The 60,948-nt window shown below is 57.4% G+C and overlaps 3 protein-coding genes across 4 annotated transcripts; all 3 read left to right on the forward strand.

The window, feature by feature from the left end:
- The first annotated feature begins 10,102 nt into the window (after window positions 1-10,102).
- DVL3 (dishevelled segment polarity protein 3) lies at window positions 10,103-28,346 on the forward strand. Its single transcript, XM_056121371.1, is given in 17 exon segments — window positions 10,103-10,413; window positions 17,938-18,007; window positions 18,373-18,494; window positions 18,621-18,730; window positions 18,818-18,953; window positions 19,065-19,158; window positions 19,259-19,328; window positions 19,956-20,095; window positions 20,190-20,266; window positions 20,349-20,416; window positions 20,514-20,663; window positions 21,082-21,213; window positions 21,372-21,539; window positions 24,997-25,212; window positions 25,433-25,719; window positions 25,721-25,838; window positions 26,599-28,346. Coding segments are annotated over 17 exon segments (2,151 nt in total). The 5' UTR covers window positions 10,103-10,252; the 3' UTR covers window positions 26,631-28,346.
- Window positions 28,347-31,875: 3,529 nt separating this feature from the next.
- Window positions 31,876-38,662, forward strand: AP2M1 (adaptor related protein complex 2 subunit mu 1). The gene is made up of 10 exons (XM_056121376.1): window positions 31,876-32,006; window positions 33,697-33,962; window positions 34,690-34,772; window positions 35,206-35,341; window positions 35,434-35,575; window positions 35,983-36,102; window positions 36,186-36,321; window positions 36,404-36,501; window positions 36,732-36,843; window positions 38,039-38,662. Exons 1-10 carry the CDS (start codon window positions 31,933-31,935, stop codon window positions 38,171-38,173), a joined length of 1,302 nt encoding a protein of 433 aa, XP_055977351.1. The 5' UTR covers window positions 31,876-31,932; the 3' UTR covers window positions 38,174-38,662.
- Window positions 38,663-41,235: 2,573 nt separating this feature from the next.
- On the forward strand, window positions 41,236-48,639 carry ABCF3 (ATP binding cassette subfamily F member 3). 2 transcript variants are annotated; one of them, XM_056121372.1, is made up of 21 exons: window positions 41,236-41,323; window positions 41,502-41,649; window positions 41,751-41,830; window positions 42,383-42,429; window positions 42,642-42,739; window positions 42,840-42,962; window positions 43,096-43,362; window positions 43,576-43,656; window positions 43,738-43,797; window positions 43,882-43,938; window positions 44,046-44,068; window positions 44,180-44,235; window positions 44,343-44,543; window positions 44,627-44,703; window positions 46,054-46,098; window positions 46,173-46,305; window positions 47,389-47,477; window positions 47,558-47,649; window positions 47,764-47,896; window positions 48,021-48,108; window positions 48,191-48,639. In XM_056121372.1, exons 1-21 carry the CDS (start codon window positions 41,251-41,253, stop codon window positions 48,347-48,349), a joined length of 2,130 nt encoding a protein of 709 aa, XP_055977347.1. In that variant the 5' UTR covers window positions 41,236-41,250; the 3' UTR covers window positions 48,350-48,639. The 2 variants fall into 2 exon arrangements, with proteins under 2 accessions (XP_055977347.1, XP_055977348.1); XM_056121373.1 differs by lacking the exons at window positions 41,236-41,323; window positions 41,502-41,649; window positions 41,751-41,830 and adding an exon at window positions 42,149-42,260 and having other exon boundaries at window positions 48,191-48,634.
- Window positions 48,640-60,948: the final 12,309 nt, after the last annotated feature.

Genomic DNA, 60,948 nt, shown 5'->3' on the forward strand with positions numbered 1-60,948 from the left:
TTTTAACTTTAACCACATTAAACTCTTGGGAGAGGCTGGAGCTACAGTACAGCGGGTAGGGCATTTGCCTTGCACACAGCCAACCTGGGTTTGATTCCCAGCATCCCATACGGTCTCCTGAGTACCGCCAGGAGTAATTCCTGAGTTCAGAGCCAGGAGTAAGTCCTGTGCATCACTAGTATGACCCAAAAAGGACCAAAAAAAAGTTCTTGGGGTAGAGGATGTCTACCTGTGCCTATTGAGTTAGGATTTGCTCTTGAACTTCAGAGCTGGGGGTTGTCAATTTGCTAGATTGTCTCCTTTAATCTCAGCCCTACCTGCCAGAGTATCATTTTGTGCCCTGTTACATTCCTGTAACTGTTGACACTTGTTGTAACTGTGACAAATGTTCCTGTAGTAATAAGTGGCCCACCTAGATACTGCACTTCACTGTGGCCTCTGTGTCAGTTCGTGGGAGAAAGCTGAGAACAGGATGCTAAGCTAAACTGAGGGATTGGAAGGGATTACTGAGGGTTTGGTTTTGTTTCCATTTTGTTTTGGGGCAGCACCCAGCACTGTTCAGGTTTCCTCCTGGCTCTATGCTCAGAAACCTCCTGGTAGGCATCAGGAAACCATATGTGATGCCAGGGATCAAAACTGGTTGCATTCATGGCAAGCACTGGACTGTCCTCCAGCCCCTCATTTTCCTTAGTGAATCTGAGCTTTTTACTTTGTCAAATACAAACGTGCATGCGGAAGAGTGCAAGCATGGACCTGGTAGTAGTTGAACACGTCGATAGGGTATCTCTGATTTTATCAAATGGCTAATAAGTCAGAAGAGCCTGAAGAACTTGGAAGAGATTCCTTCCTTCCGGGGTGATTATCAGCATTTTCGGATGGAGATGCTTTCTCCAGAGTCAGGGCTAGAGCTGCAGTACCTCGGGAAGGGCTGGAGAGCCCAGGAGATGACTTGTCTCACATGCAACTAGCCCCAATTTGAATCCCTGACCACTTACGCTCCCCAAACGCAGAGCCAGCAATAAGCCCTGAGCACTACCAGGTGTAGCCAAAGAAAATCAAATCAAGGGATTTGTTTTGTGGGCCACACCCAGCAGTGCTCAAGGGTACTTTGTGTTCGAGAATCACTCCAGGAGGGTTTGGGGGACCATATGAAGTGCTGAGGACTGAATCTGGGACTGCCACTGCAAGGCAAACGCCCCACCCCACTGTACTATTGCTTTTAAAATGTCAGTAGATGTGGGCTGGAGGATAGCTTAAGTGGTAGAGTGTGTGGCCAGCATGTGCCAGAGGCTCTTGGTTCAATCATAGGACCACATGGCCCCTGTGCATCACTGGGTATTGCCCTGTGAGCCAAGCACCATTGAGAGCGGCCCCTAAAAGCATTTGTCTTGGATGTGGCCAAGCCAGGTTCATTCCCCAGCATGGCCAGGAGTGATCTCTGAGCACCTGGCCAAACTGTCAGTTGGTCTGAAAACCAAGTGCCAATAAAGGAATTCCCCCCAAAAAGTTTGGTAGTAGGAAAGTACAAGATGGCAAGACTGAGATGGGAAGAAGCTGGGATTTCATCCTGGCATCCCATAAAGTCCCCCAAGCACTGCCAGGAATAATTCCTGAGCATCGCCAGGTGTGATCCAAAAAAGTAAAAGACAAAAATAAAAAAACTGAGTTGGAGAACTGGGGCACTGGGGAAAAAGACATTTTGAGAAGTGAGAATGGAATAAAAGTTGAACAAGAGCAGAATGAGGTAGGTTCTATCTGCCGAGGGATTATTAGTAAGATATAAGTCTGTGAGCCTCTGTTGAACTCCAAAATATTTAGCGGACATGGGGAAGGCTTAGCTCTGAGAACCAGGCATGGAGGGATCAGAGAAGGATTGTAGCTGGGGAGATGGCTTTGCTTGTGGGAGCCCAGGACCTAATCCCCAGCACCACCTGGTTCCCAAGCACCAGCAACACTGGGTGTGGCCAGAAAAGAAAAAGCTCCCCAAGCCAGAGATGGCCGCACAACAGCATGCAAATGGCCTAGGGTCAATCCCCAGCACTACATGGGTACCTGCACTGAGCCAGGGTAATCCATGACCCAAAAAATAACCATCTCGGGGCTGGAGGATACACAGCGGGTAGGGCGTTTTCCTTGCACGCGGCCGACCCAGGTTCAATTCCCAGCACCCCATATGGTCCCCTGAGCACCGCCAGGAGTAACTCCTGAGTGCAGAGCCAGGAGTAACCCCTGTGCATCGCCAGGTGTGACCCAAAAAGAAAAAAAAATAACCATCTCATCCACCCACATACATCTCCACATCATCCAATTGAGCAATTATTCCTATTCTCACAGGAAAGAATTTAATTGGGGAGGGGGCAGAGGGGGGTCACACCTGGCAATGCTCAGAGGTTACTTCTGGATCTGCACCTAGGAATTACTCCTGGGATGCTGGGGATAGGACCCAGGTCAGTTGTGTGCAAGGCAAATGCCCTACCCACTTCTAAATAATTTTAGAAGCTTTCCTAAATCCAGAGGTCAGGAGTTTCTAGACTTGACAGAATCCGCGAATACACAGTATCATGAAAGAAAAAAAAGCCCAATTAAAGGAATGAAACAGGCAAGTGAGATGGCTCAAAGGACCAAAGCAATGTTCTGTGTGAGTGAACTCCAGATTCTGTTTCCAGTACACACCTGGTACCCAACACTGCACCCCACACACACCTGCACAAATTGGAGAGAAGGTTTGGACCACACCCAGAAACTGTCCCTGGTTCTGTACTCATGAGCCCCCTGGTGCTGCTCGGAGACGTGGTACAAGGGAACCAACCAGGGTAGGTCTCTTGCACGACAAATGTCTTATGTACTATCTCTCTGGCCTTATTTTTTGGAGAGGGGGGAGCACACCTGGCAGTGCTCTTGGGGTTAGTCCTGGCTCCGCACTCAGGTGGGCTCAGGGGTCCATATGGTATGTCAAGGATGAACCAGCGGGGCTGCGCACCAGGCACACAACCTCCTCATGGTACTAGCTCTCCTGCCCTGGCCTCCTAATTTTTAAAAAAATTATCACAATCACGATCATCCTGTTGTTCGTCAATTACCTCGAACAGGCACCAGTAACATTCCTAGCCCTGAGATTTTAAAAGAGCCATACTCAATGCTCTTTCAGGGATAGGAGAATGAGGCCTATCATTGTTACTGGTATTTGGCATATTGAGTACGATACAGGAAGTTTGCCAGACTCTGCCGTGCGGGCAGGATACTTTCGATAGCCTGCCGGGTTCTCCAAAGTAAAAGCAAGATAAGATGCTTCCGGGAGCTGGGTTTTATCTCTGGGTCTTGGCCATTGATGGGACCACCTGGCGCTGGCGGCAGCTGGTGGGTGTAACACCTACCTACTGGAAGATGGGGGACCTGGGTGGAGAAGGCCAGAAATAAAAAATTCTAAGAATATATATTTTGTTTCTTCAAGAAGACCATTTCTCCCTTCACTTGGTCTTAATAATTGGTAAGAGCCCTGTACACGGGCCAAGAGATAGTAGGGAAATGAAGCACTGTCCTCACATGCGGACAGCCCTGGTTCCTGCCTGGCACACGTATGGTCGCATAAGCAGCACTTGAAACTTGAAACGGAGGCCAAAACAAGCAGAATTGGAACCAAGAAAATAATTTTTTTAAAATGAAAATAATTTTTTAAAAAGTAGAAAACTAGTTCTAAAGCTTCCGAGGTGTGGTCGAGAGGTGAAAGATTTGCTTTGCACAACTGACCCCAGTTTGATCCCTGGCACCCCATATGGTTCCCTGAGCACTGCCAGGAGTAAACTCTGAGCACAAAGCCCTGAGTACTACCAGAAATTTTCCCCAAAACAACCCTCAATCTGTACACACACACAAAAGTTACAGCCATGATCCTCAAAATTTGGAGGGAAGAGGAGTGGTGGAGCACATGCCGTGCATGTATGTATGTATGTACACGACCAACCCTGGGTTCAGTCCCTGGTACTGCATCAAACAATACTCAGGTGGGGGAGGGGGTCAAGGGCTGGAGAGATAGTAGAAGGTCAAGGTGCTTGCCTTGCATGCGGCCAAGCCAGTTTACATTCCTCACATGGCCTGTAGTACCGAAGTAGCACCACGGTTGAGCACTGAGTGCTCCAGGTATCCCACCAACCACACACACACACACACACACACACACACACACACACACACACAAAAGGAAAACTCTTAAAATTGGGAAGACTTGCTTATGACAAATACGCTAGCAAAAAGAATTGGCACATTTTCTGCTGACCACATCCTGCCAAGCTTTCTCACTTGCTCTCTCCCTCTCTCTAGCTCTCCTGACACTTTCCGAAATAAAACTAATTTACTTCAAACAAAATAAAAGAAAGAGAAAGAAGCAGTTCATTCCCATTCTCTTTTGCTGTGTTTTGTTCTGAGGTGGATGGGTGGCGCTCCAGGCCACCATTCTATCTGTGGTGCCAATCCAGATTGCCCTCAAGCAAGGCAAGTGCCTTCATTCCTGTGCTAGCTTTCTGGTCCTCGCTCCCTTCGGGAGTCACCCCTATCTCAAATCAAGCTGTAACTCCTTTCCTTTACTGATGGGGTACCCTCTTGGTTTCATCTTTCTTCTCCTCCTCCTCCTCCTCCTCCTCCTCCTCTACTTCTTTTAGAGGGCTACACCCAGCAGTGCTCAGGGCTTACTCCTGACTTTGTGTTTGAAGATTACTCCTAGTGGTGCACAGAGAATCATGCAGTGCCAGAGATGGAATCCAGATTGGACACATGCAAGGCAAGCACCCTAGAAGCTGTATTACCGCTTCACGCCCAGCTGACTGAATTTCTAAACGTGAAGGCCTCTCGAAGTGCCTAGCAGAGTTTATGAGCTCAGAAACTTTGGGAGCCCAGGGATAGAGAGCAACTGCTCTAAGCCTTCCAAGGAGAATAAAAGCAAGTCAAATACAAAGGCATCAGAAAATAGCAGCCAAAGACAATGGAGTGATGAACACCTTCAAACTTCTCCAGACTTGGACTAGAGATGTGTTTCAGTGGAAAAGTGCTTTTCTTGCATGTATGAGGCCCTGTGTTCAATCTCCAGCACCACAAAAATAAGTAAATTTGGGATGGAGAGATATTACGTGTATGAGTGCTATCAGAAGTGATCCGTGAGCAGAGTAGAGAAAGCCATGGGCACTGCCAGTGTGGACCCAAAGTAAAAATAATTAATTCTCCAAAGTTAAAGGGAAAGTGCATTCAACTCAGATGTGCAAGTTATCAAAAACAATCGTTTTGTTGTTGTGTTGGTTTGTTTTGTTTTTAGACCACATCAGTTGTGCTTAGAGGTTGTGCTTACCACTGGCTCTGTCTCAAGGGTTGTTCCTGGTAGTACTCAGGGAACCATGTGGTACTAGGTATCAAACCCAGGCCTCCTGCATGGAAAGCATCCTCTCAGTTCATGAGGATCTCTCTGGATCCTCAGAAACTATTTTAAAATTTGCATAGTCTCAAGAGAAGATATCAGAAGGTATATTTATTAGGAGTAATGCATCCAGGAAATGGAGATATGAAAGAGAAGTGAAAGGAATTCTTAGGAGGAAAGAGAGAACATACAGCAGTGATAGCCTCAGAGAGGTCAGAGCAAGGGAGCAGAAGACACCAGACTGCAAGAAAATGAAATTGATGGATTACAACACATACACACACGCACACATGCACGCACGCATGCATGCATGCACAGAGTTTTGGGGCCACACCACCAGTGCCCAGGGATTAATCCTGGTACCATGTTCAGGGATCACTCCTGGAGAGGCTCAGAGGACTATATGGGGTGCCAAGGATAGAACCAGGTCAGCTGCATGCAAGACAAGTGCCTTATCCCTGTACTATCTTTGTGTCCCCCCAAAAAATATATATATGTATGTATTTTAGCTTTTTGGGTCACAACCAGCGATGCTCAGGGGTTACCCCTGGCTCTGCACTCAGGAATTACTCCTGGCAGTGCATTGGGAACCATATGGGATGCTGGGAATCCAACCCAGGTCGGCCACGTGCATCCCCCTTAATATATTTTTGACTGAGGGAACAAACTATGTACTAAGAAACGATTAGATTATGTGAAATGGTAAGTATGCAGTATAAAGAATAATGCAAATGAAAAGGCAAGAAACTGATTTTTTCCCCCTTAGCTTTTAGGTCTGGAGTGATAGCACAGCGGTAGGGCATTTGCCTTGCACACAGCCAGCCCAGCCAACCCAGGTTTGATTCCTCCGCCCCTCTCAGAGAGCCCGGCAAGCTACCGAGAGTATCTTGCCCACACTGCAAAGCCTGACAAGCTCCCATGACATATTCGACATGCCAAACACAGTAACAACAAGTCTCACAATGGAGACATTCCTGGGCCCGCACAAGCAAATCGATGAACAATGGGAGGACAGTGCTACAGTGCAGAGCTTTTGGGTCAGACTCAGGAATGCTTAGGGGTTACCCCTGGCTCTGCAGTCAGGAATTAATCTGGGCAGTGTTCAGGAAATCATATAGGATGCCAGGGATTGAACCTCTTTCAGGTGTGTGCAAAATCAGTGCTTTATTCACTATACTATGAGCAAGGGAATAATTAATGCCACAAGAAACAGTGTTGTAGAGGAAGCATTCACTCATTGTCAAAATAATCCTTACTATATTTAACCCCCAAAATGTAATTTTATTATTTAAGAGGTTAGTGAAGGTGGAAGAGAAATAAATTTATCTGTCAAAAAATGGAAATCAGGACTGGAGTGACGGTACAGCAGGTAGGGTGTTGGTCTTGAACACGGCCAACCCAGGTTCGATTCCTGCATCCCATATGGTCCCCTGAGCCCTGCCGGGAGTAATTCCTAAGTGCAGAGCCAGGAGTAACCCCTGAGCATTGCCAGGTGTGTTCCACCCCCCACCCCTACCAAAAAAAAAAAAAAGTGGAAACCAATAACCAACGTCTAGAATGTACGAATCAAATAGTGAAAGGTAAAAGGACACATCAGGGGAAGGAGGGAAATGGGACTGGTGTCCTATGTGCATATTTGATTGCACACACACTGCATTAATAAAATGAAGGAAAGGGCAGGCACGGGATAATAATATGCAGGGTGGAGCCAAGGATGAAGCTCTGCAGTAGAACACGTATGTGTATGAGGCCCTGGTTTCGATCCCCTGACCACAAATCAACAAAGAAGCCAAATTAAAAACTCAAATAAAACAGCTAGATTTGGGGCTGGAGTGATAGCACAGCGGGTAGGGCGTTTGCCTTGCACGCGGCCAACCCGGGTTCGATTCCCAGCATCCCGTATGGTCCCCTGAGCACCGCCAGGGGTGATTCCTGAGTGCAGAGCCAAGAGTAACCCCTGTGCATCTGCCGGGTGTGACCCAAAAAAAAAAGCCAAAAAAAAAAAAAAAAGCTAGATTTGCAGAAGTGAAAAAATTGGCCTGTGGGCCAGAGAGCTGGTTCAAGGAGCTGAGCACATGCTTTGCATTTGGGATCCCTGGCACCACAGAGCCCCCCATCACCTCTGGGAGCAACATCCATGCACAGAGTGAGGAGGAGTTCCTGGGAATTGCCAGTGTACACCCCCCCCCCCAAAAAAAAAAACAGGAGAGATAGTACGGGGGTAAGATATTTGCCTTGCATGTGTCCGACCTGGATCTGATATCTGGAACCACATATGGTCCCCTGAGCCCCGCCAGGAGTGACCCCTGAGCAGAGTGAAGAGTAAGCCTGAGCACTGCCAGGTATGGGCACCCCAAACAAAAAAAAATATGGGGCTTTACAATGGGTAGGCCTTGCACACTGCTACCCCTGATTCAATTCCCAGCACCCCATACAGTTCCCCCAAACCCTGCAGGAGTGATTGCTCAGTGCCAGAGTAAGCTCTGAGCACTTATGACCCAAAAAAGAAAAAAAATTAAACCAAGACATAATAAAATAAGACGCAGTAAAAGTTAGATTATAGGGGCTGGAGCGATAGCACAGTGGGTAGGGCGTTTGCCTTGCATGCTGCCGACCTAGGTTTGATTCCCAGCATCCAATATGGTCCCCTGAGCACTGCCAAGAGTTATTCCTGAGTGCACAGCCAAGAGTAACCCCTGTGCATCACCGGGTGTAACCCAAAGAGAAAAAAAAAAGGTTAAATTTATAAATGGCTTTGAAAACCATGCAGAGGATGTCTGGAATTTGTCAGGGAATGTGCAGAAGAGGTGACTTACTTTTGAAATGCTAATTGCTAATTTGGTAACAGTGTACAAAGTCAGTCCCCATTCTTGTTACTGTGCCTTAAGCCTACCTATATAATCTGGTCCCAGGCTACCTTTTAGCCCCTTTTAACCATTATTCCTGTAGCCTTTTTTCTCAAAATTTTCAGTTTTTGACCATAAGCCTTTTTATTTGGCTCTGCCTTCTCACTGGGCTATGCCTTCTCACTCTCCCTGATCTTCTAGACCCTCTTCCTCCATTCCAGATCCTTTACAGGAGGGGAGGAGGGATGGGGGGAAGGGGATAATATTTTTGGTGCTCAGGCACACAAAATTTTCTGGAGCATTGCTCATTGTTCTGGGGTCGCTCCCAAAGGTGTTCTGAGATCCATGAGGTGCCAGGGATTGAACCTGGGGCTTCCATATGCAAAGCATGAAGTTCTTAGTTTCTGTTTTAGTGCAAAACCCTTCTCTGATCAACTAAAATCACTTCCTTTTTTTTTTTTTAAATCTCCTGCTTTATTTTCTTTATCCTATCTTTTTTTATTTATTTTGAGGGCCACACCCTGCAGTGCTTCAGGCTACTATGTCTCAAGGAGATGCTGGGGGCTATAACCCAAACCTCCCCCACCCCCCACACCCATATGCAGCATGCAATGCAAAGCCCTTCCAGCTATCTCCCTGGCACTCTCCTGTCTCATAGCATTTGTCTCTCTGAAGCTATTTACAAGCTGCTGCATCTCATTCCACTTGAGCTCAAATCCTGAGCACTGCCTTGTCTGTCTTATTTTTGTTGTCTCAAGTCTTGCTCAGAATAGGCTCTACGGCTGTATTAAATGAATGAAAAGCTAGGGGGTGAGGAGAGCTACTGGGAACAGAATCTCCTTGGCCTAAGAACACATAAGCCGTCCATGCATCTTCATTCTTTTCCGGGGATCAAACCCAGAGCTTCACACAACGCAAGGCAAGAGCTCTAGGGCTGAGCCACATCCCCACCGTATATCTTCAATTCCTCATGTGCTCTTCTATCAACCTACAGGCCATTAATTTTATTTGGGAGGCAGGGGGCAATGCTAGAGTTCACTCTTGCTGTGGTGCTAGGGGACCGTACATTTGTGTGGGGGATCTAGGGACCAGCTGCATGCAAGGCAAGGCACGGCAAGGCAAGCAAGTGCTTCAATCCCTCTATGTCGGGTCCTCAATCCATTTAAGCCACGATTTGGCACCTAAGTGTCGAGGTTATGAAAAGGAATTAGCCTGTTCTGTCCTCTAAGAGTTCAGTTTGGTTGACACAGCTAAGCAGCTTCAACAGACCCTAGAGGGACAGGTCGAGGTCCCCCAATCCTCTGGCGGCGACACGTGGTCCAAATCAACAGCCACTCCCAGCCCCCGCTTCTGGGAGGGGGGGCAAAGCAACGCCAGCACGACCCCGCTCCCCTGGAGCGGAGAAGCTGCGCATTCCCCTAGCAGGTAGCTCCCGAGGCTTCAAGAACACACAGTTCTCGTGTCTCCGGGAGCCTCGGCGACCAGCGCCAGCTCCCCGCGGGGCGTGGGACTCCGAGCTCCGGCCCTAGCACTCCGCTGGGCCGGCCAGGCGGCTGCAGAGGCAGAGGCGGGGGCGGGACGGGGCGGGGCTTCGGCGCGGGGCGGGGTCTGGCGGCGGCGCGGGGTGGGGCCTCCCTCGTGCGGGGCGGGGCCTCGTGCGGGGCGGGGCCCGGCAGTGAGGGGCGGGGCCTCCCTCGGGCGGGGCGGGCCGCGGGCCGGGCCGCAGCGCCGAGCCGGGAGGGCCGCGGCCACCGGAAGAGTCGCCGTCGCCAGCCGAGCGGCGAGAGGGGGAGCGGAAGCGGCGGCCGCGGCGGCGGCGGCGGCGGCGGGCGGCGGCGGCGGCGGGCGGCGGGCGGCGCTGGGACCCGGGAGCGGCCGGAGAACAAGGGAGCCGCGCTGGGCCGCCGAGCCTTGGGCCGCGCCGCGCGCCGCCGCCCGAGAGGCCCGGCCCGGCCCGGCCGCCCGAGCAGGCCGCGCGCGGGGCGCCGGGCCCGAGGCGGGCACCATGGGCGAGACCAAGATCATCTACCACCTGGACGGGCAGGAGACGCCGTACCTGGTGAAGCTGCCGCTGCCCGCCGAGCGCGTCACGCTGGCCGACTTCAAGGGCGTCCTGCAGCGGCCCAGCTACAAGTTCTTCTTCAAGTCCATGGACGACGACTTCGGGTGAGGACGGCCCCCCGCCCCCGCCCCCGCGAGCCCCCCGAGTCCCCCGGAGCCGCTGCCCCGGCCGCCCCCGGCCCCCGCTGCCCACGGCCGCGCCCGCGCGGGCCGACACACGCCCCCTCCGCGGGGACCCGCGCTCCCCGCCCGCTCGCCTTGGAGGGGCGCACCTGGGGGCGCCCGCCCCGGGCCTCCTCCTCCTCCTCCCCCCCCCCCAGCCCCGCTTGCAGCATCCGCGCTGGGAGGCTCGTGGGGGACTTTGCGCCGTGGGGGAGGGGGAGGGGGTCGGTCGGGGGGCCCGAGGCCCGGAGGCCCGGCGTGTGTTTCGCGGGCGGGCGCCCCCCGCTCCCCTGGGGGTGGGGGGTGCGTGGTGGTGGTGGTGGGGGGGTGTTGTCACGGGAGAGGAGCCCCCGAGCCCTTCCCGAGCGGTGCCAGTCCGACCCCCTATCCCCCCCACAGTCTGCACCCGGGGACGAGGGGGGTGTATATTGGGGGTTGTATTTTCCTCCAGGGGGTGGCCGGGCCGGACCGGAGCCCCGCCTGGACAGCGAGGGCTGGGGGTTGGCCCGTCGCGACGTCGCCTTTAAGAAGGGCTGGAATGTTGGAGCCGGAAGACTCTGTAGCAGCTGGCCTGGATGGGGGAGCCTGGCCAGCCCCTCACACCCCCCCCCAACTCCCAGGGGACCGCGGGAGCGCCCCCCCCCCCCCCATAACCTGCCCGGCACCGACTGGGCGCGGGGCCTGGAGGCCCACAGGCAAGGCGGTCTCCAGCCCTTGGGAGGCCGCCCAGCTAAGTGAGGGAGGCAGCCTTCTCCCCAGCCTCCTCGTCTGGCCCCCTGGGAAGGGTGGAGGGGGCCCAGAGCCTTCTGGCTCCAGCCGGTGGGTTTCCGCTGTCGCCTCTCCCCGCCTGGGAGCGCAGAGCTGGATGCTGCCTGGAGATCGGGCGCTCCTAAGTGGACCGGTCCTGTTGTTGTGTGAGCCTGGGGTGGGGCGCTCGGGGTACAGTAGGGTATAGTAATGATGGTCTGGCCTCTGTCCAGAAACAGACACCCCTGGTGGTGGAGAGACTTTGAAGTGGGATCAGCCTGAAAGGGGGGGCGGGGGTGGGGGAGGGGACCAGGGGTGGGTGCCTTGGCGGAGCCAGAGCAGGCCAGGAGACCAGTTGGCCTCTGGGCCTGGGAGAGGGGTTCATCAGCCAGAGGCCTGCAGAGACTAAGATAGGCCTGTCTCCACCTCCTGCTCAGCCCTGGCCTGCTGAGCCTGGCCCCCAGCCCCCGAGCCCCCTCTCCCTAGGCTGCTGTCAAGCCAACTGCCCTCGCGGGGACCCGTTCTCCCCCCTCCACCCCTTCCATCCACTCCCCTTGGCTTAGCAGTGTTCTCTGAGGCCCTCGTCAGCTCTTTTGTAGCGGGACCCAATTAGTGTGAAAGCACCGAGCTCCTGCCTCATAAAATATGTCACAGATAAAAACTGTTAAACGGAGGGATGAAGCAGCGCTCATTGAGGTACCACCTGAAGCTCCCTAGCCGACTTTGGTGGTCCTCGTAACACCCTCTCCGGAATGTCCGAGCAGACCCCTCCAGCGGGAACGAGAACAATGCTGAACAGGAGAGCGAGGCGCTGGGGCTTGGTTTTGTTGTTGTTCTTTAATCCCCGGAAGGGTGATTGCAAAGGGGAGGCTGTCTTGTCAGAGAGACATCGCCAAGGCGCATGGATACTTGGCACTTATTTTTTAGCCCGTGCTTTTTGCCGTGCCAAGCACACATCTTCGTGCTTTTCAGATCTTTACTCGTTTAATCCTATTAACATCCTATTAACTAAGTCCCTGAAATACTTAGTAAGATTCCCAGTTTCCCAACGGGCACAGGAAATTTAAGTGACTTGCTCGGCATCACACAGTAAGGGGCACGGTTTTTGATTCCACATCAGGAATGTGAGCCGAGAGTTGGAAGGCGTTGCAGCTGGTATTTGGGGTAGGGGTTGGGGGGCTTTGTTTTGTTTTGTTTTGTTTTGCTAGTATGTTACTTAATTTTTTCCCTAGTACTTTTTTTTTTTTTTGGTGGAGATGGAACTAGTCGGCTGCATGCAAGGCAAGTGTCTTAGCTGTACCATCTCGCCCCTTTAATTCCCCTTTGTCTTGAGTGTGATTCCTTTTCTTGGACATTCTGAACCTCAGCAAACTGTCCAGGAGTAGGGCTGCTACTGATTTACCCCCAGAAGAGGAGGGAGGGTCAGGGACAGGCCAGACAACCGATGGGAAAGTGGCTTTGACCAGGCAGCCTGCTGGCTCTCCGGGCAGCCCCTGGACATTCTAGTCAGTTGACCCCCAAGGACACCCCAACCTGAATCTGGTCTCCAGAAGTATTCGTCAAGCCCAGGGTAGTCCCTGCCCTCTTGAATGATTTGGGAAACGGAGGGAGAGTCTGCGTTTCCAGCGCTGGGGAGCTGACGGATGGCAGGACAGGTGCCGCCGCTAGAATGGCCTGGAGCTGGGGGTGGGTGGGGGCACCATGGCAGCTGGGTCACCCATGGTTCCCCCTCTTTCAGTCACACACTGCTTGCCTCTGCACCTTCTGCTGAGTGTTTTCCCCCTATCTCTGGCTCTTAATTCTTTTGCCCACTGGTTGATGTACGGGGCGGGCGGAAGGCAGGCTGTGAGCAGGGACTCAGGAGGAGCAGCTCCAGGGCACTCGGGGATGCAGGCCCCCTTGTTTGTTCAGAGGGCCACAGTTAGGAGAGTGTCGGACCCTGTGGGCGTCTGGGGTGGGGCACCCCTCAGCACATCCTGTGCCTCACACTCCTCTGTGACCAGCTTGCTCGAGCCCCACGTCTCAGAGATGTGGCTCTTCTGGTGACCGGGGAGCTTGATCACGGCTCTCCACAGAGCTCAGTGGAAGTGGACGTGATGACTTGGCCAGTCTGGACCCTGGTCACCATGCCCTGGGGCTCCCTAAGCTCTCTCCCCTCCCCCTCTCCACCCATATCTGGAGGCCATGACTGGGGACGGCAGGAGGGCAGGTATGAATGTCCACCACAAAGGACTGCCTCAGGACAGCTCTCCAGGCAGCAGACTGCTGACCCCTCACGGGCCCACTGAGAGCACTCATGCCATGCGTGAATGGAGTTTTGGTGTGGTTTTTGGTTTGGTTTTTGTTGGTTGTTTTCGTTTGGGGGCTGTACCCGGCAGTGCTCAAGGGTTACTCCTGATCCTGCATTCAGGTATGACTCCTGGCAGAACTCAGGGGACCCTGTGGGATGCTGGGATTGAACCCAGGTTAGTGGCGTGCAGGGCAAATGCCCTCCACACTGTACTATTGCTTCAGCCCTAGGATGAGTTTTTGTTTTAATTTTTGGGGCCACATCCGGTGATGCTCAGGGCTTACTCCTGGCTCTGCGCTCAGGGATCACTTCTGGTGGGCTTCAGGAATCCCATGGGATGTTGGGAATTTAACCTGAGACCATGTGCAAGGCAAACACCCTACCTGCCATCCTGTCTCTGGTCGAGTGGCTGAGTCTTTTAGGTTCTGGCAGTGTTCATCCTTCCTCCTTCCCTTCAGTCCGTGTGGCTGGGGAACATGCCTGTGGGGCTGCTCCTCCCTACCTGTAAATATTTCCAAGAACCTTCCACTGAGTCGGAACTTGGCCGGGACTAGGCGGGCTCTGGGGTGGACGCTTCCCGAGGTACTGGCAGTGGCAGACACAGGCCTGGCACTCTCTGGATCCAGCCAAGGCTCCGCTGCTGAGCAGGCCATGCGCGCTTCTGTTCCCTGCCACTAGAGATGTGTGCCTCGCTGCAGAGGACTTGCTAAAACTTGACCAAGTGCCTAGCTCTTATTGTTGGCCAGGACAGAGCCAGGGGTTTGCCAGTCCCATTTATCGGGACAAGACAGTGGCTTGGAACATAGGAGAAACTTCTCTAAGTTGGGAAGGCCAGTGGCAGAATCGGAACTGGAACCCGATTTGTCTGATTCTGTTCAGGGTACGAGTGTGTCTGTGTCAATGTGTGTATATCATGTGTGTGTACAACATGTGAATTTGTGTGTCTACCTTGTGTACCTGTGTATATATTGTATGTGTGTATACAGTTTGTATACATCTGTGTATCTCTATGTATATGCTGTATGTATCAGTGTGTGTATATTGTATGTACATCATTGTGTGTTCGTATATCTTGTGTGTATCTGTATTGGTGTGTGTATATATCATGTGTATCTGTATACCTGTGTATTAATTAGTGTATCACTGAGATGTATCTCTGTGTGTGTTGTATGAGTGTATCTGTGTGTATTAGTGTGTGGATCTGTGAGTGGGTAACCGTATATTGTATGAGTGTATCCCTGTGTATTGTGTGGATGTATGAGTATGTCAGTGTGGTATATTGTGCGTGAGTATGTATTAGTATATGTGTGTATCAGTGTGTATCTGTTATGTGTTTTTCGTGTATATGTTTTATGTGATTGTGTGCATCCTGTTTGCGTATCAGTACATGTATATTGTGAGTCTGTGTGGACATCGTGTCTATTAGTGTATGTGTATCAAATGAATGTACATATCTATATCATGTATCAGCGTGTGTATATTGTGTGTCTGTGTAGCAATGTGTATCACTGTGTGAGTGACTGAGGAAGAGAATGAAAACCCCACCGGGGGAGGGGGCCGCCTGCCCAGGTCCCCCCAGGCTGCTGCAGATCGGCTGATGCCTGAATCAGCAGAGCCTTGGTGACCTGTCAGTGACCCCCAGAAGGAGGAGGCATTTGGACCTTGGGACTGGATGGGGGGCTGCAGGGGACAGATGAGGAGGTGGTACTCTGCAGCAGGCTGCCCCCCCACCCTCTCAAGCTGGTCACTGAGTCCCTGCCATGTGGTCCCCGCACCTCCTTTCCCTTTGATCGCTGCCTTCTCCCAGGTGGCTGTAATCTGGGGGCGCTGGTGGCCGAGCTGCCTCTCTCCCTTTCTAGTCTGTTCTGTCGGCCTTGGGTGACTTGAGCCGTTTTCTTGGGGTCGCTGTGGGGTAGGAAATGGTGGCAGAGCCGGAGCGCGGTGGGAGGGGGGAAGGCAGGCGTGGCCCTGGGACTTGGCCGTGAGTCCAAGAATGCGAGCATCGCAAGGAGCCAAGCACGTCCTGGCTCAGGGCAGAAGCTGCTGCGGCTCCTGCCTAACTGTCCTCCCCCTTCCCAGCTCCAGGCCCAGCCCGCTTCCGCCGCATCTCTGCCCCTGGGCTGCTGGACACAGGCGTCCTGGCCGCCCCCAGCCTTCCCGTTCCCCTGCCCGGCCCCCCATGTAACTGCAGCCTGACGTTGTGCTTCCCCACACCCGCAGCCGAACTCCGAACTCCTTCCTCCCACACAGCCCCGTGTCTCCCACTCCCTCATCTCCAGCCTTTGTATGGACCGAATGGGAGGTGAAGAAGAGCAGAACCTGAGGGCCAGAGTCACCTGGGGCCAAATTCTAGCTCCTTGACACAGAACCTTTCCCTGTTACCGTATTTCTAAAAGAGAATCTGTACAATATTGTCTGCATGGCAAGACTGCTGTGAAAATTATACGTTCTGATGACAGAGCTGAGGTGGTGTAATATCTAAGAATAAAGGCTTTGGCGTTCGGCTTCCAAGTTTCACACTCTCCCTTCCCGCTCCTCCTCCTTGGTGTTTCGGCCATACCTTGGTGATGCGCAGGGTTTGCTCATTGCTCTATCCTGAGGGGCATTCTTGGTGGGACTCTGGGAACTGTACGTGATGCTGGGGATCAAGCTCCAGTAGGCCGCGTGCAGGGCAGGCAGCGGACTCACTGTACTATTGGCTCCAGTCCCCGAAAATTCATTCTCCTTTTTGTTGATGTTTTTGTGATACTCAGGGGTAACTCCTGACTGCCCTCAGGAATCACTGCTTGTGGGGCTCGTGTCCTGCCTGCTGTGCTGTCTCACCAGCCCCGGACTCATACACTTAACTCTTAACTCACTAGTGGTATCAGTGACCTCTATAGCCCCTACCCCATCTGCAGAGGCTACACGACCCTCATGAACACCTCAAGCAGCAAATAGTACCAGTTGCAGTATAAATTGCGGGTTTTCCTAAGCAAGCATGCCATAGTAGGGTTTATTTATTGGTTTGGGGGCCACATCCAGCAGTGTTTAGGACTTAATCCTAGCTCTGTGCTCAGGGATCGCTCTTGGCAGTGTCAGAGATCAAACTGGCATCAGCCATGTACAAAGCAAACGCCTTTGCCTCTGTGCATTCTTTGTGGGGCCTGTGAGAGAGATTAATTTGAGTGACTGTGGAGATAGCTTAAAGGACTGGCATGCATTGCTTGGGAGGCCCATTTAAAAATAAAACCAAGGGGCCAAGAGATTGTATAATGAGGAGGGTGCTTTTTTGTTTTTTTTTTTTTTGCTTGTGGCCAACCTGGATTTTATCCACCAGCATCCCATATGGTCCCCCAAGAAATGCCATGAATAATTCCTGAGAGCAGAGTCAGGAGTATGAATGTTGCCAGGTTTGACCCAAAAACAAAACAAAAGAATTAAACATAAAAACAAGACTGGAAATAGTACCAGGGGTCAGGCAATTTCCTTGGATGCAGCCAACCTCACTTTGGTCTCTAGCATCTCATGTGGTTTCCTAGTTCCACCAGGAGTGAACCCGCCACCCATAGCTAGGCATAGCCCTGAGCACAGCCCTGGTAGCCTCAGAACCTTAACGGAAAGACTTGATTAGTTCATGTTACAAATTAGTTACAGTAGAGTAACAACAGTAACTGATGCTGAAATATAATGACGAACATTGAACTGTAATTAGGGCTGTGTGGTGGCCCTTCCTCGCAGCACTCTCTTACTACCCACAATATTTCAGACCCACAGTTGACCAAGGGTGACACAACAGATGGCGGGGTGGCACTGTGTAGGTGCATTTGGGGACCTTCTGAGTCTGCACTTCCTTGTCTGTGCCTGTTTTATTTGTTTGGTTTCTGGGCCACACCTGATGATGCTCAGGGGTTGCTCTTGGCTCTGTGCTCAGGAATTACTTCTGGAGGTGCTCAGGGCACCATGCGGGATGCTGGGGATCAAACCCAGACCAGGCCAGGCATAAGCGCCCTCTCTGCTGTACTGTCGCTCTGGCCCTGTGTCTGTTTTATCGAGGATGGGAGAAATGAGCCTCCGAGCTCGGGCTGGACGGTGCTTGTGGGTGAGAGTAGGCGTGACTGGTGGATGGAGGGGTGTGGAAAGGACACATTGGTCATGGGAAGGAGTGAGGCCAGCCTGGGAGGGCTGTGGGAATGGTGAAAGCGCTTGAGATCCCGGGGAGTCGGGTGGGCAGCAGCGCCTCTTCTTCATCCCGAGTCTTGTCAGTCACCTGCTGGCAAAGAGTTTACCCTAGCGAGGCCACCGCCAGGGCACCGGACAGGGCTAGAATCTTCCTGGGGCGTTCCAGAACCACCCCTGGGTGGATCCCCTCCCAGCTGAGAGGTGAGGTTGTGCGGGTGCCTGCCTTCCCACCCCCAGAAAGCTCTCCAACCCGGCCTCTTGCCCCGCAGGGTGGTGAAGGAGGAGATCTCGGACGACAATGCCAAGCTGCCCTGTTTCAATGGCCGCGTGGTGTCCTGGGTAAGCGCCTTCCCGTCCGCCCTGCGTTCCCTGGCCTGTCCAGATGTGGGCCGTCCCGAGGTCCTCGCTGCTGGCTCTGCACGTGCCTTCCAGCCTTCAGACGGGAGCACCCCAGCCTGGGTGAAGAGGAGGTGTGGGGGAAGCCAGGGAGACAGCGGCCAGAGCTGGGCCGGGGACGCTGGGGGCTGGGGATCACCCAGCTCCCTCCCGGCTCCCAGCTTGGTCTCCCTCAGACCGCTGCCGTGGCCCCCAACCACCGAGGGCTGCTCTTCCCTCCTCCTCTGCATCCCGTCCCTCCCCTCCCCCGTCGCCCAGCCCACGTGCCTTTCTCCCCCTTTGCCCACTCACCCATTTCCGCCTCTCAGCTGGTCTCCGCTGAGGGCTCGCACCCCGAGCCAGCACCCTTCGGTGCGGACAACCCGGCCGAGCTGCCGCCGCCCCTGGAGCGCACCGGGGGCATCGGGGACTCCCGGCCTCCGTCCTTCCAGTGAGTGGGCCCTGCGGATGGGGGGGCCCATGGCCGGGACAGGGGTGGCCTGTTGGCTCAGTCCAGGGCTGGGGGAGGGCGCCCCCAGCCTGGCCCGTCCCCCACCAAGTCCTCTCCCCGCTGCAGCCCTCATGCTGGTGGGGGCAGCCAGGAGAACCTGGACAACGACACGGAGACGGACTCCCTGGTGTCTGCCCAGCGCGAGCGGCCGCGCCGCAGAGATGGCCCCGAGCACGGTGCGCCTGCCCTGCCTCCCGGCCCGCCCCACCCCTCCCTGCCCTGCGCCCAGCCCGTCAGCCAGCAGCCTCCCCTGTCCCCCGCAGCTGCCCGGCTCAACGGCACAGCCAAGGGGGAGCGGCGGCGAGAGCCGGGGGGCTACGACAGCTCGTCCACCCTGATGAGCAGTGAGTTGGAGACCACCAGCTTCTTTGATTCTGACGAAGACGACTCCACTAGCAGGTGGGGCGCTGGGGCTCGGCTCCAAGGGGCGGGCGGGCCCTGAGCAGGGGGGCCTCGGGGAGGGGGCCGGGGCAGGGCCAGCCTGGTGGGGACCGACTGTGGGCCCCGCAGGTTCAGCAGCTCCACGGAGCAGAGCAGCGCCTCGCGGCTCATGAGGAGGCACAAGCGGCGGCGGCGGAAGCAGAAGGTGTCTCGAATCGAGCGGGTGAGGACCTGGGCTGGGTGCGAGCGGGGCACCCACGAGGAGTGGCCAGGCGGGAGCAGGGGTCGCTGCCGCCCGCACTCAGGGCCGCGGTCTCTTGCAGTCTTCGTCCTTCAGCAGCATCACGGACTCCACCATGTCACTCAACATCATCACAGTCACGCTCAACATGGGTGAGTCAGTGCTGCCCCGCACATGCGTGTCTGCCCGAGCCCACAGCAGCTCCCAGAGGCCCAGGCCAGGACAGATGGACACAGCCATGGTGCGAGAGCTTCCCAGAGCGAGTGACTGCCGGTCCCTCGTCCCAGCCCCCTTCCTGTTTGCCCACCATCACGTCTCATCTTCTGACGTCTGCCCTAGGCACTTCCTTTAGGAGAGAGCTGAATCTCATGCACAGTGCCCCACGGTTGGTCTTCAGGGTGGTTTTGTGCTGACTTGGGGGAGGGGCACACCCAGCAGTGCGTAGGGGTAATTCCTGGCTCTGCGCTCTGAGATCACTCCTGGCGGCTTGAGGAACCATATGTGGTGCCGGGAATTCAACCAGAGTTGGCTGTGCGCCTGGCCCTGTGCGGGCTCTCCGGAATGCCAGTCGGAGTCTGAGTTCTGACTGTCGCTTGCTGCCTGAGACCAGTGGCTGAGCTTCTCCAGGTCTCCAGCCTCTCCCCTGTAAAATGGAGTGGGAGAAGAGGAAGCGCCAGGCATGGTGCCTGGGCCAGGGTCCCCGCCCACCCTTCTCTAAGGAAAGGCCCAGGTTTAAGCCTGGCTCTTGCTCCGCTCTCAAGATCTTGTCGTCCCCGTAGAAAAATACAACTTCCTGGGCATCTCCATCGTGGGCCAGAGCAACGAGCGCGGGGACGGGGGCATCTACATCGGCTCCATCATGAAGGGCGGGGCCGTGGCTGCTGACGGCCGCATCGAGCCAGGAGACATGCTGTTACAGGTACCCCATGCCCAGGGCCCTCCCGGCGGAGGGCAGTCCCCAGCCAGCTCCGCAGCCCTGCCCCCTGCCCACCCGCCCGGTCCCTCCTCCCCAGGTCAACGAGATCAACTTTGAGAACATGAGCAACGACGACGCCGTGCGGGTGCTGCGGGAGATCGTGCACAAGCCAGGGTGCGTGCCGAGGGGCGGGGCCCTGCGGCGGTGGGGCAGGGGCACCTGCCCTGCCCTCACCAGCCCCCCGCCCTGCTTCCAGGCCCATCACCCTGACTGTAGCCAAGTGCTGGGACCCAAGCCCACGGGGCTGCTTCACTCTGCCCAGGAGTAAGTAGGCAGGGGCGTGACCTGGCACAGGGGCCCTGTCCCCCCACCCTCACCCCCACCCCAGGGCCCGACAGCCCCTGACTTCTCCTCCCCGCAGGTGAGCCCATCCGGCCCATCGACCCTGCGGCCTGGGTCTCCCACACGGCCGCCATGACCGGCACCTTCCCCGCCTACGGCATGAGCCCCTCCCTGAGCACCATCACCTCCACCAGCTCCTCCATCACCAGCTCCATTCCCGACACAGAGCGTGAGTGTCCTCCCTGAGCCCTGCCTCCGCCCCCGCGGGGACGCGCCCTCATTCCAGCCACCCCCCACCGCATTCCCCCCCTCCGGACTGCCTACCCAGCCCTCACTCACCGGGCTTTGCTTCTGAGCCTGTGCTGAGCATTGGGGCAGCCGCTGTTTCCTCCTGTCACTGGGGCCAGTGACCAGCACGTGGCCTGCAGTCAGCACTCCATAAAGGGCTGCCGGGCTGCCACCATCGCCCACACATCACACGCGGTGTGAGGCGGCATCACTGAGGGGGCTTCTTTCTTCTCAGACCCCTTTGGAGAATGGACCTGAACGGCCCCTGGTGTCGGGCAGGCCGGCCACCCCGTTGCCTCGCAGTGGTGAGGTGAGCGCTGACTAAGTTCGAGACCTGTTTTCTGCCCCTCCCCCTGCAGGCCTCGACGACTTCCACCTGTCCATCCACAGTGACATGGCAGCCATCGTGAAAGCCATGGCCTCTCCCGAATCCGGGCTGGAGGTCCGGGATCGCATGTGGCTCAAGATCACCATCCCCAACGCATTCATCGGTGAGAAGACCCCACAGCGGGGAGTGAGGGGGGTGGGGTGTGACGGGGCGGGGCAGCCCAGGGGCCCAAGACCTCCTCGGGGGCCCCACCTGGTGGCTGGTGTGAGGCCATGTGAGTGCTGGTCGGGTGGCCCTGAGTCAGTGGCGCCTCATCCGCAGGCTCCGACGTGGTGGACTGGCTGTACCACAATGTGGAAGGCTTCACGGACCGGCGCGAGGCCCGCAAGTATGCCAGCAACCTGCTGAAAGCCGGCTTCATCCGCCACACCGTCAACAAGATCACCTTCTCCGAGCAGTGCTACTACATCTTTGGCGACCTCTGTGGCAGTACGTGCCCCCTGCCCTTCCCCTGGAGGGAGGAGGGGGTGGTGCCCGGGACTGGGGCAGATTCCAGGGCCGCATTCTCACCTGGCACCCCGCCCGCGGCTTCAGACACCTCCTCTCCCCTGGCCCTCGGGACCTCCTCCTGCCTTCCCAGGGACCAATTATTCTCCGTTTCCGGATGGAGAGACCGAGACTTCGGAGGCTAAGTTAGATGAGTGAGACCTTGACTCTGGATCTCTTGAGCCCTGGCTCTCCCACCCCGGCCTGTGTGATGGTGCAGGGACCTGGCCGCAGCACCATGTCAGCCCCCCGGGGCTCACCCCATGTCCGCAACCTCCTCACACAATCCCTCTACCCCGTGGGCCATGTCTCACACTTCTGCTGGGGAAATGGTGAGGCTACACCATACCATGGGCAGTACCCAGGAGCTGGTCCCGAGAGTGCAAAGCCAGCGGGGGTCACTAAGCAGGAGAGTCTGCAGGGAGCCCCTTCCTCTGAGTTAATGGGTGCCCTTGGCCATGGCAGGCCTCCAGCCTGAACAGCACTGCTCTTGGCTGACGCCAGTCACTCCTGCCTGAGGGAGCCTTTCTCTTTGTTTCGATTTGGTTTGGAGTCACCCTGTAGTGCTCAAGACTTACTCCTCACTCTGCACCCAGGGAGCACTCCTGGTAGTGCTCGGGAGACCATATGAGTGCTGGGGATGAAACCCGTGTCAGTTGCATGCAAGGCAAGTGCCCTACCTATGGAGCTATCTCTGGCCTGGCAGCCATTCTGTGAAGCCGCTTTCCATGAAGTTTTAGACACCTGACAGTGTCCCCAAAGTGATGATACTCCCCAACCCCAGGAGATGTGGGAGCTGTTGGGGGGGGGGAGGGAGGTGGCTGTAGCAGCATCTGGTGCATTTGGGGGGCGATTTCTGTTTGCTTAGTGGTGATTGGTTTCCAGGGGGTCACTGAGTGATTTTGAGAGTCCCCGGGGAAGTGGGGGTCCCTTGGGACCCCTGAAGTAGTGATTGGTGCATAGGGTTTGGGGTGAGCCAGCTAGTGTATTCCTGGATGCACACTTACACTGCGACCATCAGTGAATATAGCACGGCTGGGCCTGGCCTGTGAGCAGGGCTCAGAGCACACCTCCTGTGCCGAGGGCAAGACGGACTTCTAGCGCTCGTGCATTGTAAGAACTGTGTAGTTAACAATTTTAAGAGAACGTTGGGTTTGGATTTCATTTGGGGGCTATAACCAGCAATGCTCAGGGGTTACTCCTGGCTCTGCACCCAGGAATTACTCCTGGTGGTGCGCAGGGGACCCTCTGGGAGGCCGGAGATCAAAACCTGGTCAGCCGCACGCAGGGCAAGCCCTGCCCACTGTACTCTCTCTGGCCAAAAACAATTGTTTTTTGTTGTTGTTTTTCACATTTCAGAATCTCCAAAATTCGATGTATCTTACATTCAGTGTTCTCTTAGATTCAATCAAGTGTGGTTATTAATATTAGAAGAAGCAGCCCGAATCAAAGCCTAAGGGATACACAAATCTCACGGGAGGTTCAGCAACTTCCCTGGGGCCTCCTGTGTCTTCTAGTTCCTCCCAAGCCCTCAGAGGCCAGGCCCAGGGAGATTCTGACAGGACAGGTGCTTTCCTGGGGCCGGAGTATAGTACGAAGGCTGGGCACTGGCCTTGAATGGGTGACTTAGGTTCCATGCTCTCTGCTTCCTGTGTGGTCCACCAGGAGACTTCTAGCAGTAAGGCCTGAGTACCCAGGGCGTGGCCCCAAACAAACAGAGCAGCTAGTGATTTCCCTTCTCACAGGGAACAGCACCCAGCTGAAGGGCCAGACCTGGCAGGACACAGGTAGCACAGGGGAAGCCTCCGGCTGCTCTCTGGGCCTTCCTCACCTACCCACGCTTCCCTCAGCAGCACTGGAACACTGGCCCCTGAGGGCTAGACCCCGAAAGGCCCAGCCTTCATTTTGTTTGTTTGTTTGGTTGGTTTTAGGGCATATACCCAGCATTGTCAGGGGATTATATGGTGTTGGGAATTCAACCTGGGCCTCCTACATAAAAAATGTGGTGAGCCCATGGAGTTCTCCCTCTGGTCCCTCCTGCTGGCTTTCAGTCATTTATTTTCAGTCCTGAGAGAGGGGAGGGCAAAAGGTCATATACCACCTCCCCTTCCACCCCTGTTCCCTCAATACTGGCCCCTGCTAAAGACCTCAGGCCTCATCCTTGAGGTAAGGAGAAAGTAAACAGTTCTTTTTTTTTTTAATCAATGCAAGGAAAAAACTTTTATTTATTTTTGCTTTTTGGGTCACACCCACCGATGCACAGGGATTACTCCTGACTTGTGCACTCAGGAATTACCCCTGGACCCCTGGCAGTGCTCGGGGACCATATAGGATGCTGAGAATTGAACCCGGGTCAGCCACATGCAAGGCAGATGCCCTACCCACTGTGCTGTTGCTCCAGCCCCCCCTTTTTTTTTTTACTTTTTACTTTTTTTCTTTTTTGCGTCACACCTGGCGATGCACAGGGGTTACTTCTGGTTCATGCACTCAGAAATTACTCCTGGCAGTGCTCAGGGGACCATATGGGATGCTGGGAATTGAACCCGAGTCAGCTGCATGCAAGGCAAATGCCCTACCTGCTGTGCTATCACTCTAGCCCCCCCTTTTTTTTAACTTTTAAAAAAATTTTTTTCATTGAATATCTGTGAGATTAGATCATTAGTAAGCAGTTATTTATTTAATGACTTTGGGAGAGGTGCACAGCTGGTGGTGCTCTGGGATCACTCCTGGCAGGCTCAGGGGACCACTTGGGCTGCCAGGAATTGAATCCAGGTCAGCAGCCAATGCCCTCACTGCTGTTCTATCTCTCTAGCCCCCTGAAAGTTGGCAGCGCTTACTCTGTGGCTACTGCTTGGGTTGGTCTCAGTATAGTGGGTCTCCCTCTTAGGACTTCCCTTTCCTCGTCTAGATAAAATGACTTTAGGGGTCTGGGCGATAGTCTAGCGGGGAGGGCACTTGCCTTGCATGCGGCTGACCTGGATTCAGTCTTCCCCATCACGTATGGTCCCAAACTTCCAGGAGTGATCCCTGAGTGCAGGGCCTGGAGTAAGCCCTGAGCATTGCCAGGTATGGCCCCCAAACAAAAATGTGTCTCCAAGCTTCCTTCCTCTACCTCTGGGAATGGGAGCCTGGGAAGGAAGCCCCGGTCTTGCGCCTGACGTGTGGTGGGTGTGCCGTAGCTGTGGGAGACACAGTGCCCCAAGCTGGGCACCCGGATTTGGGGCGGTGGGGGTCATGACTTGGGGCCTCTGCAGGGGTGAGGAGGTACTCCCTGGGACCGGCTCTGCAGCACCCCCAGCTGCAGCCGAGTGCGAGCGAGTGAGTGCCGGTGTTTAGGCCGTGGCTGTCGTGGGACCGGGACGCCGGACCTGCCCCCACGCAGCCCTCCTGTCCTCCCCAGACATGGCCAACCTGGCCCTGCACGACCACGACGGCTCCAGCGGCGCCTCGGACCAGGACACACTGGCGCCGCTGCCGCACCCGGGGGCCGCCCCGTGGCCCATGGCCTTCCCCTACCAGTACCCGCCGCCCCCGCACCCCTACAACCCGCACCCGGGCTTCCCCGAGCTGGGCTACAGCTACGGCGGAGGCAGCGCCAGCAGCCAGCACAGTGAAGGTAAGGAAGGGGGTACGGGCCGCCCGGTGGGGGGGGAGGCGGGAGGGGTCCCGGGTGCTGGGTCCCGCACCCCAAAGGCCGGGAAGGGGTCCCGATGCTGAGCCCCACCGGTGGCCGGTAGGGGCCCCAGGTGCTGAACCCCGCATCCCGAGAGCCGGGAGGGGGTCCCGGTGCTGAGCCCCGCCGTGCCCGTGTGTCTTCCCCCCCATCGCCCCCGCAGGCAGCCGGAGCAGCGGCTCCAACCGCAGCGGCAGCGACCGGCGGAAGGAGAAGGACCCCAAGGCCGGGGACTCCAAGTCGGGCGGCAGCGGCAGCGAGTCGGACCACACGAGCCGCGGCAGCCTGCGCGCGCGGGAGCGGGCGCCCAGCGAGCGCTCGGGCCCGGCCAGCGAGCACAGCCACCGCAGCCACCACTCGCTGGCCGGCAGCCTGCGCAGCCACCACACGCACCCCAGCTACGGGCCCCCGGGCGTGCCCCCGCTCTACGGGCCACCCGTGCTGATGATGCCCCCCGCCGCCCGCGGCCATGGGGCCCCCGGGCGCGCCCCCCGGCCGCGACCTGGCCTCCGTGCCCCCCGAACTGACCGCCAGCAGACAGTCCTTCCGCATGGCCATGGGCAACCCCAGTGAGTTCTTTGTGGATGTGATGTGAGCAGGGCCCCCCTCTCCCCTCCGCCAGTCCCCGCGCCCCTCCTCCGGCCTGCCTTCCCTCCGCCTTTTTTGACTTCTGTCGTGGACCTGAAAGGGAAATAAACGGAACTAAATCCTGGCGCGCTAACTGCTCGCTGGGCCTCCCCACCGATCGCCGCTGCAGCGCTAACCTGCTACCGCCCGGCTTGTGCCCTCCGCCACTAACCGCAGCCTGGGACTCTGGGACCCTGACCTGGTGCTGCCCCACCCACCGCCTCACCCCTGCTCACATCGCGGGGCTGCTGAGGCCTGTCCCCCCTCAGCGCCCTTTCTGCAGTCAGCTGTCACCCCTCCGATAACCCGTCCCCTGAAGCATGTGTGCCAGTCTCTCCCGTTTCCCATTGTCCTGACACCTCTCCCCGTCAAGGAGTTCCTTCACCTGTTCCCTCCCAGCCTTGTCTGCCCGCTGGCCAGTCCCCCATCAGGGGCCGTGGTCACGCCCAGGGACTTTCCATGCTTTCCCTACCTGGGTTGTCCGTGGCAGAAGCCCAAAGGGCTCCCCTTCACTGCCTGAGCTGCTGCTAGTGGCTTTCGGGGACCCTCCCTCGTCTCCCCCCTCCCCCCACGTCTGCCCGGTGTGCTGGCTCGCTCAGCCCCTAATCCTACTAACACGCAGGCTCAGCTCGTCTCCGAGCCTGAAACATTTCTCTTCTTTCTTTTTCTCCCCTCCCTCCATTTTTCCTGGGCCTGGAGCAGCCAAGAGTTTCGGGCTGTTTGACTTTCTGTGAGTCCCCAGCGAGGGGAGGCCCAGCCTCGGAGGAGACCAGGAACCCTGCTTCTGCAGCCCCTCAGGGCTCCCCAAGGATATTCAGCCCCACCCCCACCCCACACCCACACTTCAGCATGTAGAGACACTAGGCTTTTGGGGGGAGGGCCCCAGCCACTCACCTGTGTTTGTGACTCTATTCCCCCTTTCTCTCCTTCTCTCTCTCTCTCTCTCTCTCTCTCTCTCTCTCTCTCTCTCTCTCACACACACACACACACACACACACACACAAACACACACGTGCCTATGCAAAGTTCTCGTAAGCCTCAGGGCTGGTCCCTGTCCAGAGGGCTGGGCCCTCTCTCCAGTCCTCTCCGGGTTGTGGGGCTGGTCCCCAGACTCCCATCTCCCCTTCCTCAAGCCTCCCACACGCCCCCTTCCTCTTCCTACCTGCACAAAGCCCAGAGGCGGGGGCTCACTGAGCCCAGTGAGGATTCGCCAGGAAACGGACCGTCCTTCTCGCCCCACATCCCCTCCCTGTTACTTTGCCATACTAGCCCAGAGCAGGCTGGGCAAGGGGCTTCTGGGGCTTGCAGACAGCCAGGCCACAGCGTTTGCCTTCCCCTCCACTGCGGCAAATCCTGACTCATCTTAAAGCTTCATCTAGAGCTTTCCCTGGCTCCCCTAGGCTCCCGGGCTCTTAAGCCTGGAGTGTCAGCTGTGAGGTGAAGGCCAGGGCGCCAGGCTCTGGGGCATGTGTTCACTTGAACCAATATTCCCTGGGGGTTTCGAGGTGAGGACTCTGTCCCAAGTGTGATCGGAGCTCTGGGTTTGCTTCCAGCTGTCCCCCGCCCCCCCCCCCCCCGTTCTTCTCTTTTATCCTCTGCCTTGTTGGACTCTCGAGAACTCCTTCGTCATTGCCTTCAGTGTTGGTGCTCCCCGTGTTCTGTCTTTGGTCCTCTTCTCTTTGCTCTTTTACTCCCCCAAAGGATGTCATCCAGGAGCCAGGAGATAGTACAGGGGGTACGGCCTCATATGTGACAGACTTGGTTTGATCCCTGGCACTGCCAGGATGATCCCTGAGCACAGAGCCAGGAGTAAGACCTGAGCACTGCAGGGTGTGGTCCAAACCCCCTTATCCCCCCAAAAGAAAGAAAAGGCTGTCATCCCTCCTGCCACTGACATGCTAGTGGTCTCCAAATCTCCATCTCCAGCCCCCACTTCCCTCCAGTCTTTAGACCTGCGTCTTTATCACCCACTGGACAGCTCCACAAACATGTCCGTAGAGCCTCAGGTCGTCTTCCCCCTTTCGGGTGTCATCCTAAATTCCAGTCCCTGGTTCCTTCATCACAGTCCGCACAGGCTCACCAGCTAGGAGTCCTGGTGGCCTTCAGTTCCTTCCGATGTCTTACTAGTCACCATATCATAGCCATTCCGCTCCATCGACTTTCTTTGAACTTGGCCCTCCTTCTTCCTCTGCCTCTAGTTTACCAGAGCATGGGACTTGGGGTCCGGTGGTTCTGGGTTTGACTACCAGTTCTGCTACTCTTTCGGTTGCGTGATAGAGTTATTCATTCTCTCTGAGCCTCGATTCCCTCGTATGTAAAATGACGATAATAATACCTACCTCACAGGGTTGTTGTGAGGATTAAATTAGATAGTGTACGAAAGGTGCCTCGCACAGTGCCTGGCACACAGTAGACTAGGTGCTCAATAAATGGTAGCTATTATTATTTACCACTACTACTACTATTATTTTGCTCTGAATTAGAATGGGTTTAGGATTTCTGTGGGAGATGAAACATTTGGAAAGGGAGGAGTGAGGAAGGCCAGTCTTGCACCCCTAGTCATCCTCATTTCCAGCGGGAGGATGGAGGGAACAGGAAGGAGGAGAAAAGCCAACAGGTTTTCTTCTGATCCTGCATGAGTTATGTCCTGGGGTTACCTGTCTCACAGCATGGGTGGGAAATTCACTTTATTGGGGAGTTCAAAAATCTAATTTTCAGGTAAAGGCAACTCGCCAATGGCCAGAGGTAGTGCAAGAGTTAAGGCACTTGTCTTGCATGCTGTGGACTCCAGCATCACCTTTCCCTGAGCACCACCAGCAGTGAGCCTTGAGCACATCCAGGTGTGACTCCCCCCACCCCTAAACAGAATCACTGTATCACTGTCATCCTGTTCATCGATTTCCCTGGTAACATCTCCTTCGTCCTAGCCCTGAGATTTTAGAAAGTGCCACGTTCAAAAGTAAAAAGTAAAGTAAAAAGAAAGTAACTTAAAACTAAATTAACTGCTAAGAGTCCATCCTTCCTCTCTCTTCCCCTTCCTCCTTTTTAGTTTTGGGTGGCCACAAATGTTAGGTGCTCATGGCTAACTCCTGTCTCTGCACTCAGGGATCACTCCTGATCCCTTGGGATTAGCCTGGGGGACCCTATGGGGTGCCGGGGATCTTACCGAGTCAGCCACGTGCAAGGCAAGTGCCTGCTCACTCTTCTCTCTCTCCAGCCCCCTTGCGAATAGATTTCTAGGCGACACATACTTCTGCCACTAGAAGACATACAGGTTCTGGTCTGGAGGGGCTCAGAGGCGCATAAAAGTAGCTACGGGGCAATACGGACACATACCAAAAAGTTTCAGCAAGTGCCTTCGAGGATGTGCCCCGCTCTGCTCCTGGGGAGGAAATAATTCTGCAGGGTCAGAGAGAGAGCCCAGTGCCTGGGGTTTGCTCCCGGACCACCTCGGCGAGTGTGTGCTCCGAAGCACAAAACAGCACCGCCGGGTGTGGCCCCCAAATCAAGAATCGAAACAAAAAACACCCCCGACATAAGTCTGGAGCAGACATATCTTAGGCAAGACTTGGGGAAAACGAGAGGCGATGTTAGAAGTCAACTCAGCACGAGTGAGTGCCAAATTTGGAGTCCGTGTGTCGAGCCTGGAGAGCCAGCCCTGGACTCTGTCGGAAAAAGAAAAGGCCTCGGCCCTTCCACGTCTCCCGGGCGCTCGAAAACACTCGAAGGCAGGGGAGCGGGAGGGATTCCGGAGACTACAACTCCCAGAAGGACCCAGAGGCGCGAGGCGGGCGTGCCGGGCAGGGCGAAAGCTGCGCGGCGCAGGGCGAGCCCCGGCCGCCCCTCCCCGTCCCCGGGCCAGCGCGCCCCACCCGCCGGAGGCTCCCGGGGCAGTCGGGACTTGTAGTCCAGCGGCGAGCGGGCCGCGGTGGCTGCCGGGACTCGTAGTCCCGCCGGACGCGCAGGCGCAGCGGGGGCCGGGGCGGGGCCGCGGCACTGCGGTGAAAGCCGAGGCAGCGGGCCGGCGAGCGGGGGGCGGGCGGGCGGACATCTTGGGATCCCGCGAGTGGCCGCGCCGGCCGAGCCGGGGCCGCGGACAGCAGGTGAGCTCGGGACCTGGCGCCGCGGAAGCGAGGGCGGACGCGGCCCTTCCCTGCCCCGCGCCGCGCCGCGCCGCGCCGCCCGCTGCCCACGCCCGGGAGCGGCCTTTGCCTGCGGGTCCCCGCGGGAGCTGCGGGCGGGCGGGGGCGCCCGGGGCGCGGGAGCGGCGGCCCCCCCCCCCCCCGCACCTACGCCTGGCGCCCCCCCGCGGGACCGGGCCGCCTGCTTGGAATCTTCCCCGAGCGGGGACGCCCGCGCGGCACCCCCGGCCCGGGAATCGTGACAGCCGCCCTCGGGCAAGGACGGTCGCCCACCCCCACCCCCACCACCCCACCCCGCTGTCGCCCCGGACGGTGACAGCCGGGCGGGCCGTCCTCCCAGGGCCGTGACAGGCGCCCCCAGCCCCGCGACGATCCCTCCCCCCCGACAGAGGGGCGCCCCGCGCGCCCCCTCCTGCCGCCCGGCCGTCCGCACGCCGTGCGGGACCATCTTCCCCCACGGGCGAGAAGCCCACCCTCCCCCCCGACCGCCCCTACCCCCTCGCACCCGACCCCCAGGGCCGACCGCGGGCCCCCACCCCACCCCACCCCCCGCCGTGCCTCTGGCGAGCCGTGCCCTTTGCCCCCCTGGAGGCTCCTTCCCGGGACTCTTGCCCCCAGCCCCGCCCCGCCGTGGGCTGCCGAGGACAGGGGGCCGGGGGGCATCGCCTGGCTGCCAGGCCTTGCCCTCGGTCGGATATTCCGCTCGCCCGGGCCCCATCCCCCCCTTTCTCCGGGGCCCCAACTCCCTTCCACTTGATACCTGTGATCTTGGGGCTCCGCCCGGGCTCTCCCTCGCATCCATTCCGCATTTCGGCCCCCAGCTGCTGGGGAACCGGCGGAGGGGGAGAGCCGCCCACCCCCCACCGCGCAGAGGGACCCCCCTCCCCAGTCCTGTCCGACTTCGAGGGCTTTGCGGGCGGAGGGGGGCATACCAGTTCCATTCTCTTCCCCCCAGAAAGGACGGACGAGGGCTTGGACTGGCAGACCCAGGCCTGTCATTTAAACGAACCCCACAGGGCCAGATGGATCTGACCCCCCCACCCCCGCCCCCCAAATCGGGGCATCTCCGGCGGGGCGCGGGGTGGGGGGCGCGAATCTCAGCACTTCCGCTGGAAGATGACTTCGGGTGTGCAGCCGCAACGCACAAACCCCCCTTCCCCCCTCACCCCCGGCCCTGCTGGGGCTGCACCTCGTGCGGGGGGCTGGGGACGGGGGTCGGGGCCCGCGGCTGGGGGCCGGCGAGCGGGCCCGCGGGAGGCGACCTTGCCGCCCTGCCGCTCCCGGGCCCGCTTATCTGCAGGGCGGTGGGAGCCCGCCCGCCTCGGCCCCAGGCTGGCCCGCGCCGCCTCCCGCACGCCCTTTCCTGGAATGTCGCGGCTTCGGCCAACCGCGGCGCCGCGGGTCGGGCCCGCCGCCTTCTCGGAAAGGGGACGCGGCCCGGGTGCTCCCAAAGCCGTGCCCGGGGGCCCTCGGGCCGCCGAGCTGGAGTAATTCCTACCGCCGTTCCCGCAGCCGCAGGCGGGCCGCGGCGTGACTCACGCCCGAGCCCCGGGAGGCCGGCAGGAAGGGGCAGCGGGGCCCGGGCTGGGCCTGGGGGGATCGGGCCGGGCCGAACCGGGCAGGCCAGCGCCCAGCTCGCCCGGTGGGTGCAGGGCAGGGGGAGGGCGCCCAGGCCCCCTCCCCCCTCTGCCTTCCAGCAGGGATAAACAGGAACTTAGCAGCCAGCCAGCCAGCCAGCCAGGCGAAGGGGAGGGAGCCCAGAGCCGGGTGGGGGGAGCCCACGCTGACCGGGTTCTGGGCCCGGATCTGAGCTGCCCCTTCCTCCCCCTTCCTGCCGCCCCGCCCGCCCTAGGTCAGTTCTCGGAGGATGGGCTGCGGAGACTGAGCTGCCGCCATGATCGGAGGCTTGTTCATCTATAATCACAAGGGAGAGGTGCTCATCTCCCGGGTCTACCGAGATGACATCGGGTGAGTGCCCCGGGCCTGGCCAGCTGTGGCCCCCCTGTCCCCTCTCCCCGGCATGGCAGGGCCCCCCGCATCTGTTCCCATGTTCCCACCAGAGGCGTGACTTGGGCCACCCACACCCTCCGCTGGGCCCTGGAAGCGCAGCTGCTCCGCCATCAGGCCCCGTGGCAATTGCCCGGCAGCCCAGCCAGGACCAGGGATGGGGATGTGCCCAGGGGCGACTCCTGCCTCCCGTGCCCCTTGGTAGACATGAACGCTGATGCCTGGGCGGATCGCATCCTTCTCAGAGTGGGGGGAGCTGTCTCCAGGAAAGGGACTTGGTGGCTCTGCTGGAGGCCCTGCTTGATCTCGGAAAAGCTGTTGGGGAGATGTCTCTGGCTTCTCTCAGCCTCTCTGGGCTGTGCTATCCCCAGCCCCCCTCCGGGAGGAGGCAGGCTGCAGGCTCAGCTCTTTTGCCCCGGAGGCCTTCCTCACCACCAGTAGATCACCAGCAGCTGTTTGTCCTTGGTCCCCCCGCCTTTGAGGAGGCCCAGCCCTACTTCTCTCCCTGCCTCCCGCCTCTGCAGCTCCCCTGCATGTCCTTGTGCTTTCTCAGGGGCCGCCTTGCCAGTTCTAAGGAGATGAGGCGCCTTGCTTTGCCGGGCTGTTTTTCTTTCTCAGTGTGCTTGGGAGGACAGCCTGAGTTGGCCTGTCACAGAGCCCCCCCCCCCCAACACCCTCCCCCAGCAGGAGGAGGGGCAGCTTCCTGCTGATGAGCTGGCCTGCCCTTCGTGGCCCTTCACCCCAGGGGGTGGGGGGGCATGCCGTGGGGTCCTGGCATCGCCTGGCTGGCAGCCCCCGTTCGTGCCCCTCTCTCACCCTGGCTGGCCTGAGTGGGCTGGGCCAGGGCACACACCGCCGCACGCCTGGCTCTGCCCCTGACTCCGGCCCTGGCTGTCGGCCTCTTCCTCATGGTGCGTGCTGCCCCCCCTCCCCCGTGTGTGGTGTCTAACCCTCTCTCTCGTTGCTGTCACTCTCCTCCTCTTGCTGGCGTCATTTCTCTCATCCCATCTCATTGGCTGCCGTAGCAATAGGTAAGCGGCCGGTCAAGCTGCTGCCGAGGCACAGGTGGGTGGGGGCCCTGCCCCCCATCGTGGTCTTCTTCAGCCTCTTTCCTCCTCTGAGCCGGCCCCGGGATGAGGGCAGGGACCAGAACTGGGAGTGCAGCTTCACGGCCTGGGCCGCCCCTGGCTCCGTGCCTGGCTCAGCTTCTGTGGGGCCCCCCGGGGCTCGTGGAATTTGTGGGGCCACTCCCTACTCTGGTGGGGGGGGGGGTCCCGGGTGGGCCAGTGGCAGAAGCAGCAGCATCTCTTTCTCTCTGGGCCCAGAGCTCCCCGGGCAGCCGGAGGTGGCCCTGGCAGAGGGGTAGGGCTGGGATGCGGGCTGGGAGCCGCCCCCCGCTGGACCTTACCTTAGCGAAACTGCCCTTCTGCCCTCGTAGGCCCTCACTGCGAGACAGCCCGTATCCCAGCTGACCCAGGCCATCCCTCCACCCACCCAACCCTGTCCCCCTCACTAGGGTCACAAAGGTGTCACCCCAGTCTTTTCAGCCTCAGGTGTGGGCGGGGGCTGGATTTTCGCAGTGAGTGGGTGAGGACCCTCCGCCAAAGGCTGATCCCCGCCTCGGCGCTTATCCTGGGTGCTGTCTTGCCAGGAGGAATGCGGTGGACGCCTTCCGGGTCAATGTCATCCATGCCCGGCAGCAGGTGCGTAGCCCTGTCACCAACATCGCTCGCACCAGCTTCTTCCATGTCAAGCGGTCCAACATCTGGCTGGCAGCCGTCACCAAGCAGAATGTCAACGCCGCCATGGTCTTCGAGTTTCTCTACAAGATGTGCGACGTGATGGCGGCCTATTTTGGCAAGATCAGCGAGGAGAACATCAAGAACAACTTTGTGCTCATCTACGAGCTGCTGGACGGTGAGGCTGGCCCCAGCGGCCAGGGGTGGGGGGAGGCAGGGTGACCTCGGCGCCTCTCTGGAGCCCCAAGAACGGTCTGGGGTCCAGATCGGCACCCCAGGCTGCTCAGAGGCAGGCCCGAGGCAGGCCAGCCTGGAGAGCTGCAGGCAGCCTCGATCCCCAGCTGCCCTTGGGGGGTTGGGCCTCAATTCACAGACAGTACCTGCAGCTCACGACATTGGTCCCGGAGTCTGGAAGAAGGGGGCACATGAGTCCCTGGGGCTGTGTTGTTGCTGTGGTTCACCTATAGGATTTGGTTTTGTTTCTTTTGCTTTTGCTTTTGGGAGTCATGTCTGGTGGTACTCAAGGCTTAGTCCAGGCTCTGCACACAGGGATCACTTCTGGCAGTGCTCCGGGGACCCTAAGGGGTGCCAGGGGTCGAGCCCGTTGGCCCCCTGCTGTACTGTCTCTCCAGCTCCCTTCTTGGTAGGCTTTGTGGGTTCCTGCCTTCCCCATCTCTTAAAGCACCATGTGTGACTCTTCTGTTGACTTTATCTGTTGGATGAAACCAAACAAATCTGACCCTTTAATTGCTTTCCTTTGAGCACAAGTCCCAGATCTAGATGGCAGCAGTGGACGCTTTTTTTCTGCCAGAGCCGTAATGGCCAGTGTTAGCCAGAGTAGGGGAGGGATTACAAGAAAATAGTCTTCAGTGTTTTCCAGGGCCTGACAGGCCTTCGTTTTGCAGAGATCCTGGACTTTGGCTACCCACAGAACTCTGAGACAGGCGCGCTGAAAACCTTCATCACCCAGCAAGGCATCAAGAGCCAGGTACCTGGACCGACTAAGCCCCCCCCCCCCTCAGCTGACCGGCACAGGAAGTGCTGGCTGGAGCCCTCTGCAGGCTTGGTCCCACCCCAGCTGCAGCCGACTCAGCACCTCCCTTCCTCAGAATTCAACCCTAGCGGTTTCCTTCTGCCCCGGGGAGGTGGGGCCCCGGGAGAGCTGGTGCCCTCCGGAGGTCACGGCCTCACTGTCTTCTCCCTCTTTCCACCCTCCTCCTCCTGTCTGCTCCGCTGCTGCCCCCTGGGCCCACCCCTCTCACCCTTTGGCTCTCAGCATCAGGTAACTGTTTCCTCCGCTTCCTCCCCACCCCTTCCACCCCCAGGGGCTTGTGGGACCGGACACGGGTGGGCACTGGAGGTGAGGTTGGGGGGAGAGGAGCCAGGCCATTGTCATTTGTCTCACGGGGGCCCCCATGTAGACGAAAGAAGAGCAGTCCCAGATCACCAGCCAGGTGACCGGGCAGATCGGCTGGCGGCGGGAAGGCATCAAGTATCGCCGGAACGAGCTCTTCCTGGATGTGCTGGAGAGCGTCAACCTGCTCATGTCCCCGCAGGGTAAGGACTCGGTGGCGCCCGGGGGCAGCCAGCAGGGGCCAGCACCGGGGCTGGGCCTCGCTCAGCTCCCTCGCTTTCCCGTCCCTCTTCAGGACAGGTGCTGAGTGCCCACGTGTCTGGCCGGGTGGTGATGAAGAGCTACCTGAGCGGCATGCCCGAGTGCAAGTTCGGGATGAACGACAAGATAGTCATTGAGAAGCAAGGCAAAGGCACAGCTGACGAGACCAGCAAGAGGTGCGGAGGCCAGGCCATGGCGTGGGGGAGGGCCGAGTAGGTCTGCTCGGTCCCAAGCTCCTCGGGCCTCGCATCTTGTCCTGGGTGTGCCTGGTGGCTGACCCTGCTTGGGGCGGGGGATGACGACTCAGGGTCATACTGACCCTTGTCAGATTTCTGGAACCAGAGGCGCTTCTGTGCATGTTCTTGGTCTCTGCCCCTCTGGGTCGGGCGCCACAGACACCCCCTTCCCGCCCCCCACCCCACACATGATGAGCTTGCGAAGCTCCCACTCCCCCAGTGGGTCAGAAAGCTGTTCTCGGGTCAGCTTTTCATGGTGCAAACCTCGCCGTGGCTCGGGGGGCCTTTGGGGGGGCGGCCCACGCCCCTGTGGCTGGGGCCTGAAGCGGCCTGTACCCTGCTTGCAGCGGGAAGCAGTCGATCGCCATCGACGACTGCACCTTCCACCAGTGTGTGCGACTCAGCAAGTTTGACTCGGAGCGCAGCATCAGCTTCATCCCGCCCGACGGAGAGTTTGAGCTCATGAGGTGCTGGGGGTCGAGGGGAGTCGGGATGGGGTGGGACGGGGCAGGGCGGGGCTGACACCCGCCTTCGCTCCCGGCCGCTGAAGGTATCGCACCACCAAGGACATCATCCTCCCTTTCCGCGTGATCCCGCTGGTGCGGGAAGTGGGGCGCACCAAGCTGGAAGTCAAGGTGGTCATCAAGTCCAACTTCAAGCCGTCCCTTCTTGCTCAGAAGATCGAGGTGAGCAGGAGGCGCCAGGGAGGGGACGCCAGGCAGCGGCCGGGGCTGGGCAGTCCCCCTGAGCATGCTCGTGTCCTTCCAGGTGAGGATCCCGACCCCGCTGAACACGAGTGGGGTGCAGGTGATCTGCATGAAGGGGAAGGCCAAGTACAAGGCCAGCGAGAACGCCATCGTGTGGAAGTGAGTGCCTGCCTGAGGGCTGGAGTGAGCACCCTCCTCGGTGCTGCCTACACACACACACACACACACACACACACACACACACACACCCTCTCACCACCCTCCCTGGGGGTCCCTCTCACACACACACACACACACCACACACACACACACACACACACCCTCACCACCCTCCCTGGGGGTCCTTCAGGTTCCCGAGGGCAAGTGTTGCCCATTGCCTTTGTTTCCAGGATCAAGCGCATGGCCGGCATGAAGGAATCCCAGATCAGTGCAGAGATTGAACTGCTGCCCACCAACGACAAGAAGAAATGGGCTCGACCCCCCATTTCCATGAACTTTGAGGTATGGGAGAGGAGGCGGGGCTTAGAATCAGGGTAGAGGGTGCCAGGAAAGAGAGATCTTTCTGATCGACCTTTGCCCCTGGCAGAAGAGGAAACCGAGCCCTAGAGAGCACAGTGACCTGGAGACAGGGACCCGTTTCTTTCCCCTTCAGCTCCCACTAGAAATTACTCTCCACGCTGACAGAAGTCTTTGGAGGGGGCTGGAGGGAAGGTCCAGGAGGCAGGGTCAGCTGTGATCCTGCTTTGAATCTCCTTCACCATGTATGGTCTCCTAAGCATCGCGTGGGGCTATTCCTGGACATAGCCAGTAGCCCTTAAGCACTGCTAGGTGTGGCCCCAAACACCACCTCCCACCACCCCAAAGAAAGAGTTTTTTTGCGTTGTTTTTGTGCCAGCTCCAGCAGTGCTTGGAGGCTACTTCTGGCTCCACACTTGGGGGACACCCCCAGTGGTTCTTGGGGAACCCTGAGATGCCGGGACCAAACCCAGGACTCCCATGTGCAAAGACCACTTCATTTAAGCTGTCCCTACCACCCACACAGAAACCTTTTGCTTCATTTGGCGTGCTCTTAAAACAGTTCTTGGAATATTTTTAAATTGATTGGTAGATAAGACACAAAGTTTGCTTGCAGGCAGAAAAAAGGGCTGACTTTGCTGCGTGTATTTTAGACATATAATTTTCTCCACCTTATTTTAAGCGCATAATATTGAACAGCTTAAGTATCGAGTCATTTCTATGGTTGCTGCCTCCTACTGATTAAAGCAAATTGATTCAAGTTATTACAAGCAGGGCCTGACTCTAAACCTAAAATGATTGTTAGTTACCCTAGGATATAATTTTTTCTTTAGTAATCTCTTCAAGGACTCCTTAGCTGTTTTTTGTTTTGTTTTCTGAGCCACACTTGTGAGTGCTCAGGGCTCCTTCCTGGCTCTGTGCTCAGGGGTCACTCCTGCTGGGGCTCAGGGGACTATACGTGGTGCTGGAGATCAGAGCTGGTCTGTCCCGTGCAAAGCAAGCCCCTTAACCCCCGTCCTGTCTCCCTGTCCTCCCCCTACCCTCCTGCTTTTAAGATCCCATTCGGTCTGTTTCACCCTGAAATTACCGTGAGGCAGGACAGGGCTGTGGGACTTCCGAGATATCAGAACACATAGGCGTAGGAAGGCCCTCTTCCTAACTGGGACTGTCCCTTGCCCAGGTGCCATTCGCACCCTCTGGCCTCAAGGTGCGCTACTTGAAGGTGTTTGAACCGAAGCTGAACTACAGCGACCACGATGTCATCAAATGGGTGCGCTACATTGGCCGCAGCGGCATCTATGAGACCCGCTGCTAGCCGCCCGCTGACGCTAGCCTGCCGCCCGCCCCCCACTCCCCAATCCCCCGGCCCGTGCCCCTGGCCAGCCACCACACGTCCGTGTCTTCTCCCTCCTGCTTTGCTGCCTTCCCTTTGCACCAGCCCCTGAGTCTAGGTCTGGACCAACCACACTGCGAGCGGAACTGGGGGGGGGGGGGGGGGGCGGTCCCTGGACCCCCTGGCAGGCTGGTTCCCGGGGCTCCGACTCCTCCATCCATCTGTCTTCCTGGCCCATTGCTAAGCTCTGAGTTGTGTGACCAAAGTCAGGTGGGCCCTTCTCTCCTCCCTCCCCCGTGGCCACATCTCTCTGGAGTGGAAGGCTTGGCTGCCCGTCACCTCGGAGCTCCCCCAGAGGCCAGTAACGGATTCCCCAGCCCTCAGCCCCTGCTCTGCTTTGGGATAGTGTGAGCTTCATTTTGTACAAGTGTGACTTTGTCCAGTTATAAACCCAATAAACTGTAGAACGGAGTTGCTGGCTGTGTTGATGCGGGGGCTATGTGGGGAGCTTGTGGGGTGCGGGTGGGGTGGCTGCCCTTCCCACCCTTCCCCTGGAGTCCAGGTTTCCGTGCTGGAAGCTCCCCATTCTCAAGGCACCTGCTTGTATCAAATGCAAGCCCCTTCTGGGACATCTGAGTTCTTTTGGGGTGAGGGGGTGCACAAGAGGAGGTGAAGCAAAATCGTTGGTTTCTTTTTTTAAGCTTGGGGATAACGGCCAGCAGTGCTCGGGTTACTCCTGGCTGTGTCCTCGGGAATCGCTTCTGGCAGTGCTTGGGAACCATTTGGGATGTCAGGGATCGAATCTGGGTCTGACAAACCCATTACCTACTGGCCTATTCTCCCACCCCTGAAGCAGAGTAGTTTTATTGAAAGAAATTTAGAGAGGAGATAGATATATACAAACATACATACTTAACACACATTCAAGAGAGAATGCAGGCTTCTCCAGAGAGCAAAAAGACTTCAGCCATCCAAGTTCTTACCCTCACCTGCTGGTCTCCTGGCATCTCTGGGAGAGAAACTTGGGCAGCCTGGCTCCAGGTCCACAAGTGGAGAGATTCTTTCCCTAATTCACCCAGCACCTTCGGGCCTACCCAGCTAACAGATGCCACTAGGTTTTCATTTGGTCCGTCCATCCATTCTAAGAAACTGACTTCTGGACTTCATCATGCCCCCCCGATCCCGGCGTGGACCTCTTCCAATCTCTGCACTTTTCTCCTGCCTCCCACCAAAGAACCCAGTTGTACCAGCCGAGAGTATTCCTTGTCCTGCAGTGTATTGGGGGGGGGGGGGGGGGTGGAGAACACATGCCCTCACCAGTTTACCCTTGCTTTCACCTTTTTACATTCCAACCAAAACATACCTATCAGAAAATTTCCAACAGAACCTGACAGTTACAAACTCCCATTTTCTTCATCCAGCTTCAGCAATTGGCCAAAGCCCTTCACACAACATCCAATCTCTCCATCCTTGCCAAATGTGATCCACTGAAGCTGAACAAGATCCATTGTGCTCTTTTAGTCTTAGAAGTTGAGGCTATCTAAACCTTTTCCAACCTGAGAAATGACTCCCCTTATCTAGGTGGTTAACTTTGAAACCTCATGCTGATACAGGGTTTTTCTTCCATAACTGTATGGGATAGTCATCCTGAGTCTAACCCAGCTGAAGCAGCTGCGTTATAAATTAAGTTCTCTCTTGAGCTTTTGTAGCATTTGGGTTTTATTTTTATTTTGGAGTGTTGAGGTAGAGTGGGGTTACTCACACCTCCAAGTACTCAGGGGATACTCCTGGCTCTGTGTTGGGGGTTCCTTCCCACATGGTCCAGGGAGGGGCAAGCCACTCTTAGCACTGGGGAATCCAGCTCTTTCCTCCTGTATGCAACGCATGTGCTCAAACCTCTGAGCTCTCCAGTCCCTCTTGCAATGTTTTGGGGGCCACAACTAGTGATGCTCAGGGCTTACTCCTGGTAAGTAAGTTGCTGCTGTTCAGAGACCACTGGTGGGGCTATGAGGACCAGATGGGCTGCCAGGATCTAACCCAGGTAGGTAGCCAGCAAGGCAAGTGCCCTCCCCAATATATACTATGACTCTCCAGCCCTTTGGAATGTTTTCTGAAGAAATCAGTTGTTATTCCTCCATCAGAATTCCTAACATTTTCAGTATACTTTTGGAGCTAAAGGTATACTAGTTTTTTTTTTTTTTAAACTTCCGAACATTAACATTGATTCTTCACATTGCCACCTGCCTGATTCGAATGACGGACGTCATGGAGCCATTTTAGGCGTCAAAGAGCATGCGAGTTCCATACAAAGCAGCAGTGCAAGGATCTAGGTCTGGAATAGAGGTCAGTGAGCGGACACGCATCTCTGGTGTCCCAGGGACAGAGAGGAAGGACAACAGGCTTTTGCTTTGCCCACCCGGGTAGATTCCTGGCACCGCCGGGTGTGATCCACTCCCTGCCCCCCAAATCTTGGCGCGGATTTCTCTGGCGGTGAGGAGGGTGTGTCCGGGCCCAGAGGAAAGGCTGAATGGGCAAAATCCGCCCGGCCCAGCGGAACTCTCGAGTACTCTCAAGGCCATCAGGCTACTGGGCCGTCCGTGACGCCGCCGCCAGGAGGCGCGGGCGGAGATGGGGGGGGTGGGGGGTTCCCGGGGTGGTGCGGGGGCCCGCTCCGGGGAGCTCCCGCTCGCGCGGAGCCGGCCGTGAGTCAGCAGGGCTACGGGCGGGCTCGGACGCGGGCCCGAATGGGCGCGCAGACCCGCTAGCGCGACTCTATCGACGTCCGTCCCTCGACCGTCCCCAGCCACCGCGCGCCGCGATAAGCTGGGCGTCGCGGCGGCCCCCGCGGGGCCCCACACGTCCTCACAGGCCCCGCCTCCCGGCCCCGCGCAGGCGCAGAGCGGGCCGCTGGGCCGCGCCTCCACGGCGCCTGCGCGCGTGGCCGCCCCGCCTTTCTGACGTCACCGCGACTCCGGCGCCGTGGGGCGGGGCCGGCTTGCAGGGGGCGGGGCCTGGCCCAGGTTCCACGGCGGCTGCGCGGACGGGGGCCCGGCTGGAACATGGCGACGTGCGCCGAGATCCTGCGGAGCGAGTTCCCCGAGATTGACGGACAGGTCTTCGACTACGTGACGGGTGAGCCAGGCCGCCCCGGCGCGCCGGGGGGAGCCGCGGGGAGTGCGGGGCGCCGGCCGGCAGGCCGGCTGCCCGCCAGGCCGCTCCCCCCCGCGTGACCTCGCGGGCCGCGGCCCCGCAGCTGGGGGGGACGGGGCGGGCCCCGCGCCCTTCGCGCTGACCGTGCTCGCCGGCCCAGGCGTCCTGCACAGCGGCAGCGCGGACTTCGAGTCGGTGGATGACCTGGTGGAAGCCGTGGGCGAGCTGTTGCAGGAGGTGTCCGGGGACAGCAAGGATGACGCGGGCATCAGGGCCGTGTGCCAGCGCATGTACGACACCCTGCGCCTGTAGGTGCCGGGGCCGGGGGTCAGGGTGCACGGCCGCACGCCCCGGGCCGCTGAGCCCTGCCCCGCGGCTCCTGACGCCCTGCCCTCTGCCTGCCCCCCAGGGCCGAGCCGCCGAGCCAGGGGAACAGCCAGGTCCTCCTGGACGCGCCCATCCAGTTGTCCAAGATCACGGAGAGCTACGGTGGGTGAGCGCGACGGGCCGCTTGGTCGACTGGCCGCCTCCGTCCCTCGGACCCCTCCCGCGGCCCTCCCCTCCCCCTTGCCCCCGGCTCCGAGCTCCTGGTACCTCCTTTCACCCTCCAGATGGTAGGAGCTACTGTGTCCGTTGAAGGCAACAGTATCTGTTGTAGCTCTTGAAGGCAGGAAGAGCTAGTGAGGATGCTCGGGGGCCGGGGAAAGTGGCCAGGCTCTCGGGGGGTCGTGGGAGGCCTTTGGACCATGGAGAGGCCCTGCGCTTGGGTTCGTTCCCCCAATTCTGCAGCTTCAGAGCCAGCCGCCTACTAGTGGAGGATGTCCAGGGTGGGGGTTCGAGCAAGGCTGGCTCCCCAGGACACATCACCACACAGCCAACCCAGCTGGCTTCTCTGCTGCAGCCCCTGTGTTCTTCGTTGGTGAGGGTTGGCTTGGGTTTCGCTGGGTTCATTGGGAGGGTAGCGCCAGGATTGTCCACGGCTGGCTGCTGTTCCTTTCCCTCCCTTCGGGGAGAAGGTGACTGCTTTTCTTCCGCTTACAGACTGTGACACCAAACTTCCCGGACTACTAAAGCGGGAACAGTCCTCGGTGAGGAGGTGGGAGGCAGGCCAGGGGCTGTCGGGAGGAGGAGCTGCGGGTGGGGAGGGGGGGCAGAGCGATTTCTGGTGCCCACTTGCCCAGCGTCTCTGATGCTGGCTGTGATGCTTCGTCTGTTGAGGGAGGTTCGCGTGAGGGGGTCATCTGTGGGCTGCCCTTTGGCGCCTACACCCAGAGTGACCTGGATGGGTCTGGACTCGTAGACCGTGAATGCAAAGAAACTCGAAAAGGCTGAGGCGAGACTGAAGGCCAAGCAGGAGAAGCGCTCCGAGAAGGACACGCTCAAGACTGGCAGCGTCCCGTGAGTCTTGGCGGGAAGGGTGGCGACAGGGGCTGAGCGGCTCTGCTGTGCCACAGGGGTGGCCCGGGGTGCTACCGGCCTCTCTGTCTCCTCTCCAAAGAGTCTTGGAAGAGGCCTCAGCCAGCCAGGCAGGCAGCAGGAAGGAGAGTCGCTTGGAATCATCCGGCAAGAACAAATCCTATGACATCCGGATCGAGAACTTTGACGTGTCTTTTGGTGACAGGTCAGCGAGGGGCGGTGGCGGCCCGGGCTTGACTCTCCAGGGAGACTTGGGGACATTTATCGGAAGGCAGCCCTCTGGCTGAAGCTGCAGGGTGCCCGTCTCTCGAACTCCCTTCCTCGCCCTCCTCTTGCAGGGTCCTGCTGACAGGGGCAGACGTGAACCTGGCCTGGGGCCGCCGCTACGGGCTGGTGGGTCGCAACGGACTGGGCAAGACCACGCTGCTGAAGATGTTGGCCACGCGGAGCCTGCGGATCCCAGCCCACATTTCCCTGCTCTACGTGGAGCAGGAGGTGGCGGGTGACGACACCCCTGCCCTGCAGAGCGTGCTGCAGAGTGACACGGTGCGCGAGGACCTCCTGCAGCGGGAGCGCGAGCTCAGTGCCCAGATCGCGGCCGGCAGGTGAGGGCTGCGGGGTGGGGGTGTCGCCCCCCCCCCCCCCCCCCCCCGGCCTGGACCGTTCTAGCAAGCAGCAGGCCCGTTGCCCTCGCCGCTGCTGCTGTGTGTGCATCCCAGTGCTGGCAACCTTGGCAGGCCCCCTGAACCTAGGGCTGCATGTGCCTGGAGCCTGCAGCCTCCCGGGCCTCACTGCTCCTCTCCCCGTGCGCATCCCAGGGCCGAGGGCTCGGAAGCAGCACAGCTGGCGGAAATCTACGCCAAGTTGGAGGAAATCGAGGCGGACAAGGCTCCCGCCAGGTACGGGGACCCCCCCTCTGCCCATGTTTCCCTCTTCCCCGTCTTGCCTGCTCTCACTCACTCTTGTTCTTTCCCTCGCAGGGCCTCGGTCATCCTGGCGGGGCTGGGCTTCACCCCTGCCATGCAGCAGCAGCCCACGCGGTGAGTGGCCCCCGCAGTCCTGACTCCGAGTACCGTCAGCTGTGGCCTCGGGGCCCGGCCTGATGTGGCTCTGTCTTTCCTCAGGGAGTTCTCCGGCGGCTGGAGGATGCGATTGGCCCTGGCCCGGGCCCTGTTCGCTAGGTGCGTCTGGCGGGTCCGTGTGTGGAGAGTGGAGGACGGGCCTCGGTTACTGGGCGGGCGCCACGGGGCGGGGCTCTGGAACTCATGCATTGCCTTCTCTCCCGTAGGCCCGATCTTCTGCTGTTGGATGGTGAGACTGAAGCGTCACCCCCTGACTTTGGGTGGGGGAGGTGGGCAGCACCCCATGTTCTTAGTCCTCCAGCCTCTCAGCCCCAAAACGTGTCCTCCCCCACTTTCCCAGAACCCACAAACATGCTGGACGTCAGGGCCATCCTGTGGCTGGAGAATTACTTGCAGGTCAGTGCCTGTGAGTGCTGGGGCAGGTCTGGGCGGGGGCTTCCCACACACCCACGAGCACCTGGGAGACGGGGAAGATGATGCGCCTCCTGCCCTGTGACCCTCAGACATGGCCCTCCACCATCCTCGTTGTCTCCCACGACCGCAACTTCCTCAATGCCGTTGCCACCGACATCATTCACCTGCACAGCCAGCGGCTTGACGGGTACCGGGGCGACTTCGAGACCTTCATCAAGAGCAAGCAGGAGCGGCTGCTCAACCAGCAGCGGGAATACGAGGCCCAGCAGCAGTACCGCCAGCACATCCAGGTGTGTGGGCGGCCAGGGCCGGGGGCTGGAGTGCCGGTCCCAGGCGGGGGGCCTGACCAGTGCCTGCGCCCGCCCGCCCACAGGTGTTCATTGACCGCTTCCGCTACAATGCCAACAGGGCCTCTCAAGTGCAGAGCAAGATCAAAATGCTGGAGAAGCTGTGAGTACCGTGACCTGGCCCCGGCCCTGGTCCCTGGAAGGCCTGCTTCTCCCAGCCACCCCCTGCCCCCGCCACCCGCATTCTAGGTCTCCTCTCTGGACCCCAGCCTGCATTCCCTCCCCTGCAGCAGAGCAGAGTATTCTCAGTCCTCTCGGAGGGTCCTCCTGGCCAGGCCGCCACTGGTGACCGCCTGACTGTACATGTCTGCTTGTTCTAGGCAGGTCGCAGAAGGGGGATCGCCGAGCCCCGAGACTTGTGTGCCATGTTTCCCAGGCCCACCATGTGGTGGCCTGCTTCATTTCATGTGTCTGCGTCAGGCCTTTTTGTTTGTTCGTTTGTTTTGGGGGCCACACTCAGCAGTGCTCAGAGCTTGCTGCTGGCTGTGCGCTCAAGGGATACTCCTGGCCGGCCCTGCATAGGGGATCAAACCCAGGTCAGGCATATGGAGGGCAAGCGCTCTAGCCACTGGATTGTTTCTCTGGCCCTGTGCTTCATGGCTTTTTGTGGCTGTCATTATACACCGTCATTTGGGTTCCCTGTGTTTTATTTGATTCATCAATTGCTATGGTTTTTCCCATTTAAAAAGTTGTTTTTTGTTTTTGTTTTTGTTTTCAGGCCTCATAGGGCAGTGCACAGTGCTTACAGCTGGCTCTGTGCTCAGGGATTACTCCTGGTGGGGCTCAGGGAACCTTTCGGGGTAACAGGGATCAAATCTGAGTCAGCTGTGTGCAAGGCAAGCACCCAAGATCCCTGTACTATTTCTCCCTTTCCCCATTAGAAACATTTTTTACATTGTTACTATGTTTGTGGAGCTAGAGATCAAGCATAGGTCGCAGGTATGCAAGGCAGACACTTGGCCTTGAACCACATTCCCAGCCCTGGGACATTATTTATATTTGGGTTTGGGGCCGCATTGGGCAGGGCTTAGGGCTTACTGCTGGCTCTCTGCTCAGTGGTCACTCCTGGTGGTGCTAGGGAACCAGATGTGATGCCAAGGATCAAGCCCAGCAAATGTACACATTTGTGCACTTGACCCCTACTTCCAGCCCTTGGGGCTTTGAATCTTCAAGCAGTCTTTCCAGAGGGGCTGTTGGTAGGGAAACCTAATGTCACAGGCTCCGGATTTGTTGACCTTGAGACATAGGGTCACTGTGCAGTAACCAGGAGGATGCAGAGCTTATAGTCCTGTGGTTCTGCATATGTGGAATTAGCAGAATGGATTCTAAAATAAAAATGTTACCTGTTGCTAGAAGCAGAAGTTTTGTTCCTTGGGGAAGAAGACCACAAGAAGGTGGGTTCGGAGGGTTGATTTCTCGTTGTAAATCAAATCCTGCCCCTCTCTCGCCTCAGGCCGGAGCTGAAACCTGTGGACAAGGAGATCGAGGTAGTGATGAAGTGAGTGCCGGGCTGCCGGGGCAGGGGGGAGCTCTCGGTGGGGCTGCTCCGCTCCTCACCGCCCCCTCCTGCAGGTTCCCCGATGGCTTTGAGAAGTTCTCTCCACCCATCCTGCAGCTCGACGAGGTGGATTTCTACTATGATCCAAAGCACGTCATCTTCAACCGCCTCTCCGTCTCTGCTGATCTCGAGTCCCGCATCTGTGTGGTACGTTGGCTGTTTCTTGTTGCTGTTGTTGTTGTTGTTGTTGTTTTTGGGTCACACCTAGCTGTGCTTAGGAATCACTCCTGGCAGGGCTCAGGACTCTATGGGGTGCCGGGGATCAAACCCGGGTCATCCGCACATTGGGTAAGCGCCCTACCTGCTATGCTACGGCTCCAACCCTGCTGGCGGCCTCTGGGCTCTCTGTGACTTGGTTGCTCCCACCCCAGTATGGGAGCAAGAGTTGGCCTGGGCAGGGCCCTGCTGTGCCAGTCTCCAACCGCCCAGCACCTCCCCATAGAGAGGAAGGGCTTGTCGTGGTGCTGTGTGAATTCTCAGAGGACACGTGGGTTCAACTCCGAGTTCTCTCCCTCCCTGTGTGGAAGGTGAAGGCAGGTGTGTCGCGGCAGTTCCCGTCCCTGCCTTGCTCTGGAGGCAACGAGCTTTCTGGGAGAGCAGGTGGCCAGGTGCTGGTTCCCTCTGTGTCTCGGTCGCCTCTGTCATTGTCCCCTCCACAGTGGTGTCCGCAGAGCCCCAGTCTGTTCCCGGATGGACCCCACATGCCACGGGGATCCCTGTGTCCACACTGTGCCTAGAGTGTAGGTTTGGGGGAGTGCACCACAAAGCCGCCTGCGTCTTCTTTGCTCGGAAATACCCCATTGTTCAGCAGTATGTGGCTTGCTTCTTGGGGTTTACCTTGCTTGTGACTGACCTTGAGCCCCCCGGGGAATTCAGGGCCCCCCGAGCAAGGCCATGTGTGATGATTGTTCAGGAGGGGATGTCACTCCTGAGCAACACTGCCAGGTGTGGCCCCCAAAGAAGGGGGGCAGGGAAAGGACCGGAGAGATGGTGCAGAGGACGAGGCCCCCACATTGCTGACTTCAACTGAGTCTGGGTATCACATGTGGGTCACTGGGCACCACCTGGAATCAGCAGTGAGTGCCACAAGGTGTGGCCCCAAAAAAACAAACTAAAATGTCTTTTCCTGTTGATGAAGGAAGGATCCGTCAGGCCTAACCAAGACTGACTTCCTCCCCTTCCCTCTGCCTCCCGCCATGTTCACTCTGAAATGCCTGCCCTTCCTCGTAGGTGGGGGAGAACGGCGCGGGGAAGTCGACCATGCTGAAGCTGCTGATGGGGGACCTGGCCCCCGTCCGGGGCATCCGGCACGCTCACAGGTAAGCGCCCGTCCTGGGGGCGCGTTCCCCGTGCTCACTCGGGGCCTGCCCTCCACTCCCCTCATCGCCTCTCCCTGCAGGAACCTGAAAATCGGCTATTTCAGCCAGCACCACGTGGAGCAGCTGGACCTGAATGTCAGTGCCGTGGAGCTGCTGGCACGCAAGTTTCCCGGTGCGTCCTGACCCCTGCGCTCAGCCTCCCGGGGGCGGGCGCCGACCCCGGCTCCTGACCGGGCCTGAGGCGGTGTAGGAGGCAGGTGGGCAGCCTCAGATGGTTCTCTTCCAGGTCGGCCCGAGGAAGAATACCGGCACCAGCTGGGCCGCTACGGCATCTCGGGAGAGCTGGCCATGCGCCCTGTCGTCAGCCTGTCCGGGGGGCAGAAGAGCCGGGTGGCCTTCGCCCAGATGACCATGCCCTGGTGAGGCCTCCCGCCCCCGGGCCCTCGCCCTGCCGCACTTCCCCCTAGTCTGGCCTCCGTAGCCGGGGTGTCCTGTGTGTCCTATCCCGCGTCCCCGCCCACCTTCCTGCCTTCTGCCTTCCAGCCCCAACTTCTACATCCTGGACGAACCCACCAACCACCTGGACATGGAGACGATCGAGGCCCTGGGCCGGGCGCTCAACACCTTCAGGGTACGTGAGTGCCTGCACGCCATGCACCCCCGCCCTGCCGCCTCCCTGAGCCCCCCCCCCCCCCCACCTCCTTGTCTTCCAGGGGGGAGTGATCCTGGTGTCGCACGACGAGCGCTTCATCCGGCTGGTCTGCCAGGAGCTGTGGGTGTGTGAAGGCGGCGGAGTGACCCGGGTCGAGGGGGGATTCGACCAATACCGCGCCCTCCTCCAGGAACAGTTCCGGCGGGAGGGCTTCCTCTAGGACCCCCGCCCCTGCCACCAGGCTCGAGGACTGGGCCCAGGATGTGGACTGCTCGCTCAGACCCCTGGGCCACCACCTGACCACCCTTTCCTGGCAATGGACTCGCCTCGGCTCTGGGGACAGCCTTACTCCCAAACCTGACCAGAGCACGTCCTGTCCCGCCCAGCCAGCGGCGTCTCCTCCGTGTGTGAGGACTGGTCTTCCGAGGGGAAAGGGGACCGGGGTGCCTGCCGGCACTGCCCCGGGCCATGGGGCCCCTTCCCCTGGCTGCTGTGTCGATTAAACCTCCCGGCGTCTCCCTGGCCTGGTCTTGGCTGCTCCAGAGCCCTCTGCAGGGAGCCCCGGCTGTGCCCGCCCTGGCGTGGTATTTCCGGGACGCCTCCTCTTGCTCCTCTGGAGGGAACCCTTGGCAAACACGGGGCTTGGGAGTTGGGGGTGGGCCTTCCAGGTGAACTGCTGGGCTTCGGGCAGTGTGTCCTGGCACTGATGGGGGGGCCTGGGCTGGCTCAGCCTCCGCTGAAGAAGGGGGCCTCGGGGACATGAACCAAGGGTGACCGGCCTCGACCTGGTTGGCGGGTGGCCCGCTCCAGTGCAGAGAAGAAGCTGAGAAACTGTTGCCCATTGGCCTGAGTAGTCGGCTGTGCTGTTTCTCCCTTGACCCCGTCAGGTGGGGTTGGGGAATGACTCTCAGGTGGGTACAAGACAACTGGCCAGAAGGAAGCCCTCTTGGAGGAGGGGAAAGCGTTGAACACAAGTGTGATTTATGTACCCAGAGACATGATGTAGTGGGTAGGACGCACTGGCTAACGTGGGTTCGGTCCCTGGCACACCAGGTAGTCTCTGAGCTCTCCAGGCGTGAGCCCTGAGCACTGCCGGGTGTGTCCCAGAAAACAGAACAGAAGCCTTAGTATGATTTGGAGATGTTTCTCCATGACTCTGCTGACCCATGCTTGTTATGCAGAAGACATTGAAGTTGAGCCCCTGCCATGTGCTCACGCAGCCAGAGGAGCTGTGGGGCTTCTGGGAGTGGAGGCACTAGGCCAGGCATCTTGATGAACTGCTGTGGGTGTGGTGGGAGCCGGGGGAGGGGTGAGCACAGGGGGACACTGGGCACCCCCTGGCACAGGGGCAAGGTGCCTGCATGTGGCTGAGGTCTGGGGGCCACGAGAAGGGTGTCTCCCCAGTTGGACCCAGACCTCTGCCCCCTCAGAGCCTCTGAGAGCCTCCAGGCCTGCCAAGGGACCAAGGGGGGCTGCCAGTTAACCAGGCTCCCCACCCCTGACCAGATGGGGAGCCCCCGCTGACACCTTCCCCGGCCAATGTGTCTGAAGGTTTCTGCAGCAGCATCTGCTGGTGCGCTGGATAAGGGTAAGGGTACACCTGGCACTGTTCAGGGCTGCACCCAGCTCTGTTCTGGCAGTTGTTTCAGACTGATTGGGGAGCACGTGCCCCGCCCCCCCATGGAGCGACCACCCCAGGTTTCTTGGGGAGGAAGGGGGGCTTTGTGTGTGGAGCCAGAGGGCTAGTGCATTTCTGGTTCACTGCAGTCACCAAAATTGGTTGGAGAATCACAACAAATCACTGAATCTTCCCATCTGGTTTCTTCAAATGGTACTTGTGAGGATAATAGAAACTCAGTCCCTTGGCGAGCTGTCGGGTGGTGGAGGAGATTTTCTTGGTGACCTAGAGCTGGATCAGTCGGCATCAAGGATGGTTTGGGCAGTGCCAAACACTGCGGGATCTCTCTGTTGAGTGCTGGGCCCTGTCTGGCCGGCAGAGGCCAACTGTAGAGACCCTCCAGGGTTGAAGGCACTGGCCTGCATAAGGTCGTCCCAGCTTCACTCTCTGGCACCACAGGTGGTCCTTTGAGCATGGCCATGTGTGATCCCTGCACATCAGTGGGGGTGGGCCCCCCCCACATCAACAGAATAGCCTAGCATGCGGGAGGGGGCTCAGCACAGAACACATACCCCTCCTCAGCGAGGCCCTGGGTTCAATCCTTGGCACCACCACAAAAATAGAAGTCTATTATAGTGTAGATGGCAAAAGGGGCCCGGGAGGTGACTCGGCAGCAGAGCACTTGGTCTGGATGTGTGAGGCCCTGGGTATGAACCCCAGCTCCACAGAAGGGGGTGGTAACAACTGCTGCTGCCGAGGGTCTGTGGGGGTGGCCCCCAGCCCTGACAAGAGTTAGGAGAAACCGCTGTAAAAGCAGAAAATGAGAGGTGCAGCACCAGTCCTGTGCAGAGAGCAGAGGACTGTCACCAGCCGTGTGACCCCCTCAGTGGCTCCCAGTGTCCACAGCAGCCATCAGGAGCAGGCTGGGGTGAGGCAGCCCGCTGGGCCTCCTGGCCTCCCTGCCAGCCTGCTCTCCATAGCCAGACTCCAGCCTCATTTGTCATTTAGGGGCCCCTCCCCGGGCCAGGGGCTATTCCCTCACAGCCAGCCAACCTGCTTACGGATAAGGCCCTTAAGGGGAGTTCCAGTCACTTGCAGGCTGGGCTCACGCCCCACCAAAAAGCCTCCAGAGCTTCCAGACTCTGGGGTTGTTCTTTCTCCATTATAAACCAGCATTAGAAGATTGTGGTTCCTTGGGCCAGAGAGAGTACGAGGGCTAAGGCATTTTTCCCGCACCCACCTGGTCCCAGTTTGCTCCTTGGCACAACATACGATCCCTGAGTACCGCCACCAGTGATCCCTGAGCATGAAGCCAGGGGTGGCCCCAAAATACTATTTGAGCCAAGAGCATAGGAGTAAACCCATGTCCAACTTGTATTTGATCCTTGGCACTACATTATGGTCCCCTGAGAACTACCAGGAGTGACTGCTGAGCACAGAAAGGGCAGAGAAGGGTGCAGTAAGACTCAGGAGGGCCCCTGGGTCTGGGCCAGTGTTTCCAGGAAGTGGAGGTGGCATGGGGGCTCAGATGGGCAGAGGCCCTTTTCTGGGAACCACCTTCGTTTCCTCTCATCCCCGAGAAAACACTGAGGGGCTGGAGCGATAGCACAGCGGGTAGGGCGTTTGTCTTGCACTCGACTGACCCGGATTCAAATCCCAGCATCCCATATGGTCCCCCAAGCACGGCCAGGAGTAATTCCTGAGTGCATGAGCCAGGAGTGACCTCTGCATCGCCGGGTGTGACCCAAAAACAAAGAGAAAATAGGCTGATAGTTTCCATTGGCCCTCCACTGCATAACAGGCACCACGGTGGGTACCTGACCTGCCATGTCCGTCCTCGTGACCCTAGCACTGGCACAGTGATCCCATTTCATAGGCGAGGAAACGACAGTGGATGACAGGCCGAGGCTAGACCAACCTGGCTCTTGGCACAGCTCACCGGCCACTAGACCAACGCTCAGCACGTGACTCGACATGGTCAATTGCCAATGACTGAAAAATCGTGTGTGAGGTCTCAGAGATAGTATGGGGGTTAAGGCACTTGCACACAGCAAACCCCAAGCTAACCCATACCACAAATGTTCCCCCGAGCACAGCCAGTGGTCTCGGAGCACAGAACCAAGAGTAAGCCCTGAAAGCCACCGTGTGTGGCGGAAAAAACAAACCAGGGGCCAGACAAAGCACAACAGGCAGGACGTTTGCCTTGCACACGGCCAAAACCAGTTTGATCCCCAGAACCCCATACAGTCCCCTGAACCCTGCCAGAGTGATCCCTGAGTGCAGAGCCAGGAGCAAACTCTGGGCACTGCCAGGTGAGCGCTGCACTATCCTCCCATTGTTCATCCATTTGCCCGAGCGGGCCCAGTAACGTCTTCATTGTGAGACTTGTTACTGTGTTTGGCATATCAAATACGTCATGGTGAGGTTGCCGTGCGGGTGAGATACTCTCGGTAGCTTGCCGAGCTCTCTGAGAGGGCCAAAGAAATCGAACTCGGGTCTGCCTGGTCACCCGTGTGCAAGGCAAACGCACTACCTGCTGTGCTATCTGCTATCGCTCCAGCCCAACTGCCAGGTGTAAGCAAACAAAACTCATTAGGAGGAGAAAGGAAGGGTCTGGGATGGAAGCGGTCTTCCAGGAGAGCAAGCTGCCAGGAGACCCACACAGTGGCTGACACGGGCCATACCCTGCGGAGGGTGGCTCAGGCAGGGCTCAGGGCTGAGCAAGCAGCAGTACAGTACTTGGTTTGCATGGACGAAGCCCTGGGTTCGTTCCCCAGCACCACCACCACCAAACTCCAGGTGCAGCAGGAAAGCCAGGCCTGGGATGAGTCCGGATCTGCTCATGGCATCTCCATCCAGCAAACCAGCCTTTCCAGGGTCAGTTGTTTGGCTTTTGTTTTCACAATGCTCTCAATCAACCCACATGCAGACCGTGTGCTCTACTGCTGAGCCCCGCTCCCTGCCCCGAGTAAAGAATCTTTTTTATTTTTGGTTTATGCCCAACCCTTACCCCCAGTCCTCAGGGCTTACGAGACCCCTGGAGGGTCTCCTGACCATCTGAGGTGTCAGGGATTGAACCAGGTTTGGCCACAAGCAAGGCAAGTGCCTTGCCACTGTGCATGTGCTTTTGTTGGCTAGATTGGGGGCCACGCCCAATGGTGCTCAAGGTTTACTCCTAGCTCTGCACTGGGGATCACTCCTGGCAGGGCTCAGGAGACAATACGGGATGCCAAGGATTGAACCCAGGTCAGCTGTATGCAAGGCAAAGCCTACTCCCTACCTATTACATGTATCTCTAGCCCCTCCCCTAAATTTATATAAAAATTGTAAAATAAAGGGCCAGAAAGCTAGCTCAACAGACTGAACGCAGGTTTGTTGGTTTGTTCGTTTACTGCTTGGTTAATAGGTTTATTACTGTCTTTGACAAATCTTCATTTAAAAATCATGGTTTGATCTTAGCTCCTAGCAGCCTGCTCCTAAGCTCTGAGGAAACTTGCTTTCTTCTGGGCTGGATGTAGGTTCTCATGCAGGGAGCCCAGGTTCAATGCCCAGCACAGCATGATTGTTCCCCAAGCATGACAGGGAATGACCCTGAAGGTTCACTGGGTGTGGCTAACCTCCTACCAATTTCAGGGCCAGAGAGCTAGTACAGGGGTTCGGGTGCTTGCCTTGCAGTGGCACCAGATATGGGTGAACCCAATGCCCCGCTCCAGGCAAAGAAATGTGACGAGCGGGGGAGGCAGGGGTGGGTGGCAGAGCAGGTACAGCAGGAACAGCAGGTAGAGCACTTGCCTTGCATGTGGCTGACCCAGGTTCAATCCCCAGCACCCCTTAAGATCCTCTGAACACTGCCAGGAGTGATTCCTGAGCGCAGAGCCAGGAGTAACCCCTGAGCATTGCCAGGTGTGGCCCAAAAGCAAAGCAAAAAAAATGTGACATGCCATGGAGCCCAAGGGTGTCACTGTGTGGAAGGAGTGACACGTGGCAGCCTCTGGACAACACTGCTGGCACATGCACACACAGACGGTGCTGGCCACATCGAGAGAGCGGCCCAGGAGCTGCTTGCTCCACCGCTGAGCTCATGCTGAAGCTGGCATCAAACACTGCAGGCAGGCTCACCAGCTGGATTCCACGGCACTGCAGCCCACCCGAGGTGCTTGGGGAAAGAGAACTCCCTGTGCCGGTTAAGCCATTCTAAGAATATGCATAGATCACAGCCTGTCGGTAATACTAGGTTTCTGTTTCTTTATGTTAAATAAATGGGTGGTTTGGAAGTGATTTCTGCTTTACCATACAGAGAGAGACCTTTAAAACCCCAAATTAGAGTAAATATTTGTCAGCCTGTATTGCCAGCCTCTCTAACATAACCAGTCCCTCCCCAAGGCTCTGTTGGGGCTTCGACTTCTCCAGAATCTCACACTAAGTGACTCTGGATGAGACTCTATTATGGAACAGGAATTTGAGATAGAGATTGAATATCAGGGCTGGAGCAATACATGCTTTACATGCATTGGACCTGGGTTCCACTTCCAGCATCCTATGTGGTCCCCTGAGCCTTCCAGGAGTAATTCCTAAGCACAGAGCCAGGAAGGAATAAGCCCTGAGCACAGCTGGGTGTGGTTCAAAAACAAACAAAAATATTGAATTTCACCAGGAAAATGCAGTATGATGTCAATTTGAGTATATACCTTGGTGAAGCACAGGAAATGGGGAATTAAATGTTAAAAAAGAAATGTTTGGCGCCAGAGATCAAGTATAGGAGGTACCTTGCATGGGGCTGCAGGCCGAGGCCGCCGTGGTTCCAAGGCCCAGCACCACCAGGGGTCACTCCAGAGCACAGAGACAGAAACAGTCCTGAGCATCACAGGATGCTGATCCCCGGCCCCTCCCCCACCCCCAACAAAAAAATAGAAATGTCTAATCTTTGTTTCAATCAAGTTCCCCCAAACAATGAACGCTAGATACTGGGGAAGGGGGAGGTCGGGGGGGGGGGTAGGTTCTGATACTTCTGAGTATGCAGAGATGAGGTAAGAACTGAGAGAGTAGTACCCAAGATGTGGGCCTTGCATGCTGGAGACTTGGCTTCCACTGCCAGTAGGGCAAAAAAATTAAACAAACAAACAAACAAAAGCTGAGGCCCTTGGAGAGAGCACAGTGGTTAGGGCATAGGCCAAACTAATGCCTGACTGGGTTTGATTCTGTCAACGCTTGGTCCCAGAACGGCGGGGTGCAGCCTTGGAGTCCCCAGCCCACCCCCAGCACTGCAGGACCTGAGAAGCACTGCATCCGTGGGCCCGTGCACTGAACCGGCTGCCTAGTTGGCCGAGAATCACAGGTGGGACCAGGGAACTGCTGAGCACTGTTTGGGACTCCCCCATACACTTACTGTTGCTTCGATGAGAGGGACCGCCTGATGTTATAGCGGGTCCCTTTGGCCCTTTGGGGGCAGAGTCCTGATCCAAAGGGGCAGTGGTTTCCCATGGATCTGGTTTCCCTTTGCTGCTGGCTAGTGTGTGATCGGGTCAGTGATTCGATCCTGGGAACTGTTCTGGGCCCACACGGGAGTCTGGGCTGGGAAGCCTCCCAGAGCCCCATTTTTTTTTTCTTTTTTGCTTTTTGGTGCGCAGGAGTTACTCCTGGCTCTGCACTCAGGAATTACTTCTGGCAGTGCTCAGGGAACCATACAGGATGCTGGGGATCAAACCTGGGCCAGCTGTGAGAAAGACAAATGCCTTACCCACTATAATATCGCTCCATCCCCCCCCTTTTTTTAATTCTCCCTTTTATTTTTGTTTTTCAGCCAACACCGGCTGTGCTCAGGGCTTACTCCTGACTCTGAACTCAGGGATCACTCCTTGCGGTCTTGGGGGTCTAAAGGGATGCCAAGGATTGAACCCAGTCGTGTGCAAGGCAGATGCCCTCCCCACTGCCCCATAGCTCTGGCCCTGTGTCCCACTCTTTGAGCTGTAACATGGAAATAACAAGCGTCCTGGCAGGGTGAATCGTATGACTATTAATAAGGTAACAAGCAAATGCTCGTCGGGTTCCACAGCTGAGCGCGTTGTGGTCATTAGTACCCGCAAGCCGCAAGGACTGGACAGTTTTCCCCAGGCCTCTTAGGAGGTGCTCAGGCTCTTCCTGAGTTGTTCAGCTAACAGGTGGTTGCAGGCAAGGAACTGAGGCTGCTGTTACAACCCAGCAGTGCTTGGGGGTGTCCAGCAGTACTCAGACGGTCATGTGGGACCAGGGATCTAACAGGGTCCCCGTGTATGCAGACTCTGAGCTCCGAGCTCCGTGTACCCCAGCCGCTCATGGATTTATTTATTTTGGGCTTGGAGCCATCATTAGCAGTGCTCAGGGCTTGCTCCTGGCTCTGTGCTCAAGGTGCCAGGATCAGACCCAGGCAAGCGGCCCATTTGTATCCTTATTCCTCCCCCTGCCTTCGTGGCTGTAATGCCCAGGGCAGGTGGCACATCATGCTAGGTGCTCCCACACCCAGGCAGAGTGCTCCCTGCCCTTCACTCTCATTACCTGTGGTGCCTGCCCACATGCCCACTGGGAGAGGAACTCTGAGGGGAGGCTCACAGGTGACAGTTGTGATGCTCATCACTGTCACTGCATTGCTCACACAGTGCTCACAGATTCCTGGTCATGGTGCTCCCCTCTGTTTTTAGTTCTGGTACTCACATACACCTGGTTGTACGGTGGACAGAAATCACTTGTGGCATCAGGGACCACAGGGAACAGAACTGTGAAGATCGTGCTTTGCGTGTGTGGGACAGCAGAGATTTGAACTTGTGACCATACGCCTGCGAGGCAGGTGTGCCCAGCCTCTGCACTCTTCCTCCGGCCCTCCCTGACTTATTGATTTGGTTTGTTTTTGTCGGGGGGCCACACCCAGTGATGCTCAGGGGTAACTCCTGGCTCTGCAGGAATTACTCCTCATGGTGCCCCGGGAATCCATATGGGATGCTAGGGATCAATCCCGGGTCAGTCAAGTGCAAAGCAAGCGCCTGACCTGCTGTACCACATCTCTCCAGCCTTTAATTTGCCAATCTGTAGTGAGTGAGCTATTGTTTGTAAGTATGTGTGGCTGGAGACCCTCTATATTTACTGGATCTGGGGCCATACCTGGCTTTTCTCGGAACTTACTCCTGGTTCTGTGCTCAGAGATTACTCCTGGCAGGGCTCTAGTGAATGACTGGAGTACCAAAGATTGAGCCTGGGCCAACCCCAGGCAAAACCAGTATCTGCTGTACTCCCGAAGCCCCCACACCGCTGTGCTGTGTAACAGTGCTTCCGCCAACAGCAGGCATCCTTACTTGTGTCCTTTACCCAGGAAGGATCCTCCTTAGGTCCCTCTCCCCCGCAAATGTCCTCTTTAGATTCAGAGCCAATGCTCAAGAGCTCCTCTCCCCATGCACCCCTTCCGCAGGTATTCCTAGCATGGGGAGCACCCAGCTCATGCCGGCTCCCTCCGGCTCAGCCTGGCCACCTCCTGGCAGTGCCTCCTAGATGCCCCACCATACATCACTCCTTGCTTCCCAAAGCCCCTCTTTTTATTCAGCTTGGGGTTTGGGGGGTGTTTCTGGCTTAGGGGCCAAACCCAATGACCATATGGGGTGCCTGACATGGACCATGGTCCTCCTGCATGCAAAGACAGTGTCCTCTTTCTCAGCTGGGTTCCCGGGCACTTAGAACTCCCAGAACGCCCCCCTGGGAGTTCTCATCCTGGCTGCAGTCAAAGGAGCACGCATTGAGGTGCTGACTAGGGCGGGCCCTTAACCCACACCCCTCCCTTCCAGGGGAAGCTGCCTCTAGCTGGACACCTGCTCTGTCTGCTGGAGGGAGGGAGGGAGGGAGGGAGGGAAGGAGGGAGGGAGGGGGGAGTGCTGTCTCTGTTCATGTGCTCCAGCCTGTGGACATTCTCTCTGGTCTCGGCCTGGTTTCATTTTTATTATAAAGATAGTGCAGTGTGGGGAGCGGAGCCATAGGGGGCAGGGAGCTTACCTTGCACACAGCCAGGCTGGGTTTGATCCTCAACATTCCATATGGTCCCCCAGTACAGCCAGGAGTGACACCCAGTGCTCAGGGGTTACTCCTGGCTCTGTGCTCAGTGGTAACTGCTGGTGCTCTCGGAGGACCATATGGGATGCTGGGGATTAAATCCAGGTCGGCCCCAGACAAATGCCATATCTGCTGTACTATCACTCTAGCCCAGGAATGACCCCTGAGCGCAGAGTCAGGAGTATGCCCTGAGCACCACTGGATGTGGGTCCCCGCCAACAACAACCACAAAAAAGTGCAGCATGTATTTGAACGTCACTGTCACTGTCCTCCTGTTGTTCATCGATTTGCTCAAGCGGGCCCAGTAACATTGTGAGACTTGTTACTGTGTTTGGCATATCAGATACGGCATGGGTAGCTTGCCAGGCTTTGCCGTGCGGGCGAGATACTCTCGGTAGCTTGCTGGGCTCTCTGAGAGAGGTGGAGGAATCGAACCCGGGTCAGCAGCATGCAAGGCAAACGCCCTACCCCCTGTGCTATCTCTCCAGCCCTGTATTTGAATGTAAAGAGGGAAATTACTACAATACCTTCTTTTCTCTCTATTTCTCTCAGTTGCTCAAGAACAAACCCAAGGCCTTACACGGGGCAAGATGTGCTCTTACCACTCAGCTGCCTCTGTCTCTTTCATATCTTTCCCAGGTTCCTTTATTCATCAACACACTGTATAGAATTTCATTCTAATAATGACTATTTCGTATTTGTCTTCAACCACTATCCTCAGAGCAAAACCACCTTCTTCTGGTAATTGCTATGACAGTTTTTATAATTATAACTTCACAATGAGCATCCAGGGATAGCGGAGTGCCAGGGCACCAGCCTTGCAGCTGTGGCGTGAGGAGTGAAATCCCCAGCATCTCCCCACGTATGCCAAGCATGACCCCAGTGGCACTGCCAACTGGGAGCCATGCCAACCAACTCCGGCGTCAGTGCTGCCCTGCACGCACGCATGGGCAGCGCCACTAACGTGTGATCTGCGGGAGAATGTGTGAAGGCACAAACTCGTCAAGCAGGGCCTGTGCTGTGCACTGCTCCCATCTCCAGCCTCATAATGGAAACAAGTTTATAACATAACACACATATGTATATAATATAAAATATATTACATATATGTAACACATAGAACACACATATGCGTGTGTATGTGTGTGTATATATACTTTGTGGTGGTACTGGGATTCAAACCCAGGGTCTCACACATGATGCAAGGCAAGGACCTGTGAGCTACATCCCTGGCCTGTACTAATAATTTGGGGGGTGGGGGCCACACCCAGCACTACTCAGGGATTACAAGTGGCAAGACAAATGTCCTACCTGCCGTAAGAAACCGGCCCCCTGTAATTATATTTTTTGTCATTTATGTTTTTATTTTGGGATCACCCACCTGGAAATGCTCAGGGCTTACTCCTGGCTCTGCACTCAGGAATCACTCCTGCCAGGCTTGGGGGGTCTGTATAGGATGCCAGGGATCAAACTCCAGTTGGCTGTATTCAAGGCAAGAGCTCTACCCATTGTACTATACTGTCAGTTGTTTCTTTTTTTATGACAATTCTTTTTGTTGTTGTTGTTGCTTTTTGAGTCACACCCAGGAATGCTCAGGGGTGTCAGGGCTCAAGCCCAGCCCTTGCTGTGCAAGGCCAAGCCCTCCCCACTGCCCTATCGTTCTGGCTGTTTCTGACAATTCTTTCCTTCCCAGACAGTGTCCTCATTCTCAGCTGGGTTTCAGGGCACTTAGCTTCCAGCCCTCTGGGAGTTCTCATCCTGGCTGCAGTCAAAGGAGCAGGCATTGAGGTGCTGACTAGGGCGGGCCCTTAACCCACACCCCTCCCCGCCAGGGGAAGCCAGCTCTAGCTGGGCACCTGCTCTGTCTGCTGGAGGGAGGGAGGGAGGGAGGAAGTGCTGTCTCCATAGCTACCCGCCCCTGGCCAGGACCCGCAGCCCGCCCTGCCCAGCTAGTCCTGAAGGGCACTCGCACCATTTGGTGATGGGTGTGGTTCTATGGAACAGCTGGTGCTTTTCCTTTGGGATAAGGTTGGCGGTGGTGGGGGCAGGGGCGGGTTGTGGGCCAGAGTGCACACTTTGCATTAAGAGCTCCCTGAGCACCCTCATGAGTGGCCCCCCTCTCGAGCACTGAGCAGGGAGTAGTGCATAAGAACTTCTGAGTATGGCAAAAAAGAACAAAACAGGAAATGGGGAGCACTTCTTTGTACTCCAGGTGGCTGCTGGAGATGTGTGCTTTGCTGCTGCTACTGTAAAGATTGATCTTGCATATCTTTTTTTTTTTTAACTTTTTTTTTTTTTGCATTGTCAGAGATTGAAGTTCCAGGCAGGTGCTTTGTCATAGTTCATTTTTTCTCTCTCTATTTCTCATTTTTTTGGGGGGAAGGGGTCACATCCAGAGATGCTCAGGTGTTACTCCTGGCTCTGCACTTAGGAATTATTCTTGGTGGTGCTCAGGGGACCATATGGGATGCCAGGTGATAGAACCCAGGTCAACCATGTGCAAAACAAGTGCCTTACCCATTGTACTATCTCTCTGGCCCCTCAACCTTCTCTTTTTGCTTTTGGACCACATCTGGTGGTGCTCAGGTATTACTCCTAGCTCTGTGCTCAGGGGTCACTCCTGGCGGCTCAGGGACCATTTGACATGAGAGCTGGAACCCTCCACCATGTATCCCTTCACCTGTATCTCTGGCCTCCCTAAGTAATCATTACCCAGCTTCAACAATAATCAGGGGCTGGAGCGATAGATAGCACAGCGGATAAGGCATTTGCCTTGCACATGGCCGACCCGGGTTCGATTCCCAGCATCCCATATGGTCCCCCAGCACCGCCAGGAGTAATTCCTGAGCACAAGAGCCAGGCGTAACCCCTGTGCATCGCTGGGTGTGATCCAAAAAGGAAAAAAAAAACCAAAAAAAAACAATAATCCTTCATAGCCCAAGGTGGTCAATTTCAATTCAAGATGCCCTAGTAAGTGCCTGCCTGCCTTTGAAACTGTACCACTTCCCACCTCTCACTGTCTGCTGTCCCAGTCCAGGATAACACCAGTTGGTGCTGCTGTCACTCAGAAGGATAAATAGGATATTTAATGGCTGTGTTGTCATTTGCTTGATTTTAATTTATTTTTTAATTTT

Source organism: Sorex fumeus, unplaced genomic scaffold (assembly GCF_029834395.1).
Source record: "Sorex fumeus unplaced genomic scaffold, SorFum_2.1 ptg000044l, whole genome shotgun sequence".
NCBI lineage: Eukaryota > Metazoa > Chordata > Mammalia > Eulipotyphla > Soricidae > Sorex > Sorex fumeus.

What these genes read in the sequence shown, in the direction of transcription:
- AP2M1 (XM_056121376.1), top strand. Translation starts at nt 31,933, where the DNA reads ATGATCGGAGGCTTGTTCATCTATAATCACAAGGGAGAGGTGCTCATC. An exon ending in TTCTTGCTCAGAAGATCGAG is followed by an intron (nt 36,322 to 36,403) that starts GTGAGCAGGAGG and finishes GTGTCCTTCCAG; the next exon opens with GTGAGGATCCCGACCCCGCT. An exon ending in GAGAACGCCATCGTGTGGAA is followed by an intron (nt 36,502 to 36,731) that starts GTGAGTGCCTGC and finishes CTTTGTTTCCAG; the next exon opens with GATCAAGCGCATGGCCGGCA.
- ABCF3 (XM_056121372.1), top strand. Translation starts at nt 41,251, where the DNA reads ATGGCGACGTGCGCCGAGATCCTGCGGAGCGAGTTCCCCGAGATTGAC. An exon ending in GCCCAGATCGCGGCCGGCAG is followed by an intron (nt 43,363 to 43,575) that starts GTGAGGGCTGCG and finishes TGCGCATCCCAG; the next exon opens with GGCCGAGGGCTCGGAAGCAG. An exon ending in GGCTGGAGAATTACTTGCAG is followed by an intron (nt 44,236 to 44,342) that starts GTCAGTGCCTGT and finishes TGTGACCCTCAG; the next exon opens with ACATGGCCCTCCACCATCCT.